We start from the raw sequence: 62,159 nt of genomic DNA on the forward strand, positions 1-62,159 counted from the left end.
ATGTACTATATATTATGCAGTGCAATATTATACTACTGTACATAAGTCATATGTGGACATACTTTTACTTGACTTGAGTGTTTGAGTGTATTATTATTGAAAAATGTGCAAATGCTACGGGGTAAACTCCACCCATGCCTGAAACGCTTTCATTGGACTCCTATGTTTACTTCCTGAACATCAGCAGGAGAGGACTCTTTAAAGTAGAGACACTACATACTGATACACACCTGACTGAACATCAGCAGGAGAGGACTCTTTAAAGTAGAGACACTACATACTGATATACACCTGAACATCAGCAGGAGAGGACTCTTTAAAGTAGAGACAATACATACTGATATACACCTGAACATCAGCAGGAGAGGACTCTTTAAAGTAGAGACACTACATACTGATATACACCTGAACATCAGCAGGAGAGGACTCTTTAAAGTAGAGACACTACATACTGATATACACCTGAACATCAGCAGGAGAGGACTCTTTAAAGTAGAGACACTACATACTGATATACACCTGAACATCAGCAGGAGAGGGCTCTTTAAAGTAGAGACACTACATACTGATATACACCTGAATATCAGCAGGAGAGGACTCTTTAAAGTAGAGACACTACATACTGATATACACCTGAACATCAGCAGGAGAGGACTCTTTAAAGTAGAGACACTACATACTGATATACACACCTGAACATCAGCAGGAGAGGACTCTTTAAAGTAGAGACACTACATACTGATATACACCTGAACATCAGCAGGAGAGGAATCTTTAAAGTAGAGACACTACATACTGATATACACCTGAACATCAGCAGGAGAGGACTCTTTAAACTAGAGACACTACATACTGATATACACCTGAACATCAGCAGGAGAGGACTCTTTAAAGTAGAGACACTACATACTGATATACACCTGAACATCAGCAGGAGAGGACTCTTTAAAGTAGAGACACTACATACTGATATACACCTGAACATCAGCAGGAGAGGACTCTTTAAACTAGAGACACTACATACTGATATACACCTGAACATCAGCAGGAGAGGACTCTTTAAAGTAGAGACACTACATACTGATATACACCTGAACATCAGCAGGAGAGGACTCTTTAAAGTAGATACACTACATACTGATATACACCTGAACATCAGCAGGAGAGGACTCTTTAAAGTAGAGATACATACTGATATGAACCTGAAAATGAGAACATTTAACCTTTAGTAACACGTGATAATGTATTAATTGATTTAATTATGTATTAACAATCTAAACCTGCAAAGGAAATAAATCCGTCAGATAAATGTAGTGGATAAAAAAGGACAACATTTGACTACAAAATGTGGTCGAGTCAGATCGATAGATACTCTATTGATCCCAATTTGGGAAATTATTTTGTGACAGAAGCATCAGTGTGTTCAGAAAAATAAAATACATATACTTAAGAAGTGGAAAAGAGAATTAGTAATTAAAAGTAAAATGAAAAATATAATATCAAAAATAAACAATACAAAATATTCTGGATAATTAAAGTGTTCTAAAAAAAAACTAAAAAAAAACTAAAATAACTCAATTTTGTATTTAAGTACATTATTGAGTATATTTAATTATTTTAGTTCTGTTTTATCTTCTATTTTGAGATGTTTATATTGTGTGATTGTTTATTTTCTACTCTTTTTTATTCCTAATTATGTACATACTTGTTTTACCTGTTGCTGCAACGAAAACATTTCCCAATTAGGGATTAATGAAGTATATAGAGATGGTTACACATGCAGAGCACACAGCACACAGTGACATTCGTTCTCTGCTTTTAACCCATCCTAGCACCAAGAGTCTAGTACTAGGAGTCGAGTAGTCCAGGAGTGTCCAGTGCCTTGCTCAAGGGCACCACGGCAGTGCAGGAGGTGAACTGGGACCTCTCCAAGTAGCAGTCCACACTCCATATTTAGGTCTGGTCGGTGATTTGAGCCGGCGACCTCACTGTCCAAGCCCCTACTGACTGAGTCACTCATGCCGGACATGTTTTATGTTATATTATTATCTTATCTTAGTTACACAACTGATGGTAGAATAACCATTCCTACATCACTGTCCAGCTTCCTCTTGTACTTGATCTGTTCAGCTCTTGTCTGAAAGTATTTTTATAAAGTGAGGGGAAGGAAATTCCTCTATGTTTTCCATGGCTGCCTCCAGTATTAATGCAGCACAGACTCACAGCTGAGTATATTTATTTAACTTTTCACAAAGCAGCAGCCGGACAGAGGTATGCGTGTGAAAAGAACTTTAAAGCATCAAAAATATTATTTTCGCTCGAACATAAATAAATAAACACCCAGAAGCCAGGTCCTCTTTGGAATGTAGTAATTCTGAATTTTTATGAATGACTGCATTCATGCTAGGCCACGCCCCCTCATCTCTCCGTGTTGGAACCTCCAAGCCTCGCCCACCATGCTGCCTCCTGATTGGTTGAAGGAGTTCTGGAGTGGGTGTGGCTTCCGTAAACAGCACAGCGCTGATATAAAAACAAAGCGTCAAACTTTCTGATCGATGAACATGTACGAGTGATGGGAGAGATTAAAGGACCAGCGTGCATTGCGGATTTTACTTTTTGGGACAAAAGCCTTTGTTTCTGAGCATGTGGAGGATTTATTTTTCTTTGATATAAGTTTTCTCCTCTTCTATGTGAGTCAGCTGACAGCATGGGAATACTGCTGTTATTTGCTGTCGTGCAGGTGGTGACAGTCGGACTGGTGAGTGCAGGATGTGTGTTTATTGACTCGGTTATGCTTCCTGTAAACACCGAATAATGAAGACTGTATTTATTGTAACTGCAGCTATTTTAATCTGCACTCGTTTGTTTACATTACCCATAAAGCCTTATCTTCCTTCTCCAAAATCAAAATAATGGTCGAACCAAATTGCAGCTGCACACACGTGAATAATAAATCTTCTATAGCCGTATTTTTCCTTCCATGACTCAGTGTTTTATCCTCATATACAATAACTGTGTGGGAATATTTGCATGTTTTCCATATGGGGTTAGAGGGACTACATGAGGTCCTTAAGTGGTGTGTCATTAGGTCCGTATGAAGGTTCCTTTTGGACATATACTGCAATATACATCCTGCATTGTCACTTGAGTGCTACATGTAGGCCTACTACAAATATTGGATTATTATTACAGATGCATCATGGTGTAGTTATGACTTTTACTGTTGTTGATGTTAGTCAAAGATGGGTAGTAGTTGATAACCTGATAAAGCGTAATTAATTTGTTGTTTTTTCAAAGTATATGTACATACGCTTTCTATCCCTCTCGTACACTTCCGCAATATTAGACTAAAGTCCGACTAACGGAGATAAAAATACCCTTGACTCCCACTCTTTGTGAACTCATTGCCCTTTATAAACGAGATGTGACTTTTGTACAGAGGATGTTTGAAGTTCCAGGCTATTGTCACTGGATTGTGTAATGTCATGGATTTAGACGTGTGTGTGTGTGTGTGTGTGTGTGTGTGTGTGTGTGTGTGTGTGTGTGTGTGTGTGTGTGTGTGTGTGTGTGTGTGTGTGTGTGTGTGTGTGTGTGTGTGTGTGTGTGTGTGTGTGTGTGTGTGTGTGTGTGTGTGTGTGTGTGTGTGTGTGTGTGTGTGTGTGTGTGTGTGTGTGTGTGTGTGTGTGTGTGTGTGTGTGTGTGTGTGTGTGTGTGTGTGTGTGTGTGTGTGTGTGTGTGTGTGTGTGTGTGTGTGTGTGTGTGTGTGTGTGTGTGTGTGTGTGTGTGTGTGTGTGTGTGTGTGTGTGTGTGTGTGTGTGTGTGTGTGTGTGTGTGTGTGTGTGTGTGTGTGTGTGTGTGTGTGTGTGTGTGTGTGTGTGTGTGTGTGTAAATTAAGTAAATGTATGCGTAATGGCCCATTTCAGGATTATAATTGCTGATGCATTAATGCTTTCATCACAGCAGGTAACGGTGGAGCTCATTTTATTAACTTAATATACAGTTGCTGGACATCTTAAGTTACCTATAATTATATGTCATTGTTTATGTATTTATATATTAGCTAACAATCTGAATCTGCAAAAAGCTGTATAAAGATTCAAGATTCAAAGGTTTTATCGTCACAAAGCTACCGTGTAGAAATGGCAATGGAATTCTTCTGTTCCAACAATGCAACATATATAATAAAATACAAAAATAAAAGTAGTGCAAAAAGTCTGTATACAATGAAAATACTCAGGTAAAATACCTCTTCTTTACTCCACATCCCACCGCTGTGTGTGAATGTGAGACACAAGGGATTGGCGGTAGGTGGTGGGGGGGGGGGGGGGTTTGGGTCAGAGAAAGTGCCTTTCATCCCGACTCGCTCCTGTAAATGCCAAGCGGAAGGCGACAGAGGGTTACAGATATCCCTGAGGGCCGGGACAGTGCTCAGCATTCAGCTAATGTTTAAGCCTCACACACTTTCAGGAATTTCAGGGATCTGTGTAACATAAGTCCGACTATTGTCCTGCTTTGGTCTCCTCCTAACATGGGAAATGTGTGTGAAGTCAGTTTGCAAATATGCAGGTAAACTAAAGTGCTCCATGGTTTGAGGAACTACATGGAAAAGGCACACAAAGTTGGTCTTAATGGGTAAAAATGTTATATATTATGAGTCTTTTTACATTATTCAATTCCAATTTCTCACCTACCCTGAGGAATTACATAGAAAGAGTCGGTTTGCCAATATTTAACCAGAGCTCACACACTGTGAAGTCACAAGGAGAACGTACATTAATTTGGTTTAAATCAGTAAAAATTGTATTATTATGACAACCAGGCCTTTCTTGTTCCAACCACATTGAGGAATGCACATCAAGTTGGTTTGAATTGGTAAAAGAGGTATTACACCATCAGTCTGATCTTGTTTTTACACTTTTCAACAAGTTACTACTGTCCCTATATCCTCAGGTTAACTAAAGTACACACTACGGGCCCTCACACACTTCAAAGGATTCCTTGGAGAATGATGAGGAAGTTAATTTGCCAATATTCCAGTTAACTGGTTCCTGTTATATTGCACTGTTGTTCTTCCTTATTTCTTTGATGTCTTAACAACATTGTATATTGGACTGTTGGAGGAGCCACCCCATGTTCATGGCCACGCTGTTTCTATCCTGCATATCACAATGAGCAAAATGTCCTGATTGACAAAATTCAGGTTAACTAAAGACCACACTTTGTCGTTGCATTACATTAGATTTTATTTCAATTACCGGACGTTTGTTCTATCCAAAGCGCTTAAACATGAATATACAGACTCCAAACAGCAAGCATCCTGCAGATACATTAGCTGTCAATGGGAACACCAATTTAAGTGCTACATATATAGAGAGAGATTTATTTTGTACTGGCCAAAGTGGAGTGGAAACAGGTGGGTTTTCTGTCTGTGAGCTAAGATGTGTAGACTTTCTAGTGTCCTACCGTACTACAAATCTCACATTTTTAAGGACTATCTGGGACCTTTGTACTTAATCGAACTATTGTTGGTTCCAGTGGAGCTCCTCCTTACATGGAAAATATACATGAAGTGTTATATTGAGGTTAAAGTGCACACTCGGTCTTTTCACAAACTTTTAGGACAAACTTGTGAAGGTATTCGTCAAAATACGGTCCTGCTGGTCGCTGAATAGCTTCTGATTTCGGGACCATTTACGTTTTTCATTCCCTTTATCTCCCTTTCAAATCTGTCTTCTATAATAAAACCACAGAAGGGCTGAGACAGAAATGTTTTAAACAAAAGAAAAACATTGTCCTGATTGGTTCCAGTGTGGCTGCTCCATGAACAATCAAATAAGTACTAAAAGTCACTTCGCCAATATTCAGGTTCACTAAAGTGCACACTACGTCCCCTCAGACATTTAGGAATCACAAGGTAAATGTATGTAAAGTTGATTTGCTAATAAGGAGGTTAAATAGAGTGCACACTATGTCCTTTCATACACTTTGAAGAATTGCTGGGATCTTTCTAGTGCAATTCAAACTAATGAACTGCAGTTATAAAGCGCTTTCCCAGTCTTTACAACCCATCAAAGCACTCTTACATGTAGTCAGCTTTCACCCATTCACATCCATTCATTCAGAGGCAGAGGCTACCATACAAGGTGCCACCTGCTCAGGAGACTCTGACACACCGTTGGCCATCGGGAGCAATTTGGGGTTAAGTATCTCGCCCAAGGACACATGAAAATGTTGACTTTAGGGGCTGTGATTGATCCCACAACCTTCTGATTGGTAGAGGACCACACTACCTCCAAAACACCCGATGAGAGTGCATCAAGTCCAATATTCAGGTTATTTATAGTCTTTTCATTTGTATTGTACAATGCCATGTCTTTTTATGCGGCTGCAAAGCAAAAATGTCCCAAATTGGGATCAATAAAGTACTTCTTATCTTATCTTATTAGGTTGTTTTCCGTTAACTGTCAAGTGGGAACTAAGTATTTTTTTTTTGTGCGTTTTTGGGTTAATCTTATTTTCCTACGATGCTGTTATGATTGGCTGTGAATAAGAACATATGACAACATTTATTTTGAAAAAGGGGCAGGTCAAATAAGATTATTATAACATTCTGAGTTGGGAACATTTGATAGAATATAGGAACATCGTTCTGGTGTACAACATCCTGCACATTAGCCCCTGCACCTCTTAACTCATTGGTAATTGAAAGCAATTCTAGAACCTTGAAGGCAGGAGAGACTGAAAAGAGTCAAGGGAAGCTTATAAAAGCTAACAGCATTTAATTACACAAAAGATGCGGTGGTGTACAAAATGAAATGTGTGAGTGGAGGCGCTCTCCTCATCCGACCGGTCAGTACAGGTCAGGGGGTAGAAGAGATCAATTCTTGGCTTGCTCTTCCTGTTGTCATCTGAGGTCTTCTCCTATTGGCCGGCGTCGTCGAGGGGCGGTTCCAATGCAATTCCTGCCTTTTTCTGTTGCTAAGTTACATCATTCTGGTGTCTGTGGTTATTTAAACATTCCCTGATAAACGTTATTCAGCGTCAATAAATGAGTGCTAATCCCAGTGTGCTCAGTGTACAACATCACGTGTCATTTCACCTTCAATTCATGGTTTGTAAAAACGTAGCATTTCGCCACATGCTAATGCTAACCGGAAATGAAGAATTTTCAGAATAAAAGTGTTAAGTTAATAGTGTGAACTTCCGCTTTTTCAGAATAAAACTGATTTAAATTAAATTGTGTATTTAATTCAAATTACGCCATATCAACATTGATTTTAATTTCTAACATTACTCACCGTAACAACACCACACTGACCATTAGTAGCTCCACACGCGGCGACCTATCAGTCCCATTCAGGAAGAGTACTTTTGGTCAGTTATCATTCTCCGTCACAGTGATACAAAACTGGAACTCTCTACCCACTCAAATCAAAGAAATACGTACATATACCACCTTTACAGCTCACTTAAAAACATGCCTCACTGAGAACTTGGATATAGCGTGTGTGTTACATGTTGTGATCATGGACTCCTGGTTTTCTTTGTGTGATTGTGATGTGCTATATGTGACATGTATGTAGTAACGTGTGTTGTTTGCATTTTATTGTTCTGTTTTACGCTTTCGCCTCTATCTACGTGTCTTTCATCCTTTCTTTATAACTAATGCTGTCGATGTGTTGTGATTTAAAAAAAGGTGTCTTTTATCATCTGGCCGGGGACAACAGCTGGAAATGAGCAATGTTGGCTAAAGCTGCCCCATTTACAGTTTTTAAGAAATACAAATGAAATGATCTTTATTAAAAGTGCACATTGTCCCCTAGGTGTCTGCTGGCTGCCCGGAGGTGTGTGTGTGTGCCGGCCCCCCCTCCTGCCCCCCGGGCGTCTCCTCTGTGCCGGACGGATGCGGCTGCTGTAAGGTCTGCGCCGCGCAGCTGAACCAGGACTGCCAGGAGGGAAGAAGACCCTGCGACCACCACAAGGGACTGGAGTGCAACTATGGCAACGATGTGGGCCGAACACACGGCATCTGCAGAGGTACGACCAGGGATTAAACCTCAACTATGTGCATTATCTCTCATTTAGCGAGAGATAAGCTGTTTCCAAAGTGCTGATTCTCTGTCTGTTACTTTAGATGAAAATAAGGAGCCCCTCGCCCCTCTGAGAGAGATTTTGTTACAAAGAACTCAATGGTGCTCTAGGAGGAGATTCCGGTGATAAGAAGGGGGGGGGGGGGGGGTGATTGGCTAATGGTTACACAAGACAAAACATCGTTATGACATCATAAAGTGGGCAAAATCTGATCAGCTCATTTTCTGACAGGTTTTTATAGAAATGGATCAGGACAAAAAGAGAGAGAATCTTTGTTCCTGAAACTTTCAGAGTCTCTTTCCACAGAGGGGACACATGTTGATGTAGAAGAGACATGAAGAAGAGGGGACACATGTTGATGTAGAAGAGACATGGAGAAGAGGGGACACATGTTGATGTAGAAGAGACATGGAGAAGAGGGGACACATGTTGATGTAGAAGAGACATGAAGAAGAGGGGACACATGTTGATGTAGAAGAGACATGAAGAAGAGGGGACACATGTTGATGTAGAAGAGACATGAAGAAGAGGGGACACATGTTGATGTAGAAGAGACATGAAGAAGAAGGGACACATGTTGATGTAGAAGAGACATGAAGAAGAGGGGACACATGTTGATGTAGAAGAGACATGAAGAAGAGGGGACACATGTTGATGTAGAGGAGACATGAAGAAGAGGGGACACATGTTGATGTAGAAGAGACATGGAGAAGAGGGGACACATGTTGATGAAGAAGAGACATGGAGAAGAGGGGACACATGTTGATGTAGAGGAGACATGGAGAAGAGGGGACACATGTTGATGTAGAAGAGACATGAAGAAGTGGATTCTGCATAATAGGTGACCTTTAAGTAGAAATATGAGTTACTTGTACTTCCTTTTACACGAACGCTAACCCTCCACTATATTTGTAGGCACATGTTACAGCATTAGTCACTATTTTCTTTGCAGATTTAGGTTATTAGTGCAAAATGTAAATCTACTAATACATACATAATAAAGATTGCACTCGCCGGCAGTACATAGAGTCATTCAAACTAGCTTTAACAGCTGCAACATATAACTGACGCACACATTAATGCATCAATTATTATAATACAATCCTTATCTATTCATGATTCTGAAATTGGTATACTTAATAACGAGTACTGTTTTCACTTTGACTTGAGTCTCATTTTGAATGTCTGACTTTTACTTGGAACTAAGTAAATTAACACTGCAGTATTGCAACTATTACTTAAAGGTGGGGTAGGTCATTTTGGAGAAACCAGCTGGAGTGCGCTAGAGTTTGAAAATACACAACCGGAAAAAATCTGCCACTTCCTCACAGAGCCCCTCCTCCAACACACACGAACGCGCACGTGACCAATGAGGGCACGAGATAAGTTTGTGCACAGATGGAAGGCTGAAAGGCAGGTAGGCCATCAGGTTACTTTAGCCGGGCCGGCTCAGATGATTGGTCGTGCTTTTTACAGCGCCACGGCTTCCACAGATGATATTATTTTATGGATTTTTTGTCAAAGCATTTAATATATTCATTGCTATCGGGATGTTAAGAGCATTCCATGGAATATAACACAAAGTGTACCTCGAGCCGGTTTCTCAAACTTACCTACCCCACCTTTAAGTAAAACATCGTCGTACTTCTTTCACGTCTGCGTCAGGGTCTGAAAAGTAAAGCTAAAAAGTTATTGCTTGAAACCTGCATTATTTCAAATAGCCAACTCCAAAATAAGTCAGATTGTATAGAAGTCTATGAAGAAATGACCCTACTTCTCACCTGATTTATGACACCAGTAATCACTCCTTCAAATACGTGTTCTGGGCTTATCACTAGTTTTCTACGTTTTTTACAATACAGTAAGTTATGTTGTAAATTATGTTCTCATTTAAAGTCAAATAAAGTCTCCCCCGGAAGATGTGTAAGCTTTCTGCTGTCCTGATTTCAATGGGGAGCTCATTCCACCATTTTGGAGCCAGGATAGCAAACCAACATGTTTTGGCTGACGGGAACTTGGGTCCCCCTCGCAGTGCGGGTGCAGCGAGCTGATTGGCTGATGCAGAGCGGAGAGCACGTGCTGGGGTGTACGGTTTAACCATGTCCTGGATGTAGGAAGGGCCAGATCCATTCACAGCATGGTACGTTAGTAAGCATTTTTCTAATGAGTTTATGGTCTCAATCCCTAGTTCCAAGTCTCCTTCGATACAGAATGATGTATATTTTGTACATGATGGACCCATTTAGAGAAAAACCCTTTCAGTCTTTTTTGGTTCATGAAAGTTGATTTTAAATGTTATTTGCCTAAAAAAGTCTTCAGCGTTCGGTCGTAGTCAGATCCACTTCCTGAGTTGCTCCAAAAAACAAAATGGCAGTAGTCTCTCCTTCAAATTAGTTTATGGCCTTATCACTAGATTTCTAGTTTTTTTTACTGTACAGTAAATTATGTTCTCATTTGAAGTAAAATAGACGACAAAGCAGGGTATGCTTTAGGTATTGTATAGAAGTCTATGAGAATACGACCCTCTCACCTGATGTGTTACTTGGTAAACATTTTTCTAATGAGTTTATGGTCTCAATCCCTACTTTCAAGTCTCCTTCGATACAGAATGATGTATATTTTGTACATGATGGACCCAGTTAGAGAAAATGAGTTCATGAAAGTTGATTGTAAAATGTTGGTTGCCTAAAAAAACCTCTTCAGCATTCGGTCGTAGTCAGCTCCACTTCCTGAGTCACTTCTTGCTCCTAAAAACAAAATGGCAACGTCGAAAAATCAAGATGTCGACGGCTAAAATCCCCAAACTCTCGGCTTCAAAACGGTAGTCCACAAAACCAATGGGTTAAGTGAAGGTCACTACGGCCACTTCTCCTTATATGCAGTCTATAAGTAGGTGGTAGGAAGGATACAAGAGGAAGAGGAAGGGGAGGAGGGTCCGATTCGGGGGGAGTTTTTTGGGTTTAGAGTCGGGCATTGAGTTTGGGGTTTAGCTCGGGGTTGAGTGAGGGGATGTGTGACTTCAGGGCGGGGGGGAAATCTGGCTGGAGTTTCTCTTTGATACGAGTTTCGGGTTTGAAGCCGGTGCCACGTTTTCAAAAACCAGAGCGCCTTCATGAGCTGCCACTGAAACCCAGCCAACTGCACAGGATTCATATAAGTAGTTCAGTGTGTACACACACACACACACACACACACACACACACACACACACACACACACACACACACACACACACACACACACACACACACACACACACACACACACACACACACACACACACACACACACACACAGTGGTATTTTTATATGTGTGTTTATTTGGGGGTGTTTCTAAATAAAGGGGGGGGGGGCATGCGGGGTGTCCCACTCGGGGAGCGACATTGTAAACAAGTCTAAATTCCTTTCTGATCTAAGAATAGAGCTCGCTTCATAAAAGTGGAGATAGTGTGTCTCGCCGTCTCTCCTCTGATCTCTGTGCATATTAAAGATGCGTTTACATATCAGCCACTTCCTGTTTGTTCTTTTATTTCCTGTCACAGCTTTTCACAGAGTTTTCTTTTTGGATTTAGAATATTTGATATCCGAACACTTCCGTTTTTGAAGTACGGTTTGGATACTTTTCAGCCCATACTGATAATTACCTGCTTCTTATGATTATTTTAAAGTTCATAAGCTGTAGTTTTGCTCACTTGACGCTAACAAATGCTAACAAACAATGAGCAAATATGCATTATGTAATGTTCCATAGCTATATTATTACCACAATAGACAAACAAAAATGTCTGACTTCTCAAATATCGATGTTTTTTTTAGTAACGTGCCTCAAAAAATGCAGAAGCTTCTGGAACTTGCAACTGCGTTTTCGTCTGTGAAAAATGTCACAAACAAGAACCAGACCTTTGACTTCTTCTTTGTCGTTATAGGATAGCAAAACTATTTTAACTTGCCCAGCGCCACCTACTGTATAAATATTGCATTTGTTAAGTTAATGAAGGCAATTTTAATAATCTTATCGGATAGATTTGAACATAATAATATACATTGCCCATTCTCTTTTGGCCATAATATATATAAATATTTGACCTGCTGTGATGCAAGTCAAATTTCAGACTTGATCTGACCATTAAAGTATTATCGTATCGTAAGTGCATCCCTAGTTTGTTTTTGTCCTTTTAAAGGTCACCTATTATACAAAATCCACTTCTTCATGTCTCTTCTACATCAACATGTGTCCCCTCTTCTTCATGTCTCTTCTTCATCAACATGTGTCCCCTCTTCTTCATGTCTCTTCTACATCAACATGTGTCCCCTCTTCTCCATGTCTCTTCTACATCACCATGTGTCCCCTCTTCTTCATGTCTCTTCTACATCAACATGTGTCCCCTCTTCTTCATGTCTCTTCTACATCAACATGTGTCCCCTCTTCTTCATGTCTCTTCTACATCAACATGTGTCCCCTCTTCTCCATGTCTCCTCTACATCAACATGTGTCCCCTCTTCTTCATGTCTCTTCTAAATCAACATGTGTCCCCTCTTCTTCATGTCTCTTCTACATCAACATGTGTCCCCTCTTCTCCATGTCTCTTCTACATCAACATGTGTCCCCTCTTCTTCATTTCTCTTCTACATCAACATGTGTCCCCTCTTCTTCATGTCTCTTCTACATCAACATGTGTCCCCTCTGTGGAAAGAGACTCTGAAAGTTTCAGGAACAAAGATTCTCTCTCTTTTTGATCCATTTCTATAAAAACCTGTCTGAAAATGAGCTGATCAGATTTTGCCCACTTTATGATGTCATAACGATGTTTTGTCTTGAGTAACCATTAGCCAATCAGCAACCAAGGAACCCCCCCCCCCCTTATCACCTGAATCTCCTCCTAGAGCACCATTGAGTTCTTTGTAACCAAATATCTCTCAGAGGGGCGTGGGGAGGGGCTCCTTATTTTCATCTAAAGTAACAGACAGATAATCAGCACTTTGGAAACAGGGCTGAAACAGAGGGGATTATGGGTAATGCTGCAAAGATCTGTTTGGTGTTTCAGCCAATCAGATACAGGTTCTGGATATATCTGAGAGCTGTGATATATTGATAAAAAACAGTATAATAGGGGACCTTTTAAAGTATCTTCCACTAACACTTGTGTCCTCTTCTTTGTCCCCAGCAAAGGCAGAGGGCCGCTCATGCGAATACAACGGGAGGATTTATCAAAACGGAGAGAATTTCAGTGCCGGGTGCAAACATCAGTGCACGTGCATCGACGGGGCGGTGGGCTGCGTGCCGCTCTGTCAGAGCAACGTGCCGCTGGCCTCCACTTCCTGTCCGGCTCCACAGCTCGTCAAGGTGCCCAAAAACATCACTCAAAACACACATCTGTTCAACCTCTGAACATCCACACTGATGATGACCTGCTTCTTATGACAAATACCATTCATATCATTTCAAGTTGTATTATTTTAAGGATCATAAGCTATAGTTTTATCACTTGATGCTATCAAAGGCTAACAAACAGTGAGCAAATATGCATTATTAATTATTCCAATAGCTGTATTACAGTACCACAATAAACAAACAAAAAGTTCTGACGACCACGAGTTCTTTTTAGTAATGATAAAATAACTATGAAATAAGAAATGAATTAAAATGAACATATATACATAATGGGTCATATATACATATTTGATATATTAACATGTGTGGAAACAGTGTGTATTCTTTTGTGTTATTCTCTGTCAAAGCGTTTTTAAGTTTTTAGAAAAGCACTACAAGTGTCATGTATTATTATTATTATTCATTTTTATTCCTTTGTAAATACTGCTATATTTTACTATATTTTTCATTATTTCTAATATTTTTTAATGTTGATTTGATTTGATTTGATTTATTCCGATTGTGTAAAATAATTAAAAAAATTAACGTGATAATTATTATAGAATAAAAAGATTAAGCAGTGTCAAATTGATATACAAAAACATACAAATAAACAAATACTTAATTACACATCTGAAAAGGGGTGGGAAGAAGTTTACACTTATTTAATCCCAACCCCTTCTCCGCAAAACAAAATTATTAACATATATATATATATTTTTATATGTTATGTATGCACCACGACATCAAGTCAAATACCTCGTACGTGTCACCCTACCTGGTGATAAACCTGAATCTGATTCTGATCATTAAGGTGCCCGGACAGTGCTGCCTCAAAATCGACTGCCACAAAGGATCCTCCATCCAACCTCCAGTGTACCCGCCTTACCCCTTCATCCCATACCCGGCGTACCCCTTCCCAAAGCCTTACCCCAAACCTTTCTGGAAGCTGTACCCCTACAAACCCAAGAAGGAGAAGGACACGCTGGGCAACGAGCTGATGGACGTGGGGCGCAAGTGGGACAATAACAACAACAACAAGCTCCGTGGAAACAAGCACCTGGCGGGTGAGCCTCAGAGCGCCGTCTGTTTCCCCCGCAGTAAAGCATCATGTTGACGTGTTGGATGTTTTGACGCACAAACGGCCTCACTGTGTGTGTGTGTGTGTGTGTGTGTGTGTGTGTGTGTGTGTGTGTGTGTGTGTGTGTGTGTGTGTGTGTGTGTGTGTGTGTGTGTGTGTGTGTGTGTGTGTGTGTGTGTGTGTGTGTGTGTGTGTGTGTGTGTGTGTGTGTGTGTGTGTGTGTGTGTGTGTGTGTGTGTGTGTGTGTGTGTGTGTGTGTGTGTGTGTGTGTGTGTGTGTGTGTGTGTGTGTGTGTGTGTGTGTGTGTGTGTGTGTGTGTGTGTGTGTGTGTGTGTCTTGTTTTCCACTGGCTCCTTGCACACCAGAGGTTCTCTCTCTCTCTCACAGCACAGGCCTCTGTCACCCAGCCTTCCCTCTCTGTAATCACCCTCTCTGTGCGTCAGTGTTTGCTGAATGAAGGTAGTGTGCTTTGCGTCTCTGGACCTCTGCGTTCCCCTCTCTCTCCCAGCGGCCCTTTCCCCCCTAGCTTTGCTTCTGCTGACCCTGCTCCTCGTTCTCGTCACATTTTGCATCGTCTATTGTCCTCCAACACGACATTTTCATAAGCCTAGTGTCCGCGATCTAGTTCAGCGTCCGAGAGTTACAGACCCTCCTGGGATGGTGTTGGTTGTAACACCGTCGTAGTTCACGTAGCAATTTGTTCTACTTGCCAGCAGTGTGAACCAGGAGAAGTTGAGTACCTCCATTTTTTGGTGTGGTTTTGGAGGTTATTGAGGATGAACAATTGTAGGTTTGTGTCCCCTAAAACCTTAAAATCGAGACAATTTTCAACAAAATCAGCTCACCAGGAGTACAACTATGGCCACTTTTTGGTTAAAATAGCCATTATTGATGCTGAAAATGTCCAAATTAGATATAGCATATGCAATAACCTCCAAAATCACTCCCAAATTATTCAAATCAAGCAAGACATTTGTTAGCTTTTGGCTGTATATGCTAATTTATGTAATGTATGCTAGTTGTACAAATTACCCAACATCTGAAAGTTAGCATCCGGCAGTTTCTATGTGCTTGGGGAACTTTTGGGGATCTCCACATTTCAGGGTTCAAACTGCTGCTAACTAAACTAATGATTGATGGGGTTACTAAAAGCTCAAAATCAGCCCATAGAGACAAAAAATATGACCACTTTCTGGTTAAAACTGTTAATATTGATCCTGAAAATGTCCGAATTTGATAGCATCCTCAATAACCTCCTAAATCACTCCTAAATTGCTATTGTCTGCATATGCTAATTCATGCTAATTCATGTGTACTATACATTTCCTTACATAAAACGTTGGTGAACTCAACATTTCAGGGTTCACAAACAGACTATCAAAGGGGTACACGAAACAAAAAAGTGTTGGGAACCACTGCTTTAACACGTCCTCTGTTTCCTCTCTCCTAGCCTGGAGGCAGGTGGGAGATCAGTGTGCGGTTCAGACTACTTCCTGGTCCCAGTGTTCCCGGAGCTGCGGGATGGGCGTCTCCTCTCGTGTTACCAACGACAACGCCAGGTGTAAACTGATCAAGGAGACGCGGCTGTGCAACGTTCGGCCCTGCAGCTCCATGTCCGTCCCCGTCAGGATGAGGAATGTGAGTGATGCTTTTAAGATTCTCAGACAGGCATCTCTTCGTTTTAATGAACCCCAGAGAGTGGTTTCAGAGAAAGGATTGCTCTCAGTTTGGTTTTTAATATCACGGTATGTTGCTGGAGTCCTTTCTGGTGCATTTTGGTCTATTAGTGGTTCTGTTGCTGTGTGGGAAACCCCAGCCGGGTGACGATGGAGTCGATTTAGGACACGTTTCCTCTGACAAGCTTCACGCCCAGATGGTTGTTTCCCAGTCTGAACTAGAAGGGCATTCGGAGAGCGCAGACCAACGCAAATGCTGTTTCCAGAAATTAAAAATAATGCATGAACCCGCCGTGTGATTTGATCTGATCCTAAATGTAAGGGGTTCTTCTTTGGCCCATTCTAAACCAGTCGAGTTCCATAAATCCTGCTGACAAACAAACCAATAAACCAAAACATGACGTCCTTGCTGGAGGTAATAACCGTGGTTCAAAGCTTAACCGTAAATTCAAAATATTGGGAAATGCTCTGAATCTCTTCCTGGCAGATAGTATGGTTGATACCGCACAGAATACAAAAACAAAAAACAACGTAATACTTGAAATGGTTTGGCTTTTTTAAAGTGAATGTACTGTTCTGAGTTCGTGTTCCCAAGGATAACACAAAGATAATGTGAAGGTATATGAAATAAAGGATCCAAGAGGAGGTTTATGGGAAACCAAAGCCAGCCCTAACCATAAGAGGAAAGTCATAAGTCCATTGCAGCATCTTACCTTTCCCAAATTGGGATCAATAAAGTAAATGTTATCTTATCTTATCATGAACTTTGTCGGCAATAGAAAAACAAACTGGGAGACGGTTACATAAAAGAGAAGCTTGATGGCTATAGGTGTTGTCTCCCATTGTACTTTCGGACACTTTAAGAACAACTAGAACCACAGTTTTGGGCTAAAATCCCATAACTTTTCAGACACAAAACAACCCCCCCCCCCCCTCATTTGTTTGCTGGTGTTTGGAGAGCTCCCACGCTGAACCGTCAGTCAGCCGCACTCAGCGTCTCTTTGCTTTGTGATTTAAAGAGCTCTCCATTCGCCCACTCTGTTTTCCTCTCATCACTCAACTCCCTCTGAAACGCTCTGCCTCTCGCTGTGAAACACTCAGGAGGTGGACGGGTTGTTTTGCACCTGTTCTCTCCCCGTGTTTTCAGAGCGGCTGTGGGCGTTAATGTGCATTGTGTCGATCCTGAACCATCGCTGGCATGTTCCTCTCCGCCACTCATCGGTTGTTCTGACCTTTAATTTGTTTTTCTCTGTCTCGGTACTTAACGGCATCGAGTTTGTTTTTCCATGGCGCGGGGATCGAGTAATGAGTTGTTTCGTCTTGCTCTGCGGTATGTAGGGCTTGGTAACGTTACACAATAGAAGTACTCAGTGCTTTTAACTAAGTAAAAGTGCCAATACTTAACAGTAGAAATACTCTGTTACAAGTATATTAAAAAAGGGCGGTGGTGGCGAAGTCCATCGGGACTTGGCTTGGCAACTGGAAGGTCACCAGTTCAAGTCCCGGAAAGACAAATCTTCTTCTTCAAAAGTACTGTGTTCCAAATCAAGTAAAAGTACACAAGTATTGGCATCAAAATATGACTTGACTCACCGAAAGTAAAAGTTCTCGCTATGCGGTATGACTCATTTCAGCAAGTTGGTTAATGTTTCCCAACGCTGCACATGTTGTCAAGTTGGACTTTTCTTTATTTGCAGGAAAATAAGAACGGTTGTGCCGTTTTGCACTACCGGTATTGCCATTTTTCAACCTGTTCTACAGTGTGAAGCATCTCAACTGTGCCAACATAAAAAGCTTAGTGATATGATAGCTCTAGAGATAGCAATATTGTTGCTAAATCCTCACAAGACTAAAGTATCTAAACAACAAAGGGTTTCCGGGAAAATTCCTGTTAGAATCCTGTTAGCTGTAGACTCTTAAAGGTCACCTATTGTGCAAAATCCACTTCTTCATGTCTCTTCTACATCAACATGTGTCCCCTCTTCTCCATGTCTCTTCTACATCAACATGTGTCCCCTCTTCTTCATGTCTCTTCTACATCAACATGTGTCCCCTCTTCTTCATGTGTCTTCTACATCAACATGTGTCCCCTCTTCTTCATGTCTCTTCTACATCAACATGTGTCCCCTCTTCTTCATGTCTCTTCTACATCAACATGTGTCCCCTCTGTGGAAAGAGACTCTGAAAGTTTCAGGAAAAAAGATTCTCTCTCTCTTTGTCCCCCTCACTTTATCACCTGAATCTCCTCCTAGAGCACCATTAGGCGCTTTCACACTGGAGTACTTTTCCCACTTTAGTTCCGAAAATGTGCGTTCACACCAAAAAAATCCGGAACTATAACTCAGTTCATGAGAACCTTTTTACCCCCTTTTCAGTCCCTGCTAGAGAGCAGGTACTTTCATGGGAGAAAAAGGTTCCCATTTCTGATTGGCTGGGCGGAATGCAAACCACGCCCCATAAAACTCCCAAAACGTTTTGTGAAGCCGCCATTTTATTATCCTCGCATTAGCATTATTAGCATTAGCATTATTAGCATTAGCATTATTAGCATTAGCCCAGCTCACAAACGCAGAGAGACTAACTTATAGCAACACAAAATAAAACATGGGAGCCGTGGAGATGAGGAGGTGTCGGCGTTCTGGCGATTTACTCGGAAGGCTTCAGTAGAAGCTCCTGGGAGTCCCGGCAGCTTCTACTGAAGCCTTCCCCAACTCCGGGGACTTCCGGCCGGGGACTCCGGGTGGCAGTATACGCCGTGAAGTTGTTTGCGGTCTGCCAGTAAACCCAAAGCAGAAGAAGAAGAAGAAGAAGAAGAAGAAGAAGTGACGTCAGCAGCTTCATTTGACTAATCCTTCCTCAGGAAACTTATTCCGGTGTGAACGCAATCTGTTCTTCGTTCATCAGAACTAAACAGTTCTGATGAACTAAGTACGGCAAAGTACTTGGTGTGAAAGCGCCTATTGTGTTCTTTTTAACCAAATCTCTCTGAGGCGCGTGGGGAGGGGCTCCTTATTTTCATCTAAAGTAACAGACAGAGAATCAGCACTTTCAAAACAGGGCTGAAACAGAGGGGATTATGGGTAATGCTGCAATGATCTGTTTGGTATTTCGAGCGAAACACTTCAGAGACATGTTCTGTATAAATCTGAGAACTGTGATGTATTGATGAAAAACTGTATAATAGGGGACCTGCTTTGACTTTAGACTCCTTCACTGGAATTCACTCGTGTCTGTTTCCCTCCACAGAAAGGAAGGAAGTGCTCTCGTACGCACAAGGCTCCTGAACCCCACCGCCTTTCCTACGCCGGCTGCAGGAGCTCTCGTCTGTACCGACCGAACTACTGCGGCGTGTGCAGGGACGGCCGCTGCTGCTCGCCTCGTCGCACACGCACCGCCAGCGTGAGTTTCGCCTGTCCCGACGGAGAGAGATTCAACCGCTCCGTGATGTTCATCCAGTCCTGCAAGTGCAGCGACGAGTGCAACCATCTGAACGAGGCCGCCATGCCGCCTCAACGATGGCTCTACGGAGACACACACAAGTTCATCGACTAGACATTCCCCCACAGCAAACAGACAATAACCTCCCATAGTGATCCCCAATATAGAATAGCATGTCCTTAGTGTGTCTATGACAGGGGTGTCCAAACATATTTCACCGAGGGCCACATACAGAAAGATATTCGAAGGGCTGGGCCACTCACTACAGGTCAGGTTGGCCTCATAAGTGAAGTTATAAGTTAGCGAAATCAATCAAATGTAAGTCAATTATGCTGCAGCTCTCCATAGGGTGTAATTTATTGTGTTGGCAGCTCATTCCTTAAAACAGAAGCCTTAGATTGCTTACCATGAGAGGAAATAGGAAAGGTCTATTTCAAGGTTGTTATGTAAATAAGTTATTGGGCTTTTTTCTTATCAACTTAGATTTCTTAGAACATATTTTCAACTTGAATTGACTGAAAGTGGGCTTATTAACACATGAACACTACAGTGTAATATATATTTAAGAAGTACAATACAAGACAAGCACAAGTTTCATTTGTGGGCCGCATTCCAATATACTTTTTGAATTTGCTGATTAGTTTGGACACCCCTGATCTATGAGTAGACGCGAGCGAGGTGAACGAGAAACTGGGGAGGAATGGGGTGATTTGGAGCAGATGCTTTAGTGTAGATAAACTTTGTTCCTACAGACTGTGACTAAGACCTTTATGGACGATACCAAACGTCCTCTGAGACTTTTGATGAGGACGATGGAGCGAGACACACAAACAGAACTGTTGATGTTTCTTTCGGTGGATCCACGTCACAGTTTCGTAAGTCCGACGAGCCGATAGAAAGCTGGCGGACCTCGCATTGGAGCTAATGAATGCGCTCCAATAACTGGATAAACCAAAAGAAGACAAAGAAACCGGTTCGGCAGAAGATGGACGAGCATTTCAGATGTTCTTGAAGGAGGTCTTTTCACGGTATTTATTCACTGGTATTTATTGAGACAGACGTGATGACACGGTTGGGTCGCTATGTTTGGACGGACAAAACAGCTGAGAGCTGTCGGCCTAAACCGATCTGGGGCTCGACCCCTGGGTCAGAAAGCCAAATCTAATGATGGATGATGAAGGAGAGGAGGAGGTATGTACTAGAAAAAGCCCGAGTTGAACCTGATGGGTTGAAGCATTAGCGGGGGAACAAGTCAAAGGTTGTTTACACAGCTGGACGTCCTCCTGCCTTCGAATCTACAAGAGACATTTAGCAAGAACAAGAAGAACAAGCATAGGATTCTGGCGCCGAGACGTCGTCCCGCCTAACTCTGAGCAAATTACAATCCTGACTCAGCGAGAGTGGATTCTTTGGTTTGCTATAAAAATAAAATTTGAAAAACGGCGTCTGCTGAGGTAAACATGTAATTTGTGACTCGCGGGTTGGAACCGCGGTCTGGCCTGTAATCGAGCGGCATGTGAGCTCATGACACAATAACTCACGCTTCATCCATGTGTAAGAGTCTGTTTCTGAGAGAGGAACCTCACGGCCTTCGGAGAGGACATTAGGAAAGGATCCCATAAGACATTTCGATGGGAAGAAAATCCTTCGTCCACTTTACGACAGTTTTTGATTTCTATCTACGGAGGAACTGACTTTTATCTTGACTGAATCATCACCATTTTCAGTATTTCAAAGATGTGTTTTCCCTCGGCTTAGATATTCCTTCTGGATAATATTTGCATTTTCTACCGTCTCTTCTTGGCTTCCGTAGGCTTTCTTAGTTCAGAGACTTTTCCACGAAGCCTGAAACAACTTTTGCAGGTGATAAAAAAATAAGGTGTTTAATTGTTGGCCATTGATATTTGCCTCTGTAGATGCTGTGGTGTTGGTACTGTATGTGTAGTTTTGTTTAAAGAACACTATAGAGCAGCTATGTACAGATGCATTGTTACCTTTGTAGATCTATCTGCTGTATAAGAACCGATCCTTTACCCAGTTATACTGAAGTAGTCCATGTAGAGTTTAGCACTGAACAGAGCAGGGTTCAGGTCCTTTAGTGCCAATTTGAAAGCATGAGGATTGTATGTCTACTAGTGTACAAACACCATCTGCAGTAATCAAGTCATGCTTTTTAGGATTACATATTTACAGACTTGCTGGAAACGGGTTGCCTACCAAATAATGGGATGTTAAGAGTTTGGAGTTCATTTTGCATTTTCAATAAAGACATTTTCACTCCTACAATTGGTCTTCAACATTTCCATTGTGTTATATTTTTCATTTAATGTAGATAAAATGACCTAATGTTGAGTTTTCAATGCCGTCTCAACAGTTCATAGATTGGTGTACTTTAAAGGGCCCATGTCATGCTTCTCTGGTTATTACCCGGCCCCTTGTGTGTTATGAAGGTTTCTCTGCATGTAAACGGTCTGCAGAGTCACAAACCCTCAAAGTACAGCCTGTAGGGAGTAAAACTAACACAGAGAAGACCTGTCTATGCTGCCCCAGAACGCCTCGTTGGAGATTTCTCTTTTCCATTGTTTGCTTCCTGGGTTCTGTGACGTGTGAACACCCAAATGAACCAATCAGCGGAGCCCCTCACACACCAGGATCCCTTGGCTAACTAACAGGGAGTCCCCATTGACTTGCATAGAGCTCCCTGAACGCTGGTAACAGACGAGTTGGGATGGTGGAGAAATGCTCTCCTCAGACCCATTCTCACAGCGTTATAAACCTTTTTCTTACTCAATATCAATCCACACTTATTGTTTCTACTTCGGCTGCGAGTGTGTGTGTGCTCAGGATGAGTTTCGCTTGTTCTCGCTGTATCGCCGACGAGGAAACCTGTCCACTCCTCGCAGCAGCAACGAGCCTCGCAACGTCCCGACCAATCAGAGCACACTGGGCTCACAGGGAGGGTGGGGGCAGGAGCTCCAACAAGCCGTGTAGGACACATACTATACAGAGATGCTGTGTGAGTTTGGAAAAGTGCACAATGTAAATCTATTCTAGTAGACCTCAACAATGGAAATACGATCAGTAGAAATGGCCGTGACATGGGACCTTTAAAATAATTATTGCTACTATTAAATTCTGATGTTAACATGGCATTACCATGCTTTTAAAAACATCACAACTCATGACAATTGTAGACATTTTAACCTAAAAATACTAGTAGATACAAATTAAAGGGGCCCTATTCTCCTTTTTGGGAGTTTCCCCCTTTCCTGTAGTGTTAAAATACATTTTAGTGCATGTAAATGGTCTAAGGCAAAAATAAAGACCGTTAAAAGCTTGGAAACACGTCACATTACAGACACAAATTACATATGAACCTGGAATAAGTATAATTTTAAGATTTAAGCTTCAATTACTTCATTATACGGTGTGTTTTACGACATACGTGTAATAAAAATGCCCAAATTCTTCACTTGGTGATTCTTTTATTGGAGGCATTCAATTGGATATTCAAAGAGATAGCTGCCATGTGAGCATAGACCTACTTAACGGTAACTACATGACTTTGTAAAAAGGCTTGACGTTGCAGGAGGAGGGGGGGGGGGACAAAAATAACTTCCTATACAATACGATTTTCAAAAAGAGGGCTAAAATCATGTTCCTCAGAAATATGTCTTTATGCGTTTCCCTGAAGCTCTGAAAATGGGGTAGAGACCAAGACAGTAAAAATGGCATTTTATAAAAAGTTTTAATTTCAACAGTTAAAGACAAATTAAAAATCAACCCCCCCACCCGTCGCCCCCAAAAAAGAAAGACAATAAAAATAAACAGAGCAGAGCTTTTTGACTCAACGGTGAGATACGTCTACTTCCAAATCCATGAAGAAGAGACTTCTGCTGGGCTGGAGGACTCATCTGGACTGCTCGACTGTAGAGAAGGGAGAAAGACACGATGAGAATTTTAGAGATGAGCGCGATGAGCAACAGCTGAGCATAACTACATTTCAGCGACTAGTTAAACATGCAGAGCAGATCCACAGATACATGACACAACAACAACAACTGCTGCTGCGTGTTTCTGCCAAGACGAATGAAGGTTAATTAAAACAGCTGACCAAACATCAATGGATTAAACAGACAGTATATCAACTAGAGTGCTGCTGGAATGAGTCCTAAACCCAGGAAATAAGTTAAACACTTAATATAAACGTCACCAAGTCAATGTTTTTCTGGCTTCCCTATAGGCCGAAAATAAGCCGCCTTTAGCTTAGCGGTGGTGACGTGAAGTCATGTGACCGTGCTGTAGTTCCTTTATAGCCCAACATTAGCCACCCTTTAGCTTAGCGGTGGTGACGTGAAGTCATGTGACCGTGCTGTAGTTCCTTTATAGCCCAACATTAGCCACCCTTTAGCTTAGCGGTGGTGACGTGAAGTCATGTGACCGTGCTGTAGTTCCTTTATAGCCCAGCATTAGCCACCTTTAGCTTAGCGGTGGTGACGTGAAGTCATGTGACCAAGCTGTAGTTCCTTTATAGCCCAACATTAGCCTCCTTTAGCTTAGCGGTGGTGACGTGAAGTCATGTGACCGTGCTGTCGTTCCTTTATAACCCAACATTAGCCGCCTTTAGCTTAGCGGTGGTGACGTGAAGTCATGTGACCGTGCTGTAGTTCCTTTATAGCCCAGCATTAGCCACCTTTAGCTTAGCGGTGGTGACGTGAAGTCATGTGACCAAGCTGTAGTTCCTTTATAGCCCAACATTAGCCTCCTTTAGCTTAGCGGTGGTGACGTGAAGTCATGTGACCGTGCTGTAGTTCCTTTATAGCCCAACATTGGCTTTTTACTACAAAAATCATGAATCCATTCCTTCACCTCTCCATTAGCAGACGTATCATTGAGGATGGACAATTTAGAAAAATTAAGTGTGATCATTTTGCCGTTGTGATGAGATGGCATTTCTCAAAAAACCCAAAAACTTTTTTCCAGAATGTAGTGCAAAAATGCCATTTTTAAGTATTTGATGTTATATCTCCATCAAAATGTATAGGAAGGACATGAAAAATATGAAAAAAGTGTATTTTTTTAAGTCTGTAGAACTGGTTTTGTTGGCTGTGACATCTCCGCAGCACCACAATTATTTATTCAGCATACTTGTACACATATTTTGAGCTAGTGCTGTTTCAGTTAATTGAGCAGCGCTTTGTTTTATGTTGTCTTGAGTTACTTGATTTGATCCCACACATTACGATGAGTCCAGCTTCACTAAAGCACGTCAGCATTAAGAGGAGGAGAGGCTTACTGTAAGAGGAGATGTCGATCTCGTCCGGCAGCTCGGCCACGTTGACCTCAAAGCGGTCCTGCACGTCGTTCAGAGTCTTGGCGTCGGTCTCGTCAGAAACGAAGGTGATGGCCAGACCTTTGGTTCCAAACCGACCGGCACGAGCAACCTGAAGCAGAGGAGGGGCAACGTGAGTTCAGTCCACTAACACAAGGAGCACAAAGGAGATACTGGGAAACAAAATGGGCGAACACTTTCTTTGATGCTAACTATACTTCTTATTGATGAAAATGGCAGACTGAAAATGTAGTTTAATTGATAAAAAAACAAACATTACCAAAACCTGTTTTCTTTGCTTAAGAAGATTTAGACAATATGTTTGGACTTGGTTTCTCCTCATGAATTTACTAGTAGCATGTTCTGTGCTAAGATATATCGCAATTATATCAGCAACTCTGCGTACGTTGTGAGAAATAAGGTGATATTATCTGTAGACTTTCAAAACAAAGACCATTTGACTGTCTACATGTCCAGTGACGAGGACATGCTCAAACACTAACTGTATTTCTTGTTGACAAAGAACTGACCAAAAACATGTTTATTCTTTGTTTAAGAAAAGTAGAACATTCATTGTCAAACCGTGAGCTAAGTGAGGAGAAGTAACTTACTTGAGATAAAGTACGAGGACTTGTGAGAAATAAAGTGAACTGAAATGTTCAATAATACTTCACGAAAACTTTTAATGAAGTGGCCTAAACATGCTAACCACCAAGGACACTCCACACAGACGTGAGACTAATTAACACAACATATCCATGCTACTGTTATGCAGGTATTCAAAAAGGGGGCGGGGTTAATAAGTTTATCTGTGAAATAACACCAGGATAATGATTGACTGCCAGAAATCTACTTTTACTCACAGGAATTTTTTTTAACTTATCTCTCAGCACGCCATCATCTACGGAACATTTGCATTCAGGAAAGCAAGTTCCCGTAAAGGCGAGTGGATTTATGGCAGGCAGTGAACCAACGATAACTCTCACCAAGTACGACTCGGTTCCCTTCGTTCGTACCAAAGAGCCGTTCAAAAGAATCGGAGGCGACTCGTAACATCACTACTCTGAAGCTCACCCTGTGCAAATAGGTGTCAGAATCTTCCGGCATGTCGTAGTTGAAGACGATGTTGACCCGCTCGATGTCCATGCCTCTGCCGAACAGGTTGGTGGCGACCAGGATCCGCCTCTGGAAGTCCTTGAACTGCTGGTAGCGAGACAGCCTGGGGAGTAAATAATAATAAGTTTATATAGTATAGCACCTTTCACAGAAATACAATTCACGTAACCAATGCGTACATTTGCTTTTGAAACATCACAAAATCTTGACAATTGTATTTGTGTAACGTCTGTTTTAACCTCAATATACTAGTAGATACACATTTCTGGGGTTTCTCCCTTTCCTGTAGTGTGTTTAGTAGTTTTTAGTGCACGTAAATGGTCTGCGAATAATAATTAAAATACTTTTAATGCTTGGAAACACGTCACAGTAGAGAAACAAAATACAAATAAACCCGATAATGAGCAAAACAGGCCGATTTAAGCTTCACTTACTTCAATATACGGTGCGTTTTACAACATACGTGTAATAGAAATGGCCAAATTCTTTACTTGGTGATTCATTTATTGAAAGCATTCAATTGGATAGCTGCCATGTGAGCTTAGACTTACTTAACGGGCACAACAGGACTTTCTAAAAGGCTTATTGTTGCTTAAATAATTATAATACATTTATATAGTATAGCACTTTACATAGAAACATGAATAAACAACAACATGAGGCAGAAATGTAAGGGGGGGGGTGTTATCTATCAGCTGCTGCAGGATTACTGACTGAAGCCTCTTTGAGGGCAGAGATGTGTTGAGTTCACTGACGAGGCCTCATGCTCCGTAAACATGCTCAGTATTCAGAGCTCAAAGGAGCACATGTTTATGAGAGGAGGCGTGTAGTGAAGATTTATCTGTGTGTGTTTGCAGCAGCAGCAAGCGGTACAGTATGTGTGAGAGATCTGCATTTACTGCTGCCACATATGAAGTGTGAAGATGTAACTTTGAGACATTAGATAACTCACTTTCACAATCTACATCTATATCTACAAAGTCAAGCCCCATATTTATACTTTACCGTAAATACTGCATCTTTGAGACACAGCTAGAAACATACGTGACATAATGCACTTCCCAAACAGCATGAATAATCCCAATTATCTTGGAAGAAATAAGATTTATTTTGTTAGCGCTTTTACAGGTGCTCAAAGAAGCTTTACCGATATAGTGAAAAGAAAAACAAACAAATATATAGTTTAAGTTAAAGTAAAAAAACACAAAAACAAATCACACATTAAAACCAGATTGAAGATTAAAAGCAAGTAGTCAGATCATTTGCTGTCTGTTTACGAGTGTGTGTGTGTCCTAGCATTACTATACTTGTGGGGACCTAAATCTGTTTAGTCACGTGTGGGGACTCGCCTCCCTTATGGGGACAAAATGGAGGTACCCATAAGGGGAATCATTCATGTTAGGGTGAAGACTTGGTTAGGGTAAGGGTTAGGACAAGTCTCCAGGAAATGCATGTAAGTCAATGTAATGTCCCCTGAAGTGATGTATACATGGTGTGTGTGTGTGTGTGTTTGTTACCTCTCCTCCTGAGCCATCCCTCTGTGGATGGCGATGGCCGGGAAGTTTTGCTCCACCAGCAGCTGAGCCAGAGCCACGCAGCGCTGCACTGACTTGACGAAGATCACCACCTAGAGGGAGAAAAGGGGAATCAAACACAGCGGCTGAGGAACAGCAACTTGAAGCACTCCTATGACTCCTGGCAGGCTTTGTTTACACCTTGAATTAGTTTGGAATCACTTGAACTTTCTCGCAGGTTTCAAAGCCATGACTCTACACTTTGGGCTATTCCATTATCCTTTCAATTTGTTAGATGGGAAGCTTAATACCATATTTATGTTTCATGTATTCAATGTGAAGTCTTTTAGCTAGAAACAGGGAACAACCATCTGAAGATCTTACTGCTCAATATGTGCCACTTTATGGGTGCTGTTTTTACCGGTTGTTAATCTTTATTGAAAGTGGAAATACCGTCCATCAACCAAAGAGCTTCCCATTTCTTTTTGTGACAGTTCTTTAGAAGATGTTGGTAGGCTAATCTTTCAGTAAAGCCACTTTCTCATTTCTTTACTCGCAAATTACCGGCTTACTACAACTGTAGATACACAAGAACTAACTCAAAAGATGGCCCCAATAAATAACAAAATGGTTATATACTTCGTAATGATAGCTCCATCACTCTACCTGGTTGAACTCCAGCACGTCGAGCAGGTCGAACAGTTTGCGGTTCTTCTCGCTGTCCTTCAGCTTGCAGTAGTACTGCGCCAGGCCGTGGAGCGTGAGCTTAGTCTCGTCGTCAACGAACACCTCCATTGGCTGAAGGAGAGATAACAGAAGGTGGTTAGGGAAACATGCAGCGGTGAAGGGAGACGCACAAGTTCTCCCTGATAGAACTCCCCTATTATACTGTTTTTCATTACAGGTCTCAGATATATACAGAGCCTGTCTCTGATTGGCTGAAACACACATGAAAATAAGGAGCCCCCCCCCACGCCCCTCTGAGAGACATTTGGTTACAAAGAACTCAATGGTGCTCTAGGAGGAGATTCAGGTGATAAGGGGGGGGGGGGGGGGGGGGGTTACCTTGGTTGTGATTGGTTAATGGTTACACAAGGCAGAACATCGTTATGACATCATAAAGTGGCCAAAATCTGATCAGCTCATTTTCAGACAGGTTTTTATAGAAATGGATCAAAAAGAGAGAGAATCTTTGTTCCTGAAACTTTCAGTGTCTCTTTCCACAGAGGGGACACATGTTGATGTAGAAGAGACATGAAGAAGAGGGGACACATGGTGATGTAGAAGAGACATGAAGAAGAGGGGACACATGTTGATGTAGAAGAGACATGAAGAAGAGGGGACACATGTTGATGTAGAAGAGACATGAAGAAGAGTGGACACATGTTGATGTAGAAGAGACATGAAGAAGAGGGGACACATGTTGATGTAGAAGAGACATGAAGAAGAGTGGACACATGTTGATGTAGAAGAGACATGAAGAAGAGGGGACACATGTTGATGTAGAAGAGACATGAAGAAGAGGGGACACATGTTGATGTAGAAGAGACACAAAGAAGAGGGGACACATGTTGATGTAGAAGAGACATGGAGAAGAGGGGACACATGTTGATGTAGAAGAGACATGAAGAAGAGAGGACACATGTTGATGTAGAAGAGACATGAAGAAGAGAGGACACATGTTGATATAGAAGAGACATGGAGAAGAAGGGACACATTTTGATGTAGAAGAGACATGAAGAAGAGGGGACACATGTTGATGTAGAAGAGACATGAAGAAGAGGGGACACATGTTGATGTAGAAGAGACATGAAGAAGAGGGGACACATGTTGATGTAGAAGAGACATGAAGAAGAGGGGACACATCACTTACGTCCTGCATGAACTTGCGGCAGACGGGTCGGATCTCTTTGCTCAGAGTAGCGCTGAACATCATGACCTGCTTCTCGTGGGGGGTGATCTTAAAGATGTCCTGGACGTCACGCCTCATGTCTGGAAGAGAATACAATCATTTATTGTCATTAAACAAATACAACGAGAATAAGTAAAGCCGCTCCTTTGAGGTGCCGCCAAAACATTCCTATAAGACAACAAAGACACGCAGCATTCACACACACTGTTAGAGCCACACCTAATTGTGACGTCTGTAGTCAACACAGTGTTTCCCACAGAATCTGATTCTATTTGTGGGGGCACCGCTACAAATAAATCAATGTATGGGAAACACTGAACACACAATAAAAGACTACAGTTCCCACGACACCTACAGAATTAAAAGTGTTTCAAGAATGGGTACCGTCAACAGACACAAATTAAATGTGGGCTAATCAGACACGACAAATAAAACCCACCGAGCTGCTCCAACATTTTGTCGCACTCGTCCAGAACGAAGTGCTTGACGTTCTTCAGGGCGAGGGTTTTGTTCCGGATGAGAGCGAGGATCCGGCCCGGCGTTCCCACCACGATGTGAGGGCAGTTCTTCTTCAGCACGTCCTCGTCCTTCTTGATGGCCATGCCTCCGAAGAACACGGCGCACTTTACCGTGGACATGTACTTTGAGAAGCGCTCGTACTCTTTGCTGATCTGGAAGGCCAGCTCTCGCGTGTGACACATGACTAACACAGAGACCTGAGGAGGGGGAGCAAAGAGAAACACTCACACGAGTTAATGCGTCCTGATTAGGAATGTCACGATAGGAGACGTTCTATGGGGGCCCTTTATATCATATTTTAATTCATTGAAAGTCCTACCCCCTGACTAAGTCTATATGTCCCCCCTTTAGTTATTATTTTTCTAATTTTTTCTGTTTTTTATATATTTGTGGGTGTTTTTAATACATGTTTTGCTCCTTATCGTGTGAAATGTATCAGAATGTGTAAGCGATACAATGCTATGACCAATTTTCCAGAAGACCAAAACCAGGAAATGTGAAAAATGGTTGTATCGTCAGTTATATCTGAACTCCTTAATAAAGTAATGAAATCAAAATGCATGAAATGTAGTTTCTACGTACGTACAAGTAAAGTTCCACATATTCAATACTATTGTTAAACAATAACTTCATCATACACGGCGTTGCAAAGTGGTTTTTTGGCAAGTTGAGCCCATTCCCTTAAATCTATCCTGCTGTAACAACACATCTTTGATAAAGCTATATTTATTCAAGTTTCCAACAAAAAACTGAATTTAAAAAAAGATACCTAGTGATTGGGTTATCGTTCACTGACTATTAGGGCTGAACGATTAAGAACGATTATCCAATTGCAAAGCCTAAGATTTTCTTTTGTTTTTAATTTGTTTATTGTGTTCTTCTTGTGTGTCAGTCATCCACACCAATCAGAAGTGCTGTGCTCCACGTGTACCAGCCATTGTTAACCAATCAGACGTGGCCCCTGATAGAAGGTGATAGATTGATCCAATCACCTGCCAAGTATTTTTGAAATATTTTTCCAAATGGCTCCCAATAGAGTGCCACAGTGACGCGTCCTAAAACCCGGAAGTAAACTCCTTCCAGGTCCTTCTACAAAAACCAATGCAATTTCTCCATAGGATTTTGGAAAATAGCTGGAAATAAGGTCTGTGGGAAACTAACCTGTTAGAAAATGTACGTTTTGTTCCACCGGATAATCCACATGTCTACCCTACTTTTATTATTTTCTAATCATAAATCTATCGAATAGATTTATGATTAGAAAATTATAAAAGTAGGATATTATCCGACTGAACAAAGCGTGATCTGTCTCTTCAATGTGTCTCAACCACAGACCTTATTTCCAGCTATTTTCCAAATTGCATTGGTTTTTGTCGAAGGAACCTGAAGTGGTAAAATGCTAACTTACGTCCGGGTTTTAGGACGCGGCACTCAATGGAGCTCTCCTAGATGGTTTGGTGAAACCATCTGAGTCAGGTTAGTAATGCTCCATCACATGTTTCTATGACAGGGTGAGTCTTAAACTGAAGCTTGACTTTAAAGCAACCCAACGGGAGTTTCATGTAAGTTTAGTTCTTTCACTCGTAGCTCGGGCTGCGGGGGTGCTAGAGACGGGAGCACGTTGATGCGACCTTCCTAGCCGGAGATATGGCCGCATTTTACAATAAACTTTCGTTGGGTCGCTTAAAAACAAATATCGCAATATCTGTCAGAAAAATTGCAATTAGATTATTTCCCCAAATCGTGCAGCCCTACTGCCTAATTCACATTTTTACTGAATAGAAACTTGATATTAACTTGGTACCGGAGTGTGAGTTCCTGTGACATAGCCAGTCCTGATACAGTTTTAACAAAAGCATGCCATTTGGATCCAACCCTTTTTGCAATGCAACTGGACTCTACTAAATACAATGAAGTAATTCAGTGATGTCAAACCGCTAAACATGGAGGATATAATTACTAGAATCAAAGGCGATACTTCAAATTAGACGACAAGTTGCGTTTTGAATGGTTTCATATAACATTCGGATATTTCTATTAAAAAATAAGTATCTAGCTAGTCCTCTGTACATTTTCTATGACAACGCGCCCTTTACTCGATCCAATACATACACCTGTTGTATTCAACATGCGTACTGACCTGTCCGTCAACAGGTTCGATCTGCTGCAGCGTGGCCAGCACGAACACGGCCGTCTTTCCCATACCGGACTTCGCTTGGCACAGGATGTCCATGCCCAGGATCGCTTGTGGGATGCACTCATGCTGGACTGAAAACAAAATATAAAAATGTGTTTCAATGCAGGCACATTATTGTTGGGAAAGCAAATATATCAAGGAACTGTAAAGAAACTGTAGACACGTGGAAGATTCTTTAGTTAGGTTTCATTTTGTATTGAAGGAACAAGGGCATGTTATCAAAAAGATAATTAGTATTAAACTGATGCTAAACATCTTTGTGTTTACCGCCGGTTTGCCAGAGGTCATTTAACAACATATTATATTCTCACCATTTGCAGAATTCAATCTATTTTCATGTTGATTTCACAATTTTCTGTATTTCATGAATTGTTCCCCTGTTTTTCACCATGCTTGCATAAAGCACTTTGAATTTAATTTGTGCCTGACATGTACAATACAAACAAACTAACCCATACCCCTTTTGTTTTCTACATTTGACACAACCAGTAAAATGCTCAGCTCTTGTTATTGATGAAACGTATCTATTAGACACTGTCTATCAAATTGTAATGATTCTTTGTATTACTTCATGAATTTGACTTCACAGACTGTACGTGCTTTGCTTGTGTGTTATTTTGTTTGTTTGTTAAGACGTTGCTTTTGTCGGGACCCTCTTGAAAACAAGATAAAGAAATACATTTCTATAAATACAACCAACGTCCGCTTACCTTCAGACGGATGCTCAAAACCGCAGTCGATGATGGCACGCAGCAGCTCTGGTTTGAGCAGAAAGTCCCTGAACCCGGAGCTGTGGATGGACACGTAGGACCCCTTCACCTCCTTCTTCCCTGCGGGGACGGCGCTCTCTGGGGCTCCCTGAGGCTCCTCATCCTCTTCGTAGTCGAGCAGCTCGTTGTCAACATCAGTCTCTGCCATTGTGTCGGTCTAGGGAGGGAAAAGGAACAAGTGTGAGTTTAAAATTGTGAACATGTCCATCATCACATGACTGAACAGACAACTTGGACAAATAAGTAGACGTGTATGTAGTCTTTTTGCAATACTTTTTATTTTATTATATATGTTGCATTGTTGGAGGAGCTCAGGTCAGAAGAAATTCATTGCCATTTCTACACTGTAGCTTTGAGCATATGATGATAAAACCTTTGAATCTTGAGTTGCACCGCTTGGAAAAGTGTGCAACTCAAGATTCAACGGTTTGTGTGACGGTGACTATTGTTGAATGATAGTGTGGCGATAAAAGTGGACTTAACTCACTTCTCCTTAGCGTCCAAAACATTGTAGATAGTTGCCTTCAAAGTATCTATTGATTGGTTTGATTATATGGCTGTTATTTTAATCTTGTTTATTTATAACTTTTTTAATTTGTATTTTCTACCTATTTAATGGTTCATGAGCTGAGCGATTTTATTACGTACATATATTTCGTTGTACAACACCTGGAGATTTTAAAGTGCTTTACAAATGAAGCTGTATTGTATAATTTGGATTACCATCGATTATGGAGTGATTTTATAAAGAGGGACTCTACCAAACAAATGTTTAATGTAGTATGTAGGCCGGGTTATCTCCGCAGCTCCACAATACTACATTCAAAACTTTATTTTAACACATATTAAGGCATAAAACATCGTGTGCCTTCTGTGATTTGGATATTACACAAATTCACACTGAAATGTGGATAACATTTCCATTAATTGTGCAATCCTACAACCAACTTTCCAACTGGTTTGAAAGAGAACCGTAAACTGAGACCAGCTGTTGCTATTATTTGTGCCAACTTTAACCCCACATTTTAAAGAAGATTCAAACTATATAATACTACAAAAGTGTGATAATTAGCTTTCATTGCAACCTGAGTTTGTTGTGTGTACAGTGGTAGTATTATGGTTGAATAGGCGTAACTGAATCTCACCCATTGCACGACAAGAGGCTAATCAGTGAGCTATGCTAACTAGGTTATTTGCAGGCGCTCATATTAAACCAGGCCTACAATTCAAGTACGCAGTATTTAGACTAAGCGGCTCCCCTTTACACAAAAACACCCGTTCACATTCTTTTAATGAAGCCAAGCCTTGAATAGTAGGCGACGCCTTTGGTTTAATCAAACCGGTTAGCACTAGCTTCAGATCCGTTGACAACACTGGGACTCCATTGTGTTTCATAACTAATGCTAAGCTAACATGCTAGCGGCAACCAATATTTTTCTGACGAAGCAGCGAAACCATACTCACAACCACCGTAGACAAATAAGTAACACGTATTTAAATTATATTTAACCCAGCCTGTTGGAATAGAAAAAGCTACGCACTAACTAAAACAATAAAAAAATAAAAATGGGGAAATGTTGGTGGCTAAGCTAACTAATGCTAACGCAGAAACGTAACGACTATCATCATAAGACAAACAATGAAAGAAGATATTTCATTACAGAGTAGATTATCTGTAACTCCTTCAAACTAAACTAATCGAACGCTTCCCAAACTTCATTCAATGTTTTTCAAAAACTCTCCATTTGTGGATAAAAGACTGAATTCTTACCTTGTCGTTGTTAGCTTCTCTACTACAGATCAAAACCGCATGGGCAGGCCTCAGTCGGTTTATACGAGTACCCGGAAGTCCCGCCTTCTCTGAAGCGCATCAATACGATTGGTGGATTTAGACGAGCGCCGGTAAAAGAGGATAGCGATTGGTTGAAAAGTGTGCCGCAGTATAAAAAAAGCGGGATACAGCAGGAATGAGTGTATGGAAGCCCAGGAGAGACACTGACATTTAATTAGAATAACAAAATAAACTGCACAATAAAGTAAATGCATTGTTATGGTGCAAAAAAAAAAGGAAAGGACTTTATTAGGATTTTTGTATGGGCGAACATTTCTTCTTTTATAAAATCTGGGACTTAATTAATTTAACCTTTATTAGTCATCTTAGTTCGTCTGCCAAAAGCAATAATATTTAAATATATGATAGGACAGATAATAGTTCACACAAGGATACAAAATATATGAAAGTAACAGTATAAATAAAACCAACAACAATAGGAATAGATACAAAATAACATTTATTCATTCACTTTTTTCTGTATTGCTTCTATTATTTCAAAAAGTTCAATACAAATATTATTGCATAAACATGAAGTGACCTCAGTGTGGCAAACACCCAGTGGTAATATCAGTATTATTGTTAGAAATACTAATTATAAGGCTGATAAGTGCAAATAACAGCAGAAAAGTCAGTATTTGTAATGCATAGGTTCATAAAGAGTAATTATCATTTATTTTGGTGTTGGAGATAAGTACAACCAGACACACCAGCATCCGGTTGGATTACAGTTACTAGCATTTAACACTCTCAGTGACCTATTTTAATAAAGTGATACAGCAGGCACAGTAAGAAACAAGCTGATCAACTGGGATTATCAAAAAATAATCATGTTTTTGTTCTCAAGTGGCCATAAGACTACGACTGCACCTTTTCATTGGTTCCTTTTTTTTTTAGCATCTTATTAGTTGATATATATTTTGTATTAACAATCTGAATCTGTAGAGTTATCAAAGCTGTCAGATAAGAGTAATCGGTACAATATTAGCTTCCAACATGTATTGAAGTAGAAGTATAAATTAGCAAACAATTACAGTAAATACTCAGTTAGCGTACCTCAACATTGATACTTGAGTAAACTGCATTTCACAACTGGTGTTAGAGACTTAGATCTGTGATTCCAGAGCAGAAGAGAAACTCCACTGAGTAGGAGAATAGTACGGGAAACTGTCGGACTCTGGGCGTGAATTACTCTCTGAATATGCACCAGAGGGGGGGCAAGATCTGCTCAGGAAGTCCCTAACTCTGGGGGGCAAAGAGAGAAACAGCCAGTCCTCCACCAGCAGACCCCCCCCATGCAACCCGGGGCAGGATCCCAGCTCAGCGGGCAGATCCTCCAGACTGTTACTGCGCAGATCCAACCTGCACAACCGACTCAGAGCTGCAACCCCTCTGGGTAGTGCACTGAGAGAGTTGTGCGCCACATTAAGGATGTGCAGCTCCAAACAGCTACTGAACAGCTGAGAGGGGAGTTTCTCCAACCTGTTCCCACTGAGATCCAGCTCTGTGAGCAGCTGCAGCGCTTTCACCTCAGCAGGAAGCACCTCCAGCAGGTTACCAGCCAGGAACAGCTTTCTAAGGCGGTGCAGAGTGAAGAGGGCTGGAGGAAGACTCTGCAGCTGGTTGTTGGACAGATCCAGGAGCTCCAGACCTCGCAGAACGGCAACACTAGCGGGTAGTGAGAGGACTCGGTTGTAGGCGAGTCTGAGGCAGGAGAGGCGGAGCAGAGCAGCCAGACTGAGCAGCTCCTCCAGGGTCCGCAGGTTGTTGTGCTGCAGGTCCAGAGTGCGCAGGTTGGTGAGGGAGAGTAGAGCAGACGGTAATCTCTCCAGCCGGCAGTCCTGCAGCAGCAGCTCCGTCAGGTCCACCATCCGCTTCAGCCCTGTGAGGACCAGCAGCCTGGTGCCCTCGTTGAAGACCTCCAGCCTCACCAAGCTGCCCGCCACCTACCATACAAAAATAATACAGCTTTATTTATATATATATAGCACTTTTCATACAACACATACAGCTCAAAGCGCTTTACACAATCACACATCACAAGTTATAACAAGAAATTCAAGAACGTTAGAGGCAAAATATAACATTTTAACAGGTTAGATACAAGGAAGATAATAAAATGAAATAATGGTTTCTCTCCGACAGAACAATACGAATATAATTTATTAGTCTGTTTCGTGGGAGCACGGAAATGTTGAGGACCTCAAAGTGTTATGTTAGAAATGTACAGTATGGGCCCAAGCACAGAGAAACTGCCGGATGCTAACTTGCATAATTTGCACAAATGGGGCGAAGCCTGCGAGCTAGTTCAGGCAGTCAACTCGAGCACTTATGCCGCCCCTTGCCACTACCAACCAACAGAGTCTCCTTAATATGCCGCTCTATTTAACCTGCCAGATATCCCTCCATGCATTGCTTGCTGCTGCTGTTGCTGCAGCTACCTCTACGTCGCTGCTGCTTGCCTGCCCCACCACCACCCCAGCTTCCACCTGTAGGCTCTAGTTATTTAATCATCACTCATCGTGCTATGTATATCTATGGAGTGATGAGGCCTGAGCCTAGTCGCCAAACTTAACTATATGCTGTTTCTAATAAACATGTTAAAGCAACACGTGAGTTATCTGACTGAATTAGCATAATGCAGACAATAGTTAGAACATTTCTTTTTTTTACAATTTTGGAGTGTTTTCGGAGGTTATTGAATCAACTTCCAAGATCGACAACGGCAATTTTAACCAGAGAAGGACCATATTTGTGCTCCCGGTGGCTGATTTTGATGAATTTTGGGTCCATTTTAAAGTTCTAGGAGACTAATATCTGCCATTCTTGATCCAAAAATGGCCAGAAAACATAATCAAATGGTATAAAAAACGCAAATAGCAAATTTATATACATATATACACCGTAAAAAGACAAAGAATACACAATATGTATATATAATATCCTGCTTTGTGTTAATGTACGTTTGTATTTCCACATATATATTTTTTTAATGCTATTTTATTTCCATTTGAGATGGTTACAGTTTGGATCAATAAAGTACTTCTTATCTTATCTTGATATAAAATGTTCTTGATAAGTTAGACTGTTCTATTAAAGACCAATATATCACAGCAACAGAAATATAGACATTTTGTTGTTTCTTTGTATTCTGTTTCTGATTTGATGTAGAGCGTCTTTGAGCACCAGGAAAAGTGTTATACAAATTAAATGTATTTGTATTATTATTATTATTATTATTATTATATTAAAGCGGCAGACCAACACCTCACAAAGCTCCCCGGGGATCCTCTGCAGCATGCCTCTGATCACCAGCACTCGGAGGTGACGTAGTTGTCGCAGGCTTCCTAACGCCCAGCTGCGACCCACACCGTTATCACTGCTCAGGCGTCCGGAGAGGTGGAGCTCGTGCAGGCCTCGGAGGGAGGTTACCCAGCCGGGGATCTCTGAGGCCTGGGTGAAGGTGAGGTGAAGGACCTCCAGACGCTCCTGCAGGACCCCCAGAGCCCCAGGATCCACCGCCGCTGAGCAGTGGTAGAGGTGGAGCTCCCTGTTGGGGGAATACATAGTTAAAGGTCTCCTACTATACTGTTTATCAACAATATATCACAGGTCTCAGATATATCCAGAACCTGTCTCTGATTGGCTGAAACACCAAACAGATCATTGCAGCATTACCCATAATCCCCTCTGTTTCAGCCCTGTTTCCAAAGTGCTGATTCTCTGTCTGTTACTTTAGATGAAAATAAGGAGCCCCTCCCCACGCCCCTCTGAGAGAGATTAGCCACATTCACACCAAGTACTTTGCTGTACTTAGTACCCCCATGGAACTAAGTGCAGATCGCGTTCACACGGGAATAAGTTCCCTGAGGGAAGATTACGCAAATGAAGCCGCTGACGTCACTTCTTCTTCTTCTGCTTTGGGTTTACTGGCAGGCTGCAAACACTTCACGGCGTATACTGCCACCCGAAGTCCCCAGCTGGAAGTCCCCGGAGGCACAGGCTTCAGTAGAAGCTGCTGGGACTCCCAGCAGCTTCTACTGAAGCCTTCTGAGTAAATCGCCAGAACGCCAACACCTCCTCATCTCCACGGCTCCCATGTTTACTTTTGAGTTGCCATAATTTATTCTCTCTCCGTTGGTGCGGGGCGGTTAATGCTAATGCTAATAATGCTAATGCCAGCAAATACAATGGCGGCTTCACAAAACTTTTCAGAGTTTTACGGGCGTGGTTTGCAATTTGCCCAGACAATCGAAATTGGTACTTTTTTCTCCCCAGGATAGTACCACCTCTCTAGCAGGGACTAAAAATGGGGGAAAAAGTTCTCGTAACTAAGTTCTTAGTTTGGTGTGAACCCAAAATTCCAGGCACTAACGGAACTAAACGGGAAAAGTAGGGGGAGGGGGTTACCTTGGTTGGTGATTGGCTAATGGTTACACAAGCCAAAACATCGTTATGACATCATAAAGTGGCCAAAATCTGATCAGCTCATTTTCAGACAGGTTTTTATAGAAATGGATCAGGACAAAAAGAGAGAGAATCTTTGTTCCTGAAACTCAGGACACATGTTTATGTATAAAAGACATGAAAAAGTGAATTTTGCATATTAGGTGACTTTTAAGATAAAAACACAACAATCAATACAAAAGAACAGTCACTTCAATATCTTTGGGAATGTACATTAGTGCAAGATTCTGATTCCGATGTGATATTAAAGCATCCTGAACTCACCTGAGTGATTTCATGTTGGCTACCTGTGCAGTAAACCTGGCCTCGGTGATGAGCTCCAGCTTGAGGACGTGCAGCTGGTTGAGGGTGAAGAGAGCTGGAGGAAGACGAGGAAGAGCCACGAGCTGCAGTCTGGAGCTTCCCTCTGAATCCACGCTGCTCATGGATCTCAGCTTCTCTTCCCCCCAACGCCTCTCCAAGCTTTCCTCCAGCAGCCGGCTCTCAGTGACCGGAGACAGAAACACGGACAGACGCTGAGCCAGCAGGGGGTCGTACTGGTCCAACATGTGCAGGAGGAAGGCCAGATCGTTCCTCAGGTCAGGAACATCTCTCAGAGAGCACAAGTCCTTCAGTGAGTGGAAGGAATACTGACGTAGAGAGCTGCAGAAAACACAGAGGGGGAAATATATCAGACATTTAAAAGGTCACCTATTAGGCAAAATCCACTTCTCCATGTCTCTTCTACATCAACATGTGTCCCCTCTTCTTCATGTCTCTTCTACATCAACATGTGTCCCCTCTTCTTCATGTCTCTTCTACATCGACATGTGTCCCCTCTTCTTCATGTCTCTTCTACATCAACATGTGTCCCCTCTTCTTCATGTCTCTTCTACATCAACATGTGTCCCCTCTTCTTCATGTCTCTTCTACATCAACATGTGTCCCCTCTTCTTCATGTCTCTTCTTCATCAACATGTGTCCCCTCTTCTTCATGTCTCCTCTACATCAACATGTATTCCCTCTTCTTCATGTCTCTTCTACATCGACATGTGTCCCCTCTTCTTCATGTCTCTTCTACATCAAGATGTGTCCCCTCTTCTTCATGTCTCTTCTACATCGACATGTGTCCCCTCTTCTTCATGTCTCTTCTACATCAAGATGTGTCCCCTCTTCTTCATGTCTCTTCTACATCAACATGTGTCCCCTCTTCTTCATGTCTCTTCTACATCAACATGTGTCCCCTCTTCTTCATGTCTCTTCTACATCAACATGTGTCCCCTCTTCTTCATGTCTCTTCTACATCAACATGTGTCCCCTCTTCTTCATGTCTCTTCTACATCAAGATGTGTCCCCTCTTCTTCTTGTCTCTTCTACATCAACATGTGTCCCCTCTTCTTCATGTCTCATCTACATTAACATGTGTCCCCTCTTCTTCATGTCTCTTCTACATCAACATGTGTCCCCTCTTCTTCATGTCTCTTCTACATCAACATGTGTCCCCTCTTCTTCATGTCTCTTCTACATCGACATGTGTCCCCTCTTCTTCATGTCTCTTCTACATCAAGATGTGTCCCCTCTTCTTCATGTCTCTTCTACATCAAGATGTGTCCCCTCTTCTTCATGTCTCTTCTACATCAACATGTGTCCCCTCTTCTTCATGTCTCATCTACATCAACATGTGTCCCCTCTTCTTCATGTCTCTTCTACATCAACATGTGTCCCCTTTTCTTCATGTCTCTTCTACATCAACATGTGTCCCCTCTTCTTCATGTCTCTTCTACATCAACATGTGTCCCCTCTTCTTCATGTCTCTTCTACATCAACATGTGTCCCCTCTTCTTCATGTCTCTTCTACGTCAAGATGTGTCCCCTCTTCTTCATGTCTCTTCTACATCAACATGTGTCCCCTCTTCTTCATGTCTCATCTACATCAACATGTGTCCCCTCTTCTTCATGTCTCTTCTACATCAACATGTGTCCCCTCTTCTTCATGTCTCTTCTACATCAACATGTGTCCCCTCTTCTTTATGTCTCTTCTTCATCAACATGTGTCCCCTCTTCTTCATGTCTCCTCTACATCAACATGTATTCCCTCTTCTTCATGTCTCTTCTACATCGACATGTGTCCCCTCTTCTTCATGTCTCTTCTACATCAAGATGTGTCCCCTCTTCTTCATGTCTCTTCTACATCGACATGTGTCCCCTCTTCTTCATGTCTCTTCTACATCAAGATGTGTCCCCTCTTCTTCATGTCTCTTCTACATCAACATGTGTCCCCTCTTCTTCATGTCTCTTCTACATCAACATGTGTCCCCTCTTCTTCATGTCTCTTCTACATCAACATGTGTCCCCTCTTCTTCATGTCTCTTCTACATCAACATGTGTCCCCTCTTCTTCATGTCTCTTCTACATCAAGATGTGTCCCCTCTTCTTCATGTCTCTTCTACATCAACATGTGTCCCCTCTTCTTCATGTCTCATCTACATTAACATGTGTCCCCTCTTCTTCATGTCTCTTCTACATCAACATGTGTCCCCTCTTCTTCATGTCTCTTCTACATCAACATGTGTCCCCTCTTCTTCATGTCTCTTCTACATCAACATGTGTCCCCTGTTCTTCATGTCTCATCTACATTAACATGTGTCCCCTCTTCTTCATGTCTCTTCTACATCAACATGTGTCCCCTCTTCTTCATGTCTCATCTACATTAACATGTGTCCCCTCTTCTTCATGTCTCTTCTACATCAACATGTGTCCCCTCTTCTTCATGTCTCTTCTACATCAACATGTGTCCCCTCTTCTTCATGTCTCTTCTACATCAACATGTGTCCCCTCTTCTTCATGTCTCTTCTACATCAAGATGTGTCCCCTCTTCTTCATGTCTCTTCTACATCAAGATGTGTCCCCTCTTCTTCATGTCTCTTCTACATCAACATGTGTCCCCTCTTCTTCATGTCTCATCTACATCAACATGTGTCCCCTCTTCTTCATGTCTCTTCTACATCAACATGTGTCCCCTTTTCTTCATGTCTCTTCTACATCAACATGTGTCCCCTCTTCTTCATGTCTCTTCTACATCAACATGTGTCCCCTCTTCTTCATGTCTCTTCTACATCAACATGTGTCCCCTCTTCTTTATGTCTCTTCTTCATCAACATGTGTCCCCTCTTCCTCATGTCTCTTCTACATCAACATGTGTCCCCTCTTCTTCATGTCTCGTCTACATCTACATGTGTCCCCTCTTCTTCATGTCTCTTCTACATCAAAATGTGTCCCCTCTTCTTCATGTCTCTTCTACATCAACATGTGTCCCCTCTTCTTCATGTCTCTTCTACATCAAAATGTGTCCCCTCTTCTTCATGTCTCTTCTACATCAACACGTGTCCCCTCTTCTTCATGTCTCTTCTACATCAAAATGTGTCCCCTCTTCTTCATGTCTCTTCTACATCAACATGTGTCCCCTCTTCTTCATGTCTCTTCTACATCAACATGTGTCCCCTCTTCTTCATGTCTCTTCTACATCAACATGTGTCCCCTCTTCTTCATGTCTCTTCTACATCTACATGTGTCCCCTCTTCTTCATGTCTCTTCTACATTAACATGTGTCCCCTCTTCTTCATGTCTCTTCTACATCAACATGTGTCCCCTCTTCTTCATGTCTCTTCTACATCTACATGTGTCCCCTCTTCTTCATGTCTCTTCTACATCAACATGTGTCCCCTCTTCTTCATGTCTCTTCTACATCAACATGTGTCCCCTCTTCTCCATGTCTCTTCTACATCAACATGTGTCCCCTCTTCTCCATGTCTCTTCTACATCAAAATGTGTCCCCTCTTCTTCATGTCTCTTCTACATCAAAATGTGTCCCCTCTTCTTCATGTCTCTTCTACATCAACATGTGTCCCCTCTTCTTCATGTCTCTTCTACATCAACATGTGTCCCCTCTTCTTCATGTCTCTTCTACATCTACATGTGTCCCCTCTTCTTCATGTCTCTTCTACATCTACATGTGTCCCCTCTTCTTCATGTCTCTTCTACATCAACATGTGTCCCCTCTTCTTCATGTCTCTTCTTCATCAACATGTGTCCCCTCTGTGGAAAGAGACTCTGAAAGTTTCAGGAACAAAGATTCTCTCTCTTTTTGATTCATTTCTCTAAAAACCTGTCTGAAAATAAGCTGATCAGATTTTGGCCACTTTATGATGTCATAACGATGTTTTGTCTTGTGTAACCATTAGCCAATCAGCAACCAAGGTACCCCCCCCCACTGAATCTCCTCCTAGAGCACCATTGAGTTCTTTGTAACCTAATCTCTCTCAGAGGGGCGTGGGGAGGGGCTCCTTATTTTCATCTAAAGTAACAGACAGAGAATCAGCACTTTGGAAACAGGGCTGAAACAGAGGGGATTATGGGTAATGCTGCAATGATCTGTTTGCTGTTTCAGCCAATCAGAGACAGGTTCTGGATATATCTGAGAGCTGTCATATATTGATGAAAAACAGAATAATAGGGGACCTTTAAACGCTAGTTCAAAACACAGTGTAATACTCTAATCCTTTAATCAGACCGCTGGTATGCAAAACCTCATGGGATGTTTTGTTGAAAGGTTTTTGAACAATTACAACCTTTGTAGTCTACTTAGAGCAGGGGGGGGTCAAACTCAAATACACAGTGGGCCAAAATAAAAAAAAATGGGTACTAGTCGAGGGCCGGACTGCTTCAATGTTTATTGCAGAACTGATTGAAATGAACTTATTGCACATATTAAACCTGGAACTAACAAAGCTTAAATGATTGCCTATAAAAACAACATTAAACATTAAATAATCAGTTGCATTCATTTCTTATGGCTCTATCTGCAGCTTCTCCAGAGTCATTTCTTATGAGTACATTTTCCCACAGGCCAACAACAGCTTCAAAAAAACTATTTCCCTCAAAGAGAAACCAAACATGCCCTGTTGTCGTGAGAGAGAAAGTGCAAAAGGAAACATCCATTAAACTCAGTGTGCTGCTCTGTGATGCTAGCTCAGATACTTGGCATCTCATCTTGGGTGCAAGGTCATCAATGTTTGGGGTCAGGCTCTGAGCTGAGGAGACCCTCAGGATGGAGTGAAGGTGTGCGTGCAATATACCGGCGGGCCAGATCTAATAGGAATTAGAAATTATCCTGCGGGCCGAAATTAAATCCACCAAGGGCCTGATTTGGCCCCCGGGCCTTGAGTTTGACACATGTGACTTAAGAGTCTACAAAAATAATGAAATTCTTGTTCAAACAAAGTGAAAAGTTGTATATTTATAAGCCAGTTAGACTCCTCTGTCTTTTTGTAGTTTTACATGTTTTAGTTGCTGCAAATGTTTTAAAAGCATAAAATGCAATCTGTAGTTTGTTGAAACATACAGAAGACAACAAGTATCATAGTGATTATTTTCACTCGCCCCTCCAGAAATATAAGTTCAATACTTTCTGGCTTTTATGCTCTGTTTTGGTCTCCTCCACTTTCAAGGCCAATTGTGCATTCCCGTGCTCCTTATATGGTCCCATCTCCCATTTTGGGAATTCTTTCTTTTTGACGTCGGTTAATTTAAAGGGGACCTATCATGCAAAATGCACTTTGTGATGTCTTTTATACATCAATATGTGTCCCCGGTGTGTCCGGGAACTCACGCAGCGTCAGAAAATAAAACCCTTTCTCTTTTCCTCCGTACCCAAATCTTTTAAAAACGGGGGTACAACGAGCGGATACAGATTTGCTGCCGATCTGACGTCAAATCGGCAGCGGACAATGGGGGATCTGTTTAAGCAAAAAACTTCACAGACATGTTTTGTATAGGTATGGCCCTACAATATATGTTTCCAATATAGCATGATAGGTCCACTGTAAAGAAACATTTGGAAACAACATGAGCAATAAAGACTTTGATAGGTTTCCGAGTTTCTGTTCTGACTTGATGGAGCATTTCTATGGGGATTAGTGTTAGGGTTTGTCCTAAGGCTAAGCTCATATTTTCCGATTGTTCCAACTGTTCTTTGTGGGGTGTTCCTTATAAGCTCCATCTAACATGTAGCCATTTTATTGTGTTTCAATGTTAGAGTATTGATGAATGCAGCCTTTAAAGTTCAAGGTTCAAGGTTCAAGGCTATTACTGTCAGAGCAACATATAGCTACAATGTAGTTATGTCAATGAAATTCTTAGGTCACAGGTTTATAGGGTTAGGGTTTGTCCTGAGCTCATATTTTTCAATCGTTCCAACTGTTTTTTGTGGTTTGTTCACTACAAGCAACCCCGTGATTCAATGTTGGAGTGTTGATCAGTACAGCCTTTAAAGTTTGGCACTAACCTGTGTAAAATCCAACTGAGGGTGTAGAGGTTCAGCAGGCCGTAAAGCCCCAGCAGGGTCAGGTAAGCCAGCAGTAGTTTGCGTAGAAGAGAGGAGAGAACATGGATACACTCGAAGGTGGTGTATCCCACCAAGGCCTCTTCCTCTGGGCGACAGGTGTGTGTGAAGGAGAGGGAGCTGAGCAGAGGGATGGTGTAACTGAAGATCACCGTCACCATCAGCAGTTTGAATACCGTCTGAGCCAAGTACACCTGAAAGCATGAAAAAGGGGGTTCGATTAATACATTGATATTCAACCAAACCTGATCAAACATGGATTTGTGTCATATAGTATTTATTGATTTGATACATTTATCACATTACACAAACACAACCGAACATTCCCAACATTAGACTATGAATACTTGCAAACCTTGAGACCTCAGTAATCGGGAGCATTTCAAAACCACCGCGGGGGGGGGGGGGGGGGGGGGAGCTAGTGGATCGCCGGAGCTGTATTAGATTAACATTAACATGCTTATTGTCGTTGTAAGTGCACTGCCTCGCGGCCTGTAGCAGGAAAAGGAGTGAGCAGAGGGTAGAGTTATCGATTCTTGCTCTGTTTTCTGTGATATATCTCAGACTTTCAGTTGCGCGCGCTAATAAAGAGACGTGTTACCATGGAAACCAAACAATGGTGTAGCTGTATTAAAGTCCGAGTGGAAACAGTCACGAGTAAATCTGTTTTTGTCAGAAATCGGGAGAAATGTGGGAGAAATATGACCCCGGGAGGAAACCGGGAGAGGGCAATGAAATCGGGAGTCTCCCGCGAAAATCGGGAGGGTCGACAAGTATGGATATATGGCAGATTACAAAATAATGCAAAAAATAAATAAAAAATGTGCCGTTATTTGTGCCATATTTTATAGTTTCTTAATACAAAAGCATCATCTAAAAGCTTGTTGCGCTAGAGTTGTGCAGTGATGATGTATTTTGATTCATCGCAAGGGCTCTCTCGCCTAGAAGTGAATGGGATTTTATTATGGTTATTGGAATATTGTAGAAACTTAGCTCTGCAAACACACATTTATGAAACTTTGTTTAGCAGGTTAGTCCTCATATAGTAACATAGCTTTTATAAAAGTTGAAGCATAAGGGCAATCTCCAGAAGCAAAAAACTAATAATGACATCACCACCGCTAAGCTAAAGGCGGCTACTGTTTGGCGGGATGTAGTCTCATTTAGACACTTGTTAGCACCCACCCTTAGAAAGACATGTTAAAGCTTTATTTTATGTGAGAATGTAGTAAACTTGTGTTAAATACCGACCGGAAACTCATTAAAAAAAAACATTGACTTTAAAACAAGGGAGCCTAGAAGTGCTAACATGCTAACAAATGTCCAGGTTGAGGACTTATTCCTGCACTACTCTATAAACACAATGTCTTGTAACGCTATTAAAACTTTTACTTTTTTGGACAGCAGGTTTCAACCTAAGATCTACGATACATGTATCCATTAGACTAGAGGATCTCTTACCTTATAGATGACATCAGCGCTTTCCGAGTGGGACCGAAACTTCCTGACCCTTTCGAACAGTGCTCTGGTTTGTTCCCCGTCACTTTTATCCAGACTGATCACCTGCCTGGGACTGTCCACCATGAGAGAGAGCTTGGAAGAAGGAAAGTTCACCTGGGACCCGAGGGATAAGGACGAGATGTTGGAGTGACAGGAGTGTGCGGAAGGACATGGAGAAGGAGGGGTAACGGACGCACTACCTAACCTCTTTAAAAGGGGGCTATCTGTTCCTGAGTCTATGCTCGATCCTCTGGTTCGGACTACCGGAGCTGAAGATGAGTTTGAAGATAGAGGAGGTTGAGGCGGTTGTCTTTCCTCCACTACTTCCTTCTCTTGGATGCTTTCCTGTCGGGCGGCGTGAGACAAAACCTGAGATGTCCATGGGGACTCGCAGCATTTGGACAAGATGGCGAGGAAGTGCTCTATGCGGGCGGAGGTGTGAGGGAAGTGGAGCCAGAAGGAGCCGCTGGCCACCAGAACCAGAGACTGCAGCATGGCCATGTACGGGAAGAAGCGGGAACACAGCGGCAACGCCTCGTGGTAGCACACCTGAAAAGGGATAGACAGTTAAACCTGCAATTATGAAGTTGTCAGACGCAGAAACAATTTGTGAAAACGAAATGTGTAAAGCTATATAGCTCCACATTCAGACAATACAGAGTAAAACACATCCAAATGTTTAATTAGGTATCTTAGCGTCAATCAAAAATAATGTTTTCTTAACTTTTTGGCCATAATGCCTTTATAATGGACACATATATGGCGCATTTCCACTGCAGCGGGTAGCCCCGTTTAAGCGTCCTTAATCGTCCTCAAGAATGTATTTCCATATTGCGTAGCACCGGCTACACTGTAAAACTTAATAAGTTGTGGTAACTTAGAAAAAGTATGCAAACTCGTTGCCTCACAATAAGTAAGTTAAGTTAACTTACTTATTGTCAGTACGAACAACTTGTGTAATCTAGGTGTGCTTCAATTGATTTTGAGAAGTACAGTTGACAAAAACCTTTTAAGTTATGTAAACTAAATTGTTTAAACTTATGTGAACAAAATGGTGTAAACTTATGTAAACTAAGTTATGTAAACTTAAAAGGCATGCTTTGTATTAACCTATTTTTTTGTATTTGTGTGAACTCAATGAACAAATTCAACTTAAATATACAAATCACCAGAACTTAACCCTTTTCAAATTTGACTAACTCGTAATTTCTAAGGTTTACTATTAAATTAAACAAACTAATTCCTGCTAACTAAGATAATTGTACCACAACAAATCTCTAAACACGTTGTGTAAACTCCCAACAATCTCCAAAAAGAATGCATTAAAAACACAAATTGATTCAGTTGCAACATAACATTTATTTTCAAGTGCCAACAAACAGTGCTTTTTAAGTACTAAAAACCCTTATCTTAATAAAAACAGCAGTGCACAACACACCAATTGTAAACAGTGTCCCCATAGTAACAAACTTTTATCATAATATTTAACAGTGCAACTTTTTTAAGTGCCAAGTTCTATCTGATAGCTGATGACTATCTTGATTAAGGTCTAATCCAATAGAGCGTTTCGTAGCGTTAATAGCTTAGGGGAGAGGGTTTTGGTTCCCAGTCCAAGCATCACTCTTTGAAGGAACATCAGAGTATTTGCCATGCATTTTGGGTAGTCTAAATGCAAAGCATATATCAGGCCAAATAACATGCAAACAGCTACAGCTACAGCTTTAGTTCACATCAACTGAGACATTTGGTGTGTTAAAGAACTCTGGCCATTGTTGATGTCTTAGCAATGGTGAGGTTCCTGCAGTCGACAGGATCTCAGTGTCTGCTGTGCTGCACTCACTCGTTTCTGATCTTGTTGAGCGTGATGAAATGGTAGTTAAATGGAGAGTCACGATAGGGATGATTTTCAGTGTAGCTCTTTCAGGCAAATCTGATATTTCCGTCAAATTGCAGAGTGCGTTATTGAAGTCTTGGTCTTCATACTGAAGTTTAAATTCATACTGCAGAGATAATTTATCCCTGAGTTGAGCAATCAATTCTTCGACGGAATCCGGTCTCTTATTTAAAGTTAACTTCATAATAGAATCTTCGGTGAGGACAACTCTCAGCAATAACCGTTGGTCCATGTTGAGGTCTTATCCTGGGGAAAAGGAAGACATTTGTGAGATTGCCACAATGCTGAATTCACATCGCTCAGCATAATATGTACCGTTTAAGGGTAACAAGCTGTTTGCCTCCAACTCTGTAGAGTGACAGGGGGAAAACATCGTTCAGTTCACATAACTGTGTGACTGAAAAGGTGGACAAATGGCTTCTAGACAGCTCATATGCTCGCAGATGCTCATCATACCAGGAAGTCATAAGTCTGCAGACAAAAAATATGTCGGTATTGATAACCACAATTTTAGTTATTTGTCTGAAATCCGGGAGCCCTGAGCAACATCCAACTGAAATGACCATATCAGCACTGTACTTAATGCCATCTATGCAGACAGATGATGCTACAAGGACTGTGTACTGCTGGGCATTCCTGTGATGAAGAAAGTTCTGCACATTTTCAGGAAATGAAGCCACCATGGCAGACTTTACTTTATTGATTTCAACAGATGGTTTGAAAAAGGAGGTGGAAGCTAAATGAAATGCTATCATTTTGGTGTCTGAGAGCTAAAGTGAGGGCTACATTCTTGAAATTGTGAGAATGCCTCACAACTTTTTTGAAAAACTTGTGTTGTCCTTCAAAACGCATTGTCCACACGTCACACAATGGACCAAACTTTGGAATCGATTGAGGGTAGTGCTCAATGTCGTGGTGCTTTGGGCGAATTCTTTGATTTGGGAAAACTTTCTGAAACAAATCTCGATGTTCTGAGATCTTGCATTCAAGAAAGTGCAACGACTCCTCTGTGAAGCTTGAGGACACTGACAATTCGAGCACATCTTTTAGGTTCATTAAAACCTCCCATGTTTCATCTCCTCAGGAATGTGATGACCAACCAGTAGTGGCAGAAGTCGGAGTAGTGTCCAATTGTTCCCTTTGAGGAAAAGGTCTTCGTGATGAGCTGGGGTTGATTTGTTCTGTCTTTAAATGTATACGGAGACTTCTTAATGGCCCCATTCAGGAATTGAAGGGAGAAGTATTTCTTTGATATCAGTGCCTTCAAACACAAGGCCAATTCAGTTGGAACGATACCCTCCAGAAGATCATGCAAAAGGTCTGGTGGGAAACCATCGACAACATGAAAGTGTTCCAAGCTTTCACTAAGTGGACAGCTTCCTTTGACACCATATTGTTGAGCCATTGTAGAATCATGCAACACATCTTGCACCTGTCTGTCATGGTTTTCTTTTGTTCTTAGTTGGAATGAGCCTCTCCGAACTTCCTTGTGTTGTATTTCCTCCCGCGTTGCCATACAGAATCGACACATCTGGCTAACTCTGAAGCGTTCAAAGAAGCCTCCTAAAGAATGGGCAGCTAAATTGTCAGCAGCCACAAATAATACAGTGCCTTTTATGCTAGCTCCTACCTGCTCGACATATACACCATGTTGCTCAAGAGACACAAGGTCCTGGATGAGAGGGTGGAGAATTTCAGCATAGCCATGGCCTTTGATGTTGTCAACCTTGCAAAGAATAGCAAGCTAAATGGAATGAAGAGAAGAGCGATATTTAGGGGGCAGATTGCCAAGTACCCAGTAGATAGCACATAGCTTGTGTTTCTTTCTCGAGGTTCCCAAGGGGTTAGCTACCTCAAAATCATCTATGTACAAAAACAGAGCAATCCTGAACTCTTAATCTGTCAAGAAAGAATTGCCTTTAAAGTGGGAACCATCCCTGTGCGATTTGTATCCCTGTGAAAAGATGTTTTCAAGTGACATGGCCTTGTCCAAAATGTCTCCATTGCTTAGCAAAGTCTGCAGCATTTCCAGTATGGGGACATACACCACTGACTGCTTGTCGTTTTTTAGGTGAAATTCAACAGGCTTTACCAAAGAGAATTCTCTTGTAATGTATGATGTTTGTCTTTTAGCAGTTGACAATGATCCCCCAGCAGAAGTGAATTTCAGGAAAACATTATTCTCAGTGACTACTCTGGCTATCTCGCTCACTAAAGAGTTATCAGCTTCTTCACAATGTTCATTTAGTATTTTTCGAATTGAGGAATGTAGCAAGGGCTTCGACAGCAAATACATTTGGTTGACCTGCTCTATAACCTCTTGCATTGCACTTTCAGAGATGTGAAGAATTGATGACATCTTCAGATAAAGAGCAGCAACATTATGTTCCAACTGACTCTCCAAATCGTCCACATCTTCACCGAACTCAACATCCTCAGCTTCAGGGACACTATCCTCAGCTTCAGGGACACTATCCTCAGCTTCAAGGACACTATCCTCAGCTTCAAGGACACTATCCTCAGCTTCAAGGACACTATCCTCAGCTTCAGGGACACTATCCTCAGCTTCAGGGACACTATCCTCAGCTTCAAGGACACTATCCTCAGCTTCAGGGACACTATCCTCAGCTTCAAGGACACTATCCTCAGCTTCAAGGACACTATCCTCAGCTTCAAGGACACTATCCTCAGTTTCAGGGACACTATCCTCAGCTTCAAGGACACTATCCTCAGCTTCAGGGACACTAACCTCAGCTTCAGGGACACTATCCTCAGATGGATCATTCAGATTAGGGGGAAGATCTTCAAGTATATTCTCTGAAAAAATGTCAGGTTTGAATGCTGACCTATCCTGCATCTGATGTCCTTTGCTTTTGTGTGAATTAAAGGTGGAATAAACATTGCTCTGAAAGTTACAGCCTTGATATGGACAAGTCACCTTTTGCTTCAACTTCAAATGTCTTCGCAAATGTGTGAAAAAATCTGCTTGACTGCAAGGCTCTATAAAGTCGCATAGCTGACAATGGAACGCTGTTTCACTCACTTTCTCGATATCCTTACGAGTGTGCCATGTTGATAAGTGAACCTTGAGTGCATTAAAAGATTTAAATGTGCAAAGGCATTCCCTATGGAGGCATGGGAGTGGTGATGTCCTTGTATGGCAGCCATGTTTGAGGCGGTAATGCTTAAGTAAAAAGCCTCTTTTTACAGAGCAAAATGAGCAGAACTTACAGGTCCACTGCATCGGAGGTTTTCGATCTGCTTGGGAAATCTGAAAATCAAGAACGACAAACCAACAAAAATAATCAAACATGACCTATACAACCATTTAGAAACTACAGTGTTGTATTAACCTGATTTAGAATGCAAAACGTGTATTATGAAATATGTGAAAGTGAGAAGAGGACTAAATTGCATCCATGCTATTGTTGTGATCAAATTCTAGTGATGTTAAAGGTCCCATGTCATAATTCCATTGTTGAGGTATACTAAAATAGATTTATATTGTGCTATTTTCCCAAATCACATTGGTTTCTCATACAGCATCTCTGTATAGTATGTAGGGATGTAACGATACCCAAAACTCACGGTACGATAATATCGCGATAACAAGTCCACGGTACGGTATTTATCGCGATATTGAATAATAAAGGGAAGAATAAAAAAATTCAGATTTTTTTTTCAATAAAACATTTTTTTACTCGGAAAATGTTTCTTTATTACATAATAAATCTGATTTTTACAGCCTTTTTGTAGGATAGCAGTATTTTAAAGTGTCAAAAACAAAGTGACAGTAACAGACTGGAACAAGAAAACCAGTGTTTTTGTACCTAGTAGTACTACCAAACAAAGTAAGCATTTTCTTTATGCCACTGCATCTCACAAATAAACAAGGACATTTAATAATCAGACCCTGCAATAAAATAAATCAAGTTTCACTTTAGTTTTTCAAGTAACTCAACTCAAACTCACTAGTCACTCACTCAGCATCATCAAACAGGTTTTTAGGAATATGAGAATATCCACATTTCCAGGTATTTATAAGCTGGGATGTTTGGGCATTTACAATATCCCCGGCTCTGGAAAAAACTCTCTCGCTTGGTACTGATGTTGCTGGGACACCAGTGGTCGCGTTAACCGAATATTTTATTTAACAAAATCTGAAAGCAGTCTTTCATTTTGACAGATTAGAACAAACTCGGAACAGCACCAACTTTTCCCCAGAGCCAGGCTCTGGTGTTATGCCGTGTTATGCATGCCCTCCAAAAGGAAATGATATAGTTTCCAAACCGTACTTTGCAGTACAGATCAATACATGTCTGGGAGGTTTTGCTTTACGCTGTGCGCGTCCCGCGAGGTGCATGCACACACGGCATAATACCGCCCCCCCCCCCTGTTGACAGTTCACGAACATGCTCTATCGTGAACTGTTCAGACCCGACGGGTAATAAGGGATTATGACGGATATTTTACAATCCTGTCTGTCAAAATGACGGACAGCGAAAAAGTCTAACGCCAGGCTTATTGACATGGCGAGATATAAATATATGGTTGGTACTTGTCAATGTCTCTAGGTGTGTAAATGTAGCCCTGTAAATACAATGTCCTTTTGTGTTATCTGTTGTTTTATTTTCATGTTGTAACCTACTTGCTGCCATGTTGGACAGGTCTCTCTTGAAAAAGAGATCGATGATCTCAATGGGACCACCTGGTTAAATTAAGATTTTTTTTTTAAAAAGTGTTTTTAAAAAAATGATATTTAAAAAAAAAAAGAATTTGTTTTAAAAATCGCGGTAGATGTTGTCAGTCTCACGACGGTATTGGGAAGTTTATTTACCGCGATACCGCGATATTCGGTATATCGTTACATCCCTAATAGTATGTGTATTCACTGAATTTCACTCTCTGTCGTAAACGCCTTGTTGGAGTTCCCCCCCCCCTCCCTGTGAGCCCAGTGTGCTCTGATTGGTCGGGACGTTGAGAAGCTCCCAGCTGTAGTCTGAGCTGCAGTGTGTGCTCCATGGCGGTGTGGTTTCCTGATTGGCGATACACACCTAAACACAGCCAAACTCATCCTGAGCAGACACAAACACTCACAGCCGAAGTAAAAACAATAAGTGTGGCTTAATATTGAGTAAGAAAAAGGTTTATAAACGCTGTGAGATCCCAACTCGTCTGTCAGCGCTCACAGAGCTCTATGCACGTCAAGGCTCTGGGTGGGGCAACTGGGTGTTCACACATCATAACGGCCAGGAAGAAAAAATTGGAAAATGAGAAATCTCCAACGAGGCGTTTTGGGGAGGTATTTTCTGTGTTAGAGTTTTACTCGCTACAGGGTGTACTTTGAGGGTTTGTGACTCTGCAGACCATTTACATGCAGAAAAACCTTCATAACACACAAGGGGACGGGTAATAACCGGAAAAGCATGACATGGGCACTTTAACATAAAGCTCTTACGCCGCTGCTCATAGAAAAAATACAAACGATCAGAGAGGAATTGTGTAGTGTGTAAAAATACCTTTTACTGCTGTAATCATGGAATGTGTGGAGTTGCCACTATCTGTTAAATCCTGAATGGGAAAATATATATATATTTCTAGCAAAAACATAGACATTTAATCGATTATAGCAAAGATTGCAAACATGACAAATCCTCACCACATTTTTTTAAATATGGCATAGCCTTTAAATCACAAAGACCTGGATATTATAACAATCAAATACATATTATTCAACTGAGTATGCCAGCCAACATCTTCACTATTATAACAGATTATGGTTGCATTGAATGTAAACACTATACTCTTTTTAAATGTAGGCTAATATCAGCTTTTATGCTATGCTAATTTAAATCAAGTTTCACCAAATGCACTTTAAACATATGCAGGAGTGAAACAACCATTTCAGTTGGTACCTCCATATGATTATTGTAAAATAAATTATTAAAAGGTAATAGCCTACTATTACTGTGTAATACATGATTCAACTGTCACACATTGTTTGGGATTTTTTGTTTTTTGTGTTGAACATTTCAGGAGATATATTTTATATTTGAAAATTGAAATCCATTAATCTGATGCACTTTGTTAATTAAACAATTAAAATAGAAAGAAACTGATTGTATAATTATCAACAGTGACTTCAGACGGCAAGAACGTTACATCTACACCTCACGTGGGAACCTGACGACCCCCGCCACTCCCCGTTGCGGCGAATTGTAATGCCCACAGACACAGCCGCCAGACACATTTAAAAAAGAGCGAGTCGCGGTGAAGTAATGCCCACTACATGGCCAAGCCAGCCCCGCGGAGCTTGCACCCGCAGTCTCCACCCAGGCACGGCCTCCCATAGCGGGAGGGTCTCTCCGCAGCTCCGCAGTGAAGGCTTGCAGCACCGCGGAGCTGGCGGAGGGACCCGCAGTCTGCACCCATGAACGGCCGCCCGTAGCGGGAGAGTCCCTCCTCAAGCTCCCGGTCCCGCACTGCAACCCGCTTGGAGTATATACTGATTGGCGCTCACACGTTGTGAAGTGTAACTTTATACTTTGTTGTATAGGCTAATATATAACACTGAAAACAGCCACAAGTCACGGCATTAGGCTAACACACTGACATTAATAATGAAGTTACTCACGTGCTAGTCTTTGTTCAATGCCTTCTAAACAGAACCTCGACTCATACAAAAAGTACTTAAAAACGTTTATGCAGATAAATCAAGTCAGCCCTCGTCTATCTCCATATATTAAATGTTTTAAGACTATCTCCTGGGCCAAGCTGCAACACGATTTTGCCACATTATGTCTGCAATAGTTAGCATTAGCTAACATTAGCTAACGTTAGCTAATGTTATCTTAACTAGCAAGCATATAAACCTTAAGATTAAATACAACAAGACAGCAAAACGGTTGGGATTTTAATATCTACTCACCAAAGCAGTGTGCTAAGCACAAGATTCACTGTAATGTGACAATGATAATGACCATAGCGGCTAGCCGTTGGGGGACGTCCATCCGCTGCAGGGCATGCTCATAAATGTTCCAGAAAGTTCCAGAAAGTAACTTTGAGCGCGAAGTGGTCAAGGAGTGATCTGCGCATGTCCTAATGTTGAAAAAAAAAAAACATTTCCACTAACTTAGCTAAATTAGCTCACATCAATTACATTGAGTTAGTTAGGTTTTTCGACCCTGTATTACAGCTTAATTATTTAAACTGAGTGTTAATAACAAGTTAATAAAAAGTAAGTAAGGCTTACTTATTCATTCTTATTTAACACAATGTTAGGTTTTACAGTGTAGCGGGTACTTTTTCCCTCTTTTTCCGGCCCCATAAAATGGTGGTTCTATCAGGCCAGGGCCAGGGCTGAACTAGTGACGTCAACACTCTCGACTTCTGATTGGTCAGAGAGAATCGTCACAAGATCGCGCGCGAGATCATCCCTAGTGTCGCATATATATCTAGAAGCAAGCTTGCAGCATTTTTATACACAGCATTTTTTGATGTTCCTACATCTCATTGGGGATGATAAAATCCAGCGGGAGCTCGACGGAACAACTCGAAATGTGAAAGTGTTCCAGGATGTCTCTGCACAGATGCCCCGCCTACACTGCGTTGCTACCCCAGGTCCTAAACTGTAATGGAAATGCACCACGGCCTCAGACGGCCAGCGAGGCAGTCCGAGGCCTGAACGAGGACGCTTAGGGACGCTTAAACGGGGCTACCCCGCTGCAGTTGAAATGTGCCAATAGACAGATTTGAAATGGGCAGAAAAGGGGGGGACAACAGAAAGGCCAACAGGACGGAGTCAAACCAGGGTCCACTGCAATGCTCTTGGTAAATCTTTAGCATAACTTTTTAAGGTGCAGGGCAGTGAAATAAAGTTCAAACGAGCAAACCAAAAAAAAAAAAATTAGGTTTTGTCAAGGTATTGGCTAATAGCAATAGACAGACATATGGTGTAACCAATCAGAGAGCTACTACAGAAAGCCTAGGGCTCATGGGAAACTAGGTTGGTTGTCAGAGTTATGTGCACACGTGTAAGGATGTCACGATGTTGTTGAGGAGTGAATAAAACTACCTTTGAATACAAATGAACTGTATCCGCCAACAGTTTATTTGACAGGTTTATCTTACATTAGATTACATAGATAGATAGAAAACAGGTAACATTTTAGTTTTTATACTACCACCTGCCATCTGACATTCCTCCTTTATTCCCGTTAAATACAACAACATCTACAGGCAGTCCTTTATTAGCAAATCTGAAGATAAAGGGGTACACAAAGCATCATGATTTGATATGAAGGAACATTGACCTAACCCTAACCCGTATTTGACCAGTTAAAAGGGATTTTTCAGACCACTTGATTAATTCAAGTCCAATATTCACTCTCTTTTATTTCTGATTTTGGTCTCCTCCAACCCCTGAGGAGACTATCTGGCAATTTAGCAGCTAAATGTTCCACTAGCAAAATATAGCATTTATTAATCCTCAGAACTTTTTTGCTGCCTTCTGAAGCCTTACTCCGGTCTAACGAGAAATTTGAGATGAAAACATTAGAGTCGCGGACCAGAAAACCAATAACCTGAAGTCTCTAATGGCGCATTTCCACCACAGAGCGGAGCGCGGTTTAAGCGTGCCAAACCTGGCCCATTTTTGGTTGCATTTCCACTCGGCGTAGTTCCGGCTAGCGGGTACTTTTTCACAGTTTTCTGGCTCTCTAAAATCAAGGTTCTTTCCGGGCCAACAACCGGGCTGAGTATGCTAAACTAGTGAGAGAATCGCTGGCAAGGGGGCTACAACTACAACAAAAAGAACATATTTGACCGTGATTTAATTGTAATACAAGTTTCAAAATGATGCCGAAGTAACAACATACTGATACCGGTTAGTAAAAACCATGAATTAATGCTTTGACAAGTCTGCAGACAGACGGCAGGCGAAACACCTTTTAAAATGCGTGTTTTCTGAATGGAGATCGGCTAAGCTAAAGCAGTATATGCTCCGACCGTCCACACTCACAACAACGACCTACAGACATAAATGAACCAGCGACTGTATTCTCCATGACACAGACAGTCTGTGGTTTGGACTTGTTTAACTTTTGTCTAGTTTCTGAACAGATATGAGGAGCTGTGAGCTCTGAGTGCTAACAGCTAACGGCTGATGTTGGTTTTCTGTGATTCTCATTGAAGATGACGTCACGGCTCCGCCTACACTGCGTGACTATAGTTACTGCCCCAGCTACTAAACTGTAATGGAAATGCAGCATAAAGTGAGCCTGGCCTACCAAGGCCTAACTATACCGTACTAAGCCGTGCGAGGCCCTGCAGTGGAAATGCGCCATTACAACACTCAAAACTAAGGGAATCTGTTACTTTGTTCGTTTTTAACTGAAAATATTTATTGTAGCTGTTTAAGGGAATTACATTTTTTACCTGTGCTGCTGCAACATTTTCAATAACAAAGGGAACACACATTAGTATGACAGTACCTGGCTAATGTAGACGTACTGCTGGTAGACCAGATGTGTGCGTCGACCCCTCGCTGTAGTGTGAGTATTTGGGCTGATGTTGCGAGGAACATGGTTTGGGGTCTTTGAAGATGGAGTCAATGCTTCCCTGTTAGAAGAGGGACTAGTGGTGTTTGGAGGGACCAGTGGATCCAAGGGAATGCAAACCACTCGGTCCCGGGACAGCTGCTCCGTGCAGGCCAGGACAGACGTCATCAGCATCAGGACCACCAGGTAGTCCATGAACACCTCCCACCACGGCTTCAGGAGTTTACACCGGCTCTGGTGCTGGTTCAGAGGAGCCAGCTCCGACAGGGAAAACATGGCGACCCTCTAGGGGGGAAATAATCGGGAAAATGGTGAATAAAGGTCTTGGTTATGAACATAAACTGATGTTCAAGGTTCAAGGTTAGTTTATTTGTATAGTAATAATGTAATACATTATATTTATATAGCACACTTTAAAGGTCCCCCATTATACTGTTTTTCATCAATATATCACAGGTCTCAGATATATACAGAGCCTGTCTCTGCTCCACATAGGCATTTGACACATAATAATTAAAAACAAAACAAACACACAAATAAAAACAAACAAAAACAATTCATTAAAGTGATAAAATGCTGGCTGCAGCTAAAAGTGCCATGATAAGGCACGGTTAAAGGATCTCAGGACAGGCCGCATCAAAAGGAAAGGTCTAACTTAGCGAAAGGTTTTTAACTTTGATGATGTCATAAAGTAGCGGTCAGCTGATCAAGATAAACAAAGTATCATCACGGAAAAAATTTAATAGGAAAAAGAACTTTCTGGCATTATATCGTCAACAGATGCAATGCAAAAACATTCATAATACAACTGACTACTGGGAATAATACACATGGAAGACAGTAACACAGAAACATGCTGATAACCAATTATTGATGTACACAGTTAATTTAACACTCTGAGATAAGGACCATATGTTCACTGGAAGTGTTAAAATTGACTCTTTAATTGTATAATTAACACTTAAAGGGAGGGATTTAAGTGTTAAATGAACACTTAAAGAGTCAGTTTTAACACTGAGAGCTAGTGAACATATGGTCCTTATCTCAGAGTGTTAAATTAACACTCCGGATTTTACTGAGTATCTGGTATCTTTGAACTGCATCTCATAAATCTCTATACATTAATAAATAAATGTAACTATATTTCATTATTTTGTGTTTGTGTGTACAAATAAAATAAAGAAATAATTAAATAAAGTACTGGTCTGGCTTATAATAATAATAATAATAATAATAATAATAATAATAATAATAATAATAATAGTACACATAATAATAGTTATAATAAATATAATAATAATAGTAAAATAATAATAATAGTAAAATAAAAATAATAATAATAATATAATGAAACTAATAATGTGATAAAATAATATATATAAAATCTTCTAATACAAAAAGAAGCCTAAAACTTCTGTCCCTTGTAGGAAACACTTTTAAAGTCTGCTACCTGGTAAAAAAACACAAATAAAAACGAAAGAATTTATGTTATTCATGTAATGTCACCTACCTGCGTTAACGACTTGTCCTTTCTCCCTCCCTCTCTCCTCTGATCAGCTCTCAGAAGCTCTCATACCGGCGCTGTCTGGTTCTCTCGTGAAAAACTCCAGAAACGTACAACAAACTCCTCCTCAAACACAGCTTTTCAAACGTTACCATGGCGGCGAGGGATGTGGGGGTAAAGAATCTAATTCAGCTCTTCAAGAAGGGGGAGGGGGGGCTTTAAACTTTAACTCCTTCAGACTCTGAGGAACACATTGTAGAAATATCTGATCAACAATTCACAGCCACAACGAAGTACTGGATATCAGAGGTGGGAGAAGTACTAAAATCTTGTACTTGAGTAAAAGTAGAAGTACTCAGGTCTTGTTCTTGAGTAAAAGTAGAATAATTCAGATCTTGTACTTGAGCAAAAGTCGAAGTACTCAGATCTTGTTCTTGAGTAAAAGTAGAAGTACTCAGATCTTGTTCTTTAGTAAAAGTAGAATAATTCAGATCTTGTACTTGAGCAAAAGTCGAAGTACTCAGATCTTGTTCTTGAGTAAAAGTAGAAGTACTCAGATCTTGTTCTTTAGTAAAAGTAGAATAATTCAGATCTTGTTCTTGAGTAAAAGTAGAAGTACTCAGATCTTGTTCTTGAGTAAAAGTAGAAGTACTCAGATCTTGTTCTTGAGTAAAAGTAGAATAATTCAGATCTTGTACTTGAGTAAAAGTAGAAGTACTCAGATCTTGTACTTGAGTAAAAGTAGAAGTACTCAGATCTTGTTTTTGAGTAAAAGTAGAAGTACTCAGATCTTTTACTTGAGTAAAAGTAGAAGTACTCAGATCTTGTTCTTGAGTAAAAGTAGAAGTACTCAGGTCTTGTACTTGAGTAAAAGTAGAAGTACTCAGGTCTTGTACTTGAGTAAAAGTAAGAGTACTCAGATCTTATACTTGAGTAAAAGTAGAAGTACTCAGATCTTGTACTTGAGTGAAAGTAGAAGTACTCAGGTCTTGTACTTGAGTAAAAGTAGAAGTACCAGAGTGTAGGAATACTCTGTTACAGTAAAAGTCCTGCATTCAAAATGTTCCTCAAGTAAAAGTAGAAAAGTATTATCATCAAAATCTAGTGAAAGTAGCGACAGTAAAAGTAGTCATTGTGCAGATTGGTCCATTTCAGAATAATAGATATGATATGTTTTATAATGATTGATCATGAAAGTGTTCTCAAAGCTGGTAAAGGTGCAGCTAGTTTGAATGACTTTGTATACTGCAGGGTAGCTGGTGGATTTACTCCAGGTGGAACTAAAGTCTGATTTAACACTTGATTATATTTCACATCATTCATCCACATCTGTAAAGTAACTAAAGGTATTAAATACATGTAGTGGAGTAGAAGTACACCATGTACCTCTGAACTGTAGTGGAGTAGAAGTACACAGTAGCATAGAAATCCTCAAGTAAAGTACAAGTATCTAAAAATGTTACTTAAGTACAGTACTTGAGTAAATGTACTTACTTAACACCAAAGCTTAATATCAGAAACATGCAGTGGTGCACCATTGATTAAGTATTTCAACTATAAAATGAAGCAAGGTTCAAGGTTCAAGGTTCTTCATTGTCAAACTAACATAGCTACAGAGTAATTATGTCGTTGAAAATCTTAGGTCACAGGCTTCTCCAACAATGCAACACAATGCAGGGAGTGTGATGACATTATGGGGACATATCCTAACCCCTTTATATATACCACTGTCTTGAAATGAGCTTTGATCTTAATTTGATCTTGATGAATGTAAAAATAAGTAGTGTTTAGAGAAAAAAGGATATTTATGGACAAACTAAGTCCATAGAAAGAATAATTTTCTATGAAATGGTTGCTGAAAGTGAAAAATATGCTTCAGAATAACTGAAATGGACACCTGGACATTACATCACTTGTTAGACGCTTTTATCCAAAGCAACTTACATACTCAATACTGTGGACAATCCCCACAGGAGCAATTTGGGGTGAAGTGTCTCAGGGACACAACGA

General features: G+C 41.2%; 3 protein-coding genes across 4 annotated transcripts; 1 reads left to right on the forward strand and 2 right to left on the reverse strand.

Moving 5' to 3' along the window:
• The first annotated feature begins 2,539 nt into the window (after positions 1-2,539).
• LOC307014997 (CCN family member 1) lies at positions 2,540-21,943 on the forward strand. Its single transcript, XM_079643308.1, has 6 exons — positions 2,540-2,758; positions 7,824-8,037; positions 13,257-13,435; positions 14,277-14,529; positions 15,994-16,181; positions 19,466-21,943. The coding sequence occupies exons 1-6, from the start codon at positions 2,708-2,710 to the stop codon at positions 19,769-19,771; spliced, it is 1,191 nt and encodes a 396-aa protein (XP_079499434.1). The 5' UTR covers positions 2,540-2,707; the 3' UTR covers positions 19,772-21,943.
• A 1,179-nt stretch (positions 21,944-23,122) lies between these two features.
• On the reverse strand, positions 23,123-34,942 carry ddx39ab (DEAD (Asp-Glu-Ala-Asp) box polypeptide 39Ab). Its single transcript, XM_079644805.1, has 10 exons — positions 34,789-34,942; positions 32,958-33,174; positions 32,191-32,318; positions 29,971-30,247; positions 29,493-29,611; positions 28,286-28,417; positions 27,623-27,732; positions 26,064-26,208; positions 24,954-25,101; positions 23,123-23,584 (listed from the first exon to the last, which is right to left on the reverse strand). The coding sequence occupies exons 2-10, from the start codon at positions 33,163-33,165 to the stop codon at positions 23,568-23,570; spliced, it is 1,284 nt and encodes a 427-aa protein (XP_079500931.1). The 5' UTR covers positions 33,166-33,174; positions 34,789-34,942; the 3' UTR covers positions 23,123-23,567.
• Positions 34,943-35,290: 348 nt separating this feature from the next.
• On the reverse strand, positions 35,291-60,250 carry LOC307015627 (volume-regulated anion channel subunit LRRC8D). Of its 2 annotated transcripts, XM_079644369.1 has the most exons (8): positions 56,017-56,104; positions 54,608-54,659; positions 52,320-52,359; positions 47,156-47,743; positions 45,638-45,888; positions 39,580-39,957; positions 38,116-38,398; positions 35,291-36,794 (listed from the first exon to the last, which is right to left on the reverse strand). In XM_079644369.1, the coding sequence occupies exons 4-8, from the start codon at positions 47,693-47,695 to the stop codon at positions 35,955-35,957; spliced, it is 2,292 nt and encodes a 763-aa protein (XP_079500495.1). In that variant the 5' UTR covers positions 47,696-47,743; positions 52,320-52,359; positions 54,608-54,659; positions 56,017-56,104; the 3' UTR covers positions 35,291-35,954. The 2 variants fall into 2 exon arrangements, with proteins under 2 accessions (XP_079500495.1, XP_079500494.1); XM_079644368.1 differs by lacking the exons at positions 52,320-52,359; positions 54,608-54,659; positions 56,017-56,104 and adding exons at positions 58,580-58,930; positions 60,156-60,250.
• Positions 60,251-62,159: the final 1,909 nt, after the last annotated feature.

This window comes from Notothenia rossii, assembly GCF_949606895.1.
Source record: "Notothenia rossii genome assembly, chromosome: 8".
In the NCBI taxonomy this organism is placed as follows: Eukaryota; Metazoa; Chordata; class Actinopteri; order Perciformes; family Nototheniidae; genus Notothenia; species Notothenia rossii.

Bases quoted from the DNA above. Each gene is read 5' to 3' on its own strand.
- LOC307014997 (XM_079643308.1), top strand. From the start codon at position 2,708: ATGGGAATACTGCTGTTATTTGCTGTCGTGCAGGTGGTGACAGTCGGA. The intron at 13,436-14,276 runs GTGCCCAAAAAC...CTGATCATTAAG, and splicing joins CGGCTCCACAGCTCGTCAAG to GTGCCCGGACAGTGCTGCCT. The intron at 16,182-19,465 runs GTGAGTGATGCT...TTCCCTCCACAG, and splicing joins TCCCCGTCAGGATGAGGAAT to AAAGGAAGGAAGTGCTCTCG.
- ddx39ab (XM_079644805.1), bottom strand. From the start codon at position 33,165: ATGGCAGAGACTGATGTTGACAACGAGCTGCTCGACTACGAAGAGGAT. The intron at 29,612-29,970 runs GTGGGTTTTATT...ATTCTCTTCCAG, and splicing joins CAAAATGTTGGAGCAGCTCG to ACATGAGGCGTGACGTCCAG. The intron at 27,733-28,285 runs GTAGAGTGATGG...TTCTCCCTCTAG, and splicing joins ACGTGCTGGAGTTCAACCAG to GTGGTGATCTTCGTCAAGTC.
- LOC307015627 (XM_079644368.1), bottom strand. From the start codon at position 58,921: ATGTTTTCCCTGTCGGAGCTGGCTCCTCTGAACCAGCACCAGAGCCGG. The intron at 45,889-47,155 runs GTAAGAGATCCT...TCATGCTTTCAG, and splicing joins GCGCTGATGTCATCTATAAG to GTGTACTTGGCTCAGACGGT. The intron at 39,958-45,637 runs GTTAGTGCCAAA...TGTTTTCTGCAG, and splicing joins CTCAGTTGGATTTTACACAG to CTCTCTACGTCAGTATTCCT.